Consider the following 72,089-nt stretch of genomic DNA (forward strand, 5'->3'; position numbering starts at 1 on the left):
TATTGGCTATAGTAACAACTGGTGTGCCCACTGGTTTCTAGGTGGTGTTAGTGAGCATATAAAAAAAAAAAATATTTCAGTTTCGCCAGTCTTTTTGCTCTGTTCCAGAGACACAGGAGCAAAATGAGCCACAGTCCATTTCATCATGAAGGAAAATTATAGTCTAAGAGGAAAATGCATGTTAATCAAATAATCACACTGATGAATTCATAATTTCAGATGGAGTTAAGTGCATTCAAGGAGAGGAATGTGGTGCTTTATGAACAGAGAGCAAAGGACACAACTTAGGGATCATTTCCATAAGGAACTGAGTGATGGGCTGACATCCTAATGAACAGAACTTGAGAAGGGTAAGGAAGTAGGTGGGGTATATTCTGAGCTGAGGTAAAACAAACAAACAAACATGGGCAAGGGGGTACATTTCAGCAACAAAAAGATATCCAGTACGCCAGACATGATGAGAGCCAGTGGGATGGGTTGCCTGAGATAAGAATGAAGATTGAGACAGAGACCTCCTGGGTTTCATTACTTATCCTAAGAGTAACGGGGCCATTGAATGTTTTAAAGGTATAGCAGAGGAATGAAGGATAAAGGATTTGATATGTTATTGACCATATCTCTTTGATTTAGTGTACAAAAATGAACCTGGGGGGGACAGAGTGGATAAAAGGAGACCAAACACAAGGCTATTGTAGTCAAGAGAAGATAGTCGCCTATACTGAGGTGTTGACAGTGTATATGGAGAGAAGTTGCCAGTTTCTTAACTATGACTTGGTACTGGATGAGGTATGGAGTGTGAAGGAGACTGAAAGATCAAGTATGTCTCCCCAACCTCAAACATCTATTCTCTAGGCACTTGCATAATAGTTCTGAGGAACTTGTATAATACTTATTAATGGACCTGAGTTCTTCTTACATTTCTTTCTTTAATAAAGATTAGAGTGCTCTCATTGTCAATATTTGTACCAGATGAATAAATACCATCCTTAACATCAAAGAGCTAATAGTTCAATTGAATTACCATCTCCAAAGTGGCCACATCTGTGTTCTGAGGAAGGTGAACAGTGTCTGTTTTGCTTGCATAAGAAATCTCTTTCTTCCTTTGGTTGGAACACTTTATTTTTAAAGCAAGCTGGTATCAGTTATGCTTTTTACCAAAAGAACTAAAAATGTTCTGATTTTGTGGAAAACACCGCTACCATTATTGTCTGGAGAAAAGTGCCCAATTTTTGTGGTTTATTTCATGGAAAGGCATGGCTGGCTATAAGAAATGATTATAGAGGTGTAATGTGCCTACTATCAAATTCCTGTTCCAAGTACTAACAAGACACCTACAAAGCAATAGGACTGCTTTATCACTATACCTGACAAGGAAGCAAATTCCTATTTAGGTCTAAAACTACAGGTGTGTCTTGCCTGGTTTTGATTATTTCTGTATTTTCTGGGTTGTTTTCATGCTTTGCTATTACATGCCAATGATTTGTTTTGACAGCTAAAGATATACAGTGGGCTATTATTACTGAATAAGTTCTTTTAATGAAGAGTGCCCATTTGAGATCCCCAATATAAAGTTACAATTCCAAATGCAAACATAGGCTACCAATAACAGTGAAACAAATTATCAAAAACTAGAGTGCATTTGATCTTTCCAAGAAATTACAAATTCTTCTTGTAAGAAAAAAAAATATTTATTTACAAACCTGGATATTCTTGGTAATTTCAGAAGGTAGTTATATGTACCATGTGAAAATATAGCTGAGATATACTGAAATAATGTCAAAAGCCATCATTTTATTGTTGGTTTTAAGTATGTATTTATGACTATGTTTCTATTTTTGTTTATCAAAACTAGTTTTCCTATTGTAAAGTGAAGATAGTATGCTTCCAGATATTCATTTGATTCAATTCAAAGAGTACTCAACATTATCCATAAGGTTAGGGAAGAAGATTTAGGAAATGAACTGGAAAGGAATAAGGCCTCTATCCTGAAGGAGCTTACTGTGTAAATGAAAAACATTAAGTAATGGGTAAATATTAATGAAAAACTTCACTTGTCTGGGTCCAATTTGAAATAATCTCAAGAGTAAGATTAACTAAAATGATTTAAATTCTTGAGCAAGTGTTTTGTTTTTTTGTTTTGTATTTTAGTATTTTATAACTAAATGTACATTTCCCGTGTTGGAAGGTAATACTTGTATAAATTCTCATTTTAAAATATATCCTTCCAAGACTGATCCTGCATAGGACTATTATAATATCCATCTTAAAATATGGAAGTTGGCCCCTGCTAATATGAATTCTCAGATAAAGGTTTAATGAAATCTGCTTAGGTTGAACCCATTTTATAACAGAATCTTCCTTAAGTACTTTATGCTTAGCAATCATCTTTTATTTGAAATACGTACAATAATCAATATTCCCAATTAAATTAGACATTTTTGTTTTCCTAAATGCCAATTTGATGACATATTGGTATTCCACTTGCTCTGTTTTTATCTCCTGCATTCCCTTCTAACAGAAACAAGCTATCTGGTTTTATAACAAGACTTACGGGGGTGTGAGGTAGCCAGGCCTGATCTTTAAGTATTTATTCCTATTAATTGAATGTGGCTTAATTTCTAGCATAGCATAATTTTGTGTAATCAGTCAAATATATCAAGACGTAAACTGAGTATACAGTTGAATGCGTTATTGGAACAAAGTTTGCCTTACCAATAGTAAAAGTCCTAATAATGTAAATGTTTCAACATTTCAGATGGTAGATGGCTAATAATGAAACAAACTATTTTGTAGTATACTGCCAGTAATTAAAATCTACAATTTGCCAACTAGAAAATAAGTCTTTAACATGAAAACAAGGAAGTTGAGTATGAAATAGCAAATGCCCTATTGAATAGGTTTTCTCTTTAGCTAAAAAATTAAATTCAGGAAGGGAACAGTGATTTTCCATCTTACGTGGGGCTGCAATCTCCTGAATATTTCATAATACTCCCTTCTCTGGGATCCCTCACTTGTATTTAAATTAAAAATAATGTTAATAATAAATTATTAGCATTGGCTCTGATAAGAAAATTATATAATTATCTTTGCCTTGGAGCAAATTTGTAAAACCATGGCATAGATTTTTCTCATCAACAGAATAAAAATGGTCATTTAATGTTTTGTAGTCAAAGTTAAAAGACAGAAAATTCTTTACACACTTGACAATCTATATGAAAGCAAATAGAATATTAATATCAATTTGCCATTGAATTGATTTATATGAGAATGTATTTGTATTTGAAAATATGTTCATTGCTGAGAACATCCCAAACAATATACTTTTGAAATTTTAATTATGATTTGTAAATTGTAAATTTTGGGGGGTTTGTTTGTTTAGTTTAATATGGTTTGGTTTTCCCCCATTAGTCCCAAAAAGAAATAGCTAGGTTTGTTTGTTTTCTTTCTTTCCTTTCTGGATGTTTTTTAGTTTAGTAGATACTGTATCTTCATGGTCCTTGAGTGTGGTTTCTATTGGGCATTTCTATAAGACAAAGAACTGCATTTTTTGTTTTCATGTATTTGTATACATTGTATATAGAACATAACACCGAATAATTAGTCTCAGTTTTTCTGCTGAAATAGTATTTCAATTTTGAAAGTTGCATGTTTCTAACCACAATTTCTAAATCAGAAAAGGGAGACAAGAAACCTATTAAATCTCATTGTCTAAAGGGGTCTTAAATGATGGCAAGGCCAACCCGATCTTTCATCTTACTAGTCTAACTTGTCATGAACCTATAACTCCGACCAGAGCTACCTGGACACAGCTGCCTTGATCACTGTAATAGATAAGCATTCCTTGACCTCCACTTTTCCAATATCCAATCAGACTCTGGTTACTCTTTCTTCCTTTATTTAAATAATCTCTTATCTCTCATCAGTCTTCTCAAAACAATTGGTCTAACAAACCTCTTTTGGCATTTGCCATAGCTCTTTTGTGGGTTCTTTTTTTAAGATTTAAGAAGATACTTGTAAAAACTTCAAATCCTTAATATACTTTCTCTTACACTCTACTAAAAATGAAAGAAGCAAGGAAAACAAACAAAAATCCTGGTAGATGAAGAGGAGAGAATTTCAAGTTGAGAGAATGGTAAGAAAAAGGATAAAGCTCAGGAAAAGATTATGCAAACAGTAACATATGATTAAAGTCAAGACTCAGTGCTACCAAACATTTTTAGATGAAGAATTATTTTTCACCCAGAACAACTCTCATAGTCTACCTATTGGGAACCTATTTTAATATGTTTAATATAAATAAAAATTTTCAATACTAAGAAACTTTCAATATCTGCTTTGAGGTTCTTGGTTTTTTATTTAATTTATTCTTAATGAATATAAACCTTATATAGTAAGAAAAGAATAGGGGTGGGTATGTTCAGAAAATAAATGGAAGGAAAATGATCCTCTCCAATCCCTTCTGTTGTGCCTTTGCAATATCTCATTTCATGTGTGAACTACTCCCAAGTCTTTGGAAAATAGCAGCTTCCCCCAACACAAAGGATACATCTCTTGACAGTAGACTTGACCCAGTGGTTAGGGCGTCCGTCTACCACATGGGAGGTCCGCGGTTCAAACCCTGGGCCTCCTTGACCCGTATGGAGCTGGCCCACGTGCAGTGCTGATGCACACAAGGAGTAGGTGCCATGCAGGGGTGTCCCCGCATAGGGGAGCCCCATGTGCAAGGAGAGCACCCCATAAGGAGAGCCACCCAGTGTGAAAGAAAGTGCAGCCTGCCCAGGAATGGCACCGCACACACAGAGAGCTGACACAACAAGATGACACAACAAAAAAGAGACACAGATTCCCATGCCGCTCACAACTCCAGAAGTGGACAAAGAAGATGCAGCAAAAAGACACAGAGAACAGACAACCGGAGTGGGGGTGGGGTGGGGGGAAGGGGAGAGAAATAAATAAATAATTAATCTTTAAAAAAAAAAAAAAAGGATGCATCTCCTCATAGCCTGAACTCAGGCCCTCAGGGACATGGTATGGGTCCCAGACCAGCAGTTCTCTTTTCAAACAGACCTTTAAAGCTGGCTATTTAACTCTTTGGTACTTCTCAACTACCTTGGCAATGATCAAGAACTAAGGAGGGTCTTTATCTTACACCAGCAAGTGTTGTATATACTTAACAAAATCTGAATTCACAACATAATGGAGTCTGAATTGGTCTAACAGAAAGTAGCTGTATTGAGTAGATCATTTTCTTTTTTGTCTATTGAAAACCAAATCTTTTTGACACATTCTCTTTCACCTATTATGCTTTCAAGAGAAGGCTGAAATACTTGCTGACACTAAGGAAAACCCATTGCTAGGCAACTGTCCTGGAACAGTAAGTTGATTTATTCTTGATAATTACGTATAACTAACTAAACCTCCCAGTATTACTAAAATTTGATTCTCATCATCCACCATTTATTCTTGTCTCTTACAATATATTTTACATATCCTGTTCTAAGAAATATGTATGTTCATATTAACCTTATGAGCAAGCCCACTTTGCAAAAAAATGCCCAAGTACTCATTCCCTGAAGCAGTTCAATTCTGCATTCACTAGTTAAGTGAGCATATGTGTACTTTAGTTTGAAAATACCAGGGTTAAGTTGCTGATATGAACTAGTCACACTGTCAACTTCTAAAGCCTTAATTAAACAAGCATTATGCTTTCTTAATTCTAGTATATCAAAATCTACAGCATCCCTTAGGAAAATATAAAATATCCTACAGAGGTTTAGTACCTCATTTAGTAACCACTGACTTACACCACTGATTTAGATGGATAGTATTTGGATTCATTTACTCTGAAATAAAGAGTGTTGTAGGGGGGAGAGAGGGGGGGTGGGGGGGTGGGGTTGAATGGGACCTCACATATATATTTTTAATGTAATATTATTACAAAGTCAATTAAAAAAATCAAAAAAAAAAAAAGAAGCAAATAGAAGTTAAGTTACTTATATTGCTTTAGTTGGGATGCATTTTTAATGTTGAAAAACAGGATTGGGGAACAACCTGTGATCACCTCTATTCAGTAGGCTTTCTGTTGCCATGGATTTCATAAACTAAACAGTAATTTTGTTGCTGATATCATCTCTGTCCCCAGGAGCAATGGCCTCATCCTTCATAGCTCCATCCTTCTAAAAGAAGACCCCTTGCTATGCTCATCATTAAGTAGTGTCTAGTAATAGAAGAATGAGTAAAATGTCTGTTGATACAGCAAACTGTTGAGTATTGTAAGAAATGGAGGTTAGTTTAGTTTTTACATAAAGGAAGAAAATATTAATTAATGTAACCTGGCAGCCTCCTGCCTCAGTCTCCCATTCCTGGGTTAAGCAGGAACAAAGGAAACCAGCTTAAGCCAGTCCTATAGCCAGTAAAAAGGATGTACAAGAAAGAGCTAAGTCAATACCACTTCAGCACTAAATTCCATTCCTTATTTGGCAAAGGGGAGCAGTAACTAAATGCTAAATTGTTGGAATGTGATGGGGGAAGCCGTTAATCACAAACTTTTGCATGGGAAAGTTAGATCTTCTTGGATAGGCTGTAACTTCTGAAGTATCCAATCTATGGAGAAACAGAGGAAGGGCTTGCATGCTAGGCTTAGGGGTATAAATTGTGTCATTTTTCTTTGTTTGGGGCACCAGTCATGTTTTCTGGTTGTGCCCCCTTTCTTGCAAGACTGAGAATAAATTATTTTCTTCTCCACTATTGGGTGAGCCTTATTTTCTTCCAGAAGAAGATTTCTTTCTTACAAGTGTGAATTGAACTGAATTATTTTCTGGTGCACTGGGCAAAGCAGGATTGTATGTTCAAACAGACCAAGTTTAGTTCCAGCTCCTTTTAATTCTAGTTAGGTGCTTAAGAAAACTACTGGGCATATTCCCTCATATTCTCCCCCCCAACCTGTAAAATTGGGTTAATCAGACTTTGAGAACAATTTTATAAGAATTAATATAATGGCAAACAATTTCGGCAATATAGTCAGTACTCAATAAATCATAGTTTTTGAGGTCAGTAGTATAAGCAGTAAAGGAAAATATTTTAAATCCTAGCATAACTTGCCAGTCAAATAAAACTAAACAAAATATTCATATGTGCACTCAGAGATTGGAGGAGATAAAGCAGAAAGTGTGCTAATCATTTAGCCAGTTAAAAACTTGGGGGATCATGTGCAATTGGAGGCAAATTGGACATTAGTATGGCAAACAACCGTCTTGATAAATAGGATATGGTGCTGAAATCAATGAAATGGGAATAAATAAAAACAAATGTAAACTGCACAAGCAATTGGTCCATGAGGATGGAGATGTAAACTATAATGAATGGTAAATGGAGTATAAGTCATATAAAATCTTGGTGCCATATAAAATCTCAGATACCACTTTGGGGTATATTAATAGGGACAGCATAGATGAAATGGGAGAGAAATATTTTGATCTACCAGCACTCTTTAGGCCTCAATTGGATAACTATGTTCAGTATTTGTTTACCAGTTGAAAGAAAATCATAAATAATTTGGAAAAAATTCAGAGGAAGACAAGAAAAATGTTGAAAGAGTTGGGAAACAGTGAGTTCTATAAGGAAATATTAAGAAATTAGACATGTTCAGGCTGGAGAAAAAATAACAGAGAAGCAGAATAATACAGGTAGGAAAAAGATACTATAAAATGAGAGAAGGAATCTATTTCTATCAGTCACTCCCAGTTGATTAAGTTGGGCTTGGGCTGAGTAGAGAAGACTTAGATTAAATATTGAAGACAATTTTGCAAGTAAAGAGCAGTTTAACATGGAACCAAATACCTTCAGCGATTGTGAAAACATAGTCATTAAATAATTCTAAAGTATCGCGCTTGGAATTGTTCTTTTGTCATCTTGACACACTGGATAGGTAATGACTTAGCTTATCGCTAACCCAAGTTATCATTTTGTACCAATCACAACTCTACAAATATGCTTATATTTCATGCCTCTACTGGCATAATTATAGACATGATCATAATCAATCTGCTTTAAGGAAGGGTTTTCTTTATTGGTTATTTTATCTTAATTTAGTTGGTGAAAGTTTTTTCCTTTTTCAGTATTATTCTATTCATTTATTCTTTTTCTTACTGTTATTTTCACTAGATTTGGTTCGTTTCTTTATGTCATCAAAAGTGATATAAAACTGTAATGGTATTAAGCTACCTGAATCTGTTTTCTGAGTTAAAAATTTTATGACAAGACGTGCTGTATTTTTATAACTTCCTGGTTGGGCAAGCTTCAGAAAACTAATATAAGTAAAGTAATCATTAGGGACAGACAATTGGCTTCCAGATGTAAGACAATCAATCTTTTGGTATTGGTATTTGTTATACTTAGGGTTGATGTAGAAATAAATATGTCCATTTACTACGAACTTAGACATTATTTAATGAATTTGAGATTCAGGTGTTTGGTAGATTGAATAATGTACCCCAATGGGGACATATTCTCACTCTTAATCTGAATCCCTCTGGGTGTGAACCCATTTGCAAATAGGACCTCTTTAAGATGTTATTTTAGTTAAGTTATGTGCTAATTGAATGATGGTGGGACTTAGTCCATATTACTGGAGGCCTTAAAAAGAGAAGAAACTTGAAGCTAGAAGCTGGGGAAGGCCATAAAGGAAGAAGTCGGAAGTCAGAGATAACCAGAAGAGCACACAGAAAGAAAGGATATTGCCATGAGAAGAGGGCAGAGAGACAAGCCAAGGAACTTCAAGGACTGCCAGCAGGCAGCACCAGAACTTACAGACTCATGGAGAAAGCATGCTTCATTGGTATCTTGAATTTGGGCATCATCTACCCTCAAAACTGTGAGCCAATACATTCCAGTTAAGCCAAACCTGTTATGTGGTATTTGTGACAGCAGCTCTGGCAAGCTAAGATAGTTATCTTTTCTGTAAAAGGAAGATATTACCTGCAATTGTAAGATAGTTTCCAAGAATAAACAAGAATTATGTGCAGAGGATATATATGGGCAGTGCCTGGCATAGACTATGTATTTAATAAACAACTTATTTCTTTGCTTTCCTTTAACAATATTTTGAGTGTCATGTCCTTGCACAAAACTGTGGATCCCATATAAATTCTGTTTTCACTGGTCCTGCTTTCAAGACCTTTATAATCTGACTCTACCCTTCTTTTTCAGTTGCAGTTCAGTTGCTTCGTGGTTGAATGTGAGTTTTGTTGTCAGTGGAGCAGTTCATATTTGAAATGATTAAAACCTAGAACTATCCAGAGGGTAGGTCATTGAAGGTTGGCCAACAGTGAGGGAGTAGTTAGGCATATGATGGCACATGGGGAAATATGTGAGGCTATTCTAGGATCATTGATTTATGTATTTATTCATTTATGTATTTATTCATTTATTTATTTTATTGCAGTTCTTTTTTTCCCACTACAGTATTTTTACACATTCACATTAAAGGCATTGATTGTAATATTCTAAATTCTCCTTTAATGGGCACTGCAAAGGAGAACAGTGAATAATGCATGTTTCATATTGTAAGCTTTATAAGATTTGGCTAGCCAACTTCTGATCTCTCAATTTGGTATTTGAACTTTGTCTTTCTTATACTCAAATCTGGCTGTCTTGGTGGCCCTCAGCTTCTCAAGCTGCTTACCTTGACTTTTCCCTATTCTTCACCAGGGCCTCTACGAATGGTATCCTGACACTGAACACTCTGCTAACATAGTATGAGGTCAGTGCTGCTTATCCCAAAGGCTATATTTAAATACATGTAAGTCTAATACATTATTTGAGAGCTGAGGCTATGCATTCAAGGCAAGAGAAGAATCTTTAAAGGGGGTAGTGTGAGGGAAGAATAAGGAAAGAAAGGATTAAAAGTCTGATGGAAAACAGACCACCTTCTGCCTGTACTATTTGCAGTAACCTGTTTGCTGGCTACCCTGCTTATATTTCACCTAACTGTAGTCAGTCTTTTGCAAAAGCATCCAGAGCTATCATCTGCTCTTCCATTTAAACCCCTTCAATGGCTTCCCATTTCACTTTAAAACTATCTTAACTCTTGACCATAGCCTAAAAGTCCCTGCATGATCTAATCTATTTATATCCAATCCTTTAAAATCCCTCTCCCCTTTGGTGTCCAGGGTCCATAAACATGAGTTTCCTTTCAATTTTCACATTTTAAATGCTGAGAATGCCTTGCCATTGTCGAGTGTTTAGCTTCTTTGAGAGTTAATAAATAATTCAACCCCCCACCCTAAAAGTCCCAATTCAGGTTATCAGTCCCATCAGTTTCCCCTGACAGCACATCACTTATAAATGTACAGTTAATATAAATGACACAATTTCTTCTGCAGTGGAAAGAAATTTTCACTGGAAATCTACAAACTCAGCTGCAGGTATAAAACATTTACATATCAATCCTGTTAATTATCTGATAATTAGAGCTTCTCTTGGGGAGGATTATACAATTTTTTTTAAAAAAGCAAATATTTGAAAATACCTTCATTTTATTTCATTTTCCCAGTCCATAGATAAACATTTTTATTCTACTATTATTTACTCTAAATAGAAGCCTGCAGTATGAAAAACAAACAAATGAACAAAGAAGAAAACCACCGTGGTAGTCAGATAGTTCCTGGCATATGAGGTGGTGTACTATGGTTAGAGGTGATATGGACATAGTTTACTGTCTAATCCAGCATCTGACAACTAATTTGTAATAAATAATGAGTGCTTGCTAATAAAGAGAATGATGTATATGTGGGCCACCTAAGCTCTAAATGAATGCATGTAGCAGACATTTAATTAAATATCTGAATATCTGTTCATTATGATTTTTGAAAAAGTCTTAAATTGAGCATTAGTTTTACTGAACATAATTGTGGACTTTACTGGAGTTTTCATATGCTAAAATTTTCATTTGATTTTAAGTTCAGCCTAAATATTATTAGGCCTGAAGTTATGTGTCTATTATATGATGATTTTTATCTCCTCGTAAGGGATAATTATTTTTATGAATGTCTTATTCTTTATTCAATATGAGAGTAAATATTACTTTTTTGATCAAAGCACACTGACTTATAGAGAAAGCATGATCCCACTCTGCAATTCACTTCTGACATCAATACTTAGGCCACTGAATCAATACTATCAGTACATGATAGGCGCTTATTGGAAAAATCTCTAGCCATCCTAATTGAACATTTTCTTAGCCCTGTAGTTTGACAAGCACTTGATGAAAAATGCAACATGTAATTCAGGACATTGTATAATGGTCATTTTCACCAAAAACTATAATAGTGGTAGAAATATTAACTTCTATCTGTATGAACTACGTATTTTCCATATTAACTCCATAAGATAAAACTTGAGTTAAGTATTCTCAGAGGTTGAAAATGAGGAAATGGAGTAACAAAGTTGCTAATAATGCTCTCAAATTACAAAGCAAATAACAAAAGATCTGAGATTATATTTTTTTTCAAACTTAAACCATTGTTCCTCTAGATAATTAGTGCCTTACATGCAACAAAAACTTCTATCATTGATAGAAACTATAAGAATGATAGCATCAATGACTTGGCTAATGGGCATACTATTTTTACATAATGTTCTCTTTTTATATATCTGTAGTTTATAATTGAACCAGGACAGTCATTTCTGGGACAAGAGGCTAAATTCTGTACCTTGTACTGCCATGGGAGAGGACATAATTACATTTTTAGTCACATAGTAAACCTATCTTATTCAAAAATAGAATAACATAAAATATAAAATACATAAAAACAAAGCCAATTTATAAAAAGGGATAGAGCTATAGAAACCAATTGATTGGTCATGGAAACTTATCAGTTTAGAACTCCTCAAAAATATGCTTATTCCCTTTTTACTGTTCTAGGTTCATTGCATCTGGGGAAAGAACAATAAAAGTATTTGCATAGGCAGTAGCCAGGAATGAAGGAATAACTGTGGCCAGTAACTGCTATCAACAATCAGTACTCTCGTTTGTCATTTCTGTAGCACTCTGTATTAACAAATTGCTTTACAAACAGTTACAACTTCTTTTTTCCCCAGTAAGAGACCTTAAACATCCTCAGTTCCCTCCTCAATGCACTAGGCATTGGAGGTCCAGTTCTGGCGCCAGTAACTGAGATGGAACAGTGGTGGAGGCCAAGTCAGGATGGGCTCATTGTCCCCAAATTACATTAGGCATTAGGAAGGAAAGGAAAAGTCCTGGGAAGTTGTCATTAAAGCAATGACCTCTAGTGATGCTGACAAAGAAGAAAAGAAGAAAGGGAAGAAGCAGAACAAATAATCAAAAAATGGAAAATGTAGATGCTAAATAGTTTCAAATGAAAGCAATTCAAATGAGAATAAATATCCCATCAAAACTATGTATATAGTGAAGAAATTGAATTGTGTCAGCATATTTTAAAAAGATGAGAAATACATTAGTACAATAAGTCAGATGATACATAATGCTTTTTAAGTAAATATCATTCTGACGGGTGGTTAAAAAGGTACTACTCATTTGTGCCCATGTTATCAGCTTTTCATTGGGGAGATCAGGAGAATCTTTAAAAAAATAATCTGGGCCCTATATTTTGGTCTTGTCTAGGGTAATAAGCTAGCACCACCTTATTAAACCATTACTATAGCTCTCTTTACAATACAATGCTTTAAAATTTCATAAGTATGTTTGAACTTTTTACCATCATTTGGGTATATGTTTTAAGAAAATTCTTATCCTCATATCGATAATAAAGATATAAAATCATATGAAACTGCTTCATTTATAAATGGATAAAACACAATCATATTAGTGGAGTGAAGTTAACCAATCTGACAGGGAGAAAACTTGCCTTCTAGTTCTGCTTGGCCGACGTAGCTCTAGAAACATAGATAAGACACTTAACACTTTAGAGCTTCAGTTTGCCAGCCTTTAAAAAGGATAGACTGACTCTTCTGGCTCTCATATGACTTTCCTCTATGAAACTCTCTCTATACCAGTCATTTACCTGATTGTCTTTAGCTATGAGAAATTTGTTTCTCACATTTAATTTCTATATATGCAAAAGCATAGCATCAAATATTTCTGAATCAATGGTATGAAAGTAATTCTTTTCTCACATCTCTTTCAAACATTCTGATTATATCAAGAGGAATCTCAGTTTGGTTCTAATAAGGCTTTAACACTTCTGTAGACACTTGGTAATTTAGTCTTTAAACACACACACACACACACAAATACAGCATATACCTTAGACTCAGAGCTTTGAACAGAATCTAGGCAGAGAGAATACTGGTTTTACTTTTGGGGTATTTCCAAGTTTCTCTATTTATAACAAGTGATATGAATCTTCAATGTATAGTAGTAATATAATTTTCCACTTAAAATACACATCACAGTTAAGTAAAAAATGTATGCATTTAAAAGACAATTTTATTTAAATAATAGTGCAGATGTATGTGGTTATGGTAAACATTTTGGAAAAAAAAAAGACTAAATTTGAGAATAACATTCTTCAAAACGTGCTGCTGCGTCACTTGTGGCCAAAATGCCCAGCACTTTGAAATCCAGGTCCATGAGCTTAATGTATATATTTTTCAGAATCTGAAGTGCTTTAATTCACTTTGTGAAGTCATTGACTCAGTGTTAAGTAAACTGAATTTCTTAGAGCTCATGAAATTTGTAATCTTATTCTGATGACAATCATTTACATTCTGAAATCTATAACTTTATTTTCAATTGTGACAGTTTTATAACACACGATTGTGGCGCAACTGTCTCTTCCTTATAATTTCACAACCCTTCACTGCCTAGAAAGTTGATGTTTATAAATTACTTTATAATCAATGGGTTCAGCAAGATATGGGGGAACTACATAAATTAATATACCAATAGTAAGTAAACTTCCAAGAGCTTCATTATTTTAATTTTAATAGTCACCTTTTTAAAGAAATTGACAGGTTTTAAAGGTATTATATTTATCACAGTTAAATAACAGCTAAAGTCAATTGTTTTCTTTGTTCTTTTTCTACCTTAACTCGTCATTGAAAATCTTTATGGCCAGAGTAAAATTGAATATGACTGCAGTATTTGTTCAACTATTTACTCATTATTCAAATACAGGGGTGACCAAAAAAGAGTGCTTACAGTGCATTAAAGGAACTAATAGCAAGCAATAAAAATAGTGTGCTAGCTAAAGCAAAGTTAATAATAAGGGAGTGAGGTATATGGAAACACTGTATTTTTCACATGATTTTTTTGGTAAATAAAACTTCTTCAATTAAAAACATTAAATTTAAAAAAAAAATAGTGCACTAGGTGCTTTAGAGTGCCTAAGAGGGATATCCAAATTCATCCATTAATTACTAGTTTCCAAAATATTCTTGATAAACATACTTTTCATGCTAGGTCAGAATGAGAAGCTTGCAAAAATTTAATGAATTGGATACAACAAGGGCGAAATATAACTTTTGTGGTGAAACCTGATAGGACCATCCTCTAAATTGTAGGATGGGAGGGGAGGTTGTATGGCTATAGAAAGTTGTCTTATTATTTTGCTTTTGGAGTTTATACAGTAAGGAGTTTCTGCATGTATCTTATTTAATCCTCTAAGGGCCCTGTGGAGGAGTTATCACCCCATTTCCCATTTCCCATTTTACAATGAAACAAAGTTCAGTGAAACTAAGCAACTTGGCCACTGTTATATATGTAAACAATAGTGGACAAGAATCTACATCATTCCACTATATCAACACTGACTCTGTAGTATGGAATGCCAGACTGGATTATTGAGCTGATTTTTCCTTTATCTTTTATAAACAATGAAACATGTCTGGAAAAGATGAAGCCATGTTCCTGGGTGCTAGAGAACATTTACATATTTAGATATGTTCATGGTAATTGGGAGGCGTTCCCTGACCTGCTAACTCAATAACTGAATAGAAACAAGGCCTTGAAGAGATCACTGGAGGGATGAGTTCTAGTTTGCTGCATTGTAACCTCTTTGTAGAACACTTAGATACAATCATTGCTTTTGACTTTTACAGGACTTCTATTAACTTGCTAGAAAAAGGAAAGGGAAACTGAATGGTGTGTGATTGTCAGTATTTTCTGTAGAAGAATGATTGAAGACCTACCTTCCACAAGTAGCACATAGAGGCGTGAATGGTTATGGATGATTCCAGGACATTTGCAAAAGGAGACCAGCCCAAAACAGGACAATGTTCTGAAATCTCTGGAACATTTGTACATATCCAGAGCTATTAATTTCATTAGCCTTTTCTCTTTCTGGGTATATATTGGCCACAAAATAGCGAAATATTTAAAAGACTAAGTTTCTACTTCAAAGGCAGTAAGGAAATGGAGCTTTCTGTACTTTTTAGAGGAATTTTGTAATTTTGTACCTTTTCTTACCTTTACCCAATTAGATTCCTTTGTAAGTTCCACCTAGCAGAACAAGGCACAGCACATGTAATTTGATAAGCAACAGGTCAAGGGGCAAGAGGTGACTATACTATCACTGTGGGAGATCACCTTGGGTACAGGATCCAGCAGTCATGGCTGCCTCTTCTCTGGGAGGCGTGCACGCTATTTTGTCACAGCCCAGAACCCTTGGGTATTTCTCCTTTCTAATGTGGCCTTAATACAACCTCCTCTTTTTCAGTGTGTATCAAGTAGCTCTAGCCCTAGCATTCTTCCAATGCAATCTTGTGTTCTCTGAAGAAAAAATGCCCAAAGCAATTTTCGCCCCATCCACAGACTGGTAATCATTTTATTTTTCTGATTATGTTTCGTTCTCTTCCAGCCCTTTGGTAAATTTCGCAGGGACCCTTTATTCTCATTCTCTCTTTTTTTCTGTCTCTCTGTGTCTCTATGCTAAGTGCCAGCTGTCATTGCTTGGCAGATAATTACCATTTTACATACAGTATTTAGGGAAATGACATCAGTTTCTGAATGTACGGCTGTCACGGCTTATTCACGGGGCTTTCCTCTGCTAAGCACCTTCTCTCTGTGCCGGCTGGGTGGAAGCAGTGGGGAGTAAGGGGAGGGGAGGAGGGAAGACCTTTGGGCTCCAAGCTTTTGGAAAACAATTGCCTCCCATTTGTCACTGTTAGTCTGACAACTCTCATTTCGCTCCTCTTGAGTTCCCCCTGCCATATTCTGCTTTTTGTGCATAAATAAATGGTTGCTTACATGTATTCAATGGACAAGCTCCCCCATTTGCAGTTTTTACGCTTTGAACAAAGGTAGAAAGGCAAAAGATACTGGTTTTTGTCCTGGAAGATAGTACCTGTTGAGTGATGCAGGACCTTATTTCTCTCTTTTGATGTTCTTGATTGTTCTGTGGGGTGAAAAAACATTCTAAAATGCTATGAGGCCTAAAGCATATTAATTTAAATTTCTCACTTCAGTTCAACAATCTGCCTCTTTGCAATATTGGATTAAAGATCATAAGTGTATCTTTATGGAAAGTAGATAGAAATAGTCTATAAATGGTGAGAAACACACTCAGTTCGGGGATCAACTGGACATCACGAAAAGAGCACTAGGTTTTGAGCTAAGTAATCTGCATCCTATTCTGGGCTCTTTTCCGAGTTAATAAAAGAAAGTCATTTGACCTTAAACAGTCCTCAATTTCCCACTGTGTAAAATATTTAATAATAGTAATCATCATCATCATAATGTTAGCAAACTTCCTATGTGCCAGGCACTGTTTCAAGTGTTTTTTTAAATTTAATATGTGTTAATTATTTAACCTCTCATTTGCCTTCTGGATGTATACTATTATCCATATTTATAAATGAGGAAACCGAGGCACAGAGAGGTTTAGTTACTTGTCTAGAGTCACATAGTTACTAAATAGCAGATCTGGGCAATTAGAACTTTCATAGTCTGAGTCTAGAGTCCAGGCTCTTGACCACTACAGGAGATGACTAGCTCCATGTTTCAACAAGCATAAGGGAAGTGGATAGTATAAGAGATCTTACATACTAACTATCTGAGGAGTCTTTCAAATTATGCAGCACCCTGCTGCTCCCACCTTGTGCCTCTGGGATCAATGGCTGGTAGTCTTCCCAAAGTTCCGGATCACTGTATAACTGTGGGGAGGACTGTATAATTTGGAAAAATTTTCTCCTGTAAGATTGATAAATATAATACTAGAGGACTCCTAGACCTTCCAAGGTCTAAGAAACAGAATTCCATGGTGGCAGCAAATTGAGTTGGATAGCTATCACTTGGTAGAGGTAAATGACAATTTGAATTGAATCAGAGGAGCAATCAGAATGAACAAGTATATTGAGTTCAAGCTTGTGACAAGCTATTTGATACCTTTTTACAGTACGAAATATAAGCGGTTTCTAACTCACTAATTGCTTTTTTATCTACAAGGATCTTGTAAATAAGAGCCATCTCTTAATTCATAAAGCTGCAGCCCTGGTGGCCTGGTTCCTTCTCATCACAACTGATGATGCCCTTTCATTGTGGTTCCACTGGAATTCTACACTTGCTCTCTTCTCTCCTACATGCCCTTTCTTCCCTTCCCCTTTCTCCTTTCTTCACTGCTACTTAAGGGTTGCCAGGATTGCACCAAGGGCAGAAACAGAAACTGAAAATTAATTTTATGTGGAATAAATATAATACAATTCACTTTACAATGTATGCTTGCATTCACACTATGACTTGCTGAGGTGATGGTAGGGGAGGAAATGTGGTTCTGCAGGTAGAACTGCAACCACAAGGAAGCCTATGGATAAAACATAGACCTGGATATGAGTCAGGCCTCAGTTCAAATGCTGACCCTGCTAACTATAGCTCAGATGGCCTTGAGTATATTCTCTGACCTTAACTTTTCTCATATGTAATAGGAAAATAATAATACTTCTCTTGAATTCTATGATGAGAAGAAGATATGTCAAACATATGTTAGCGTTCAATGGATAGTAACCAATATTATCAATCATGCTCTAATAAAATTATTTATATGGGAAAATACAGAGGCACATTCCAAATAAACAACTTCCATGCAGGGTGCCTGTAATTATACTTTTACAAATTGGGGGTTATTCATGCTTTATTGAAAAGTATTCTCTTTTATTCAGTTTTCTATTCATGAGTTACTGATAAATAAAGCAAATGCTTACTTCCTGTTGTAGCAACTGAACTAAAGGTTATAATTTGGAATTTGCATACATCCTGTATAAAACTACTGACATTTGACATCCTGGTGGAGCTTTGGTGAAACAACCATACCAAGCATATATACACAGTACCCTCAAGACTGTCCCAAATGCTGCCATTTCTGACTTATCTTAATGGGACCTTTCCTTTTTCCTCATCTAAAGTCCTCATTTAGTATCACTTTTCTATTAGACCCCAGAAGTGGAAGAAATGATTCTGCAATAAGCAAATAAACACTGTTAAAATATGTTTTGGCACCTAGGACCTAGATAGCTAGAGATAGCCCCAAAATGGGCTTTTCTAGTCTTTTCCTATTAATACTAGGTGTGGGTTTATCAGCTTAGCGAGTTGTATAGAGGAGTTGAAATATGAGACCATAGGAAAAATGGGAATTGGTCATCAAAAGAAAAAAAAAGCCATTAGCACAGAAGACAAAGTGCCTCCCTCCCTCTTCTACCTGGGGTATTGGGGTAATAAGACTGGGAGCCTAAATCTAGTGCTTTAGGCATTCTTTACCCACTGAGTCAAATATCCTGTTTATAACTTTTCATATTATTAATATATGAATCAATAAAAAAGGTCATAAGTTATGCTGGCTAAAAAATTCCCTCTGATAAAATAGGGCATTCATATTCTGAAGAAACATTTCATTGGGTGGATAGATTTTTTACATTAATGCTATGGCTATAGGGGGAAAATGAGATATAAAAATAAAGTTATCATTTATTTATATTCCACCTTCTTTCAGAGAAGATTTAGGGTAGAAGCTAATTATCTGATTATGCAAGCAAAAACTATTAAAAAAAGTAAATATCTATGTTTTATGAAAAGAAGACTGAATATATATATATATATAAGACTTAAACTGTTAGGTTTGCATTGTATAGACTTAAATTTAACAAAGCAAAATGGAAGAAGAGGAACTAATGCTAATGAGATGATCAGATATATTCTTTATATAAAGTTGACCAAAGACAGGTCATGATATATTACAATGATAGGGTGAGGAAATTTTAGTGAGGAAGTAAACTCCACTCCTTCCTTTCCTCTTAAGCCTTATCACATGTCCTAACACTCTAGATCTGGACTGCTGGATACAGCAGCCATTCACCACATGTGACCACTGAGATGTGCTGTAAGTGTAAAACACAAACTGGCTTTCTAAGATCTCATATGAACTTAGTATGCCGATTTGTAATTACTCTCTGCTTTGTTCAGTGCAAGAGCCTATGCTCAAATTTGCCCACCCACCTACCTTCTACCTGTTCCACATTTTAAAACAATAAAGACAGCAGGAATCTAATTTACTGAGAGGCTTTATGGTTGAGGAAAGCACATCAAAGTGGTCTTCTATTCGCCCCCAAACCCCATTCTCTAAACTGGGCCTCAACTTATTGCTACGGCAACACAAGGCCTAGAAACTTGATGAGTACACCCTACTTTGAGAAACCTATTTAAAAAAAAACAATATTTCTGTATTGTGCCAGAATCCAATTCATTTTTTAAGGCTGATGCCATTTAGAAAAGATGTATCAAAATTATATTAAATCTCTCTCTCTATATATATATATATTTCCACCCCTTCCCCCCCCCCCCCAAACCTTTAGGAAACAAGACCCTAGATCCAGAAAGGAGTAGGAAAGGAACTGCTGTATTAGAGAGATACCTGCAGAGCTGTCAATCTACAAGTGTTTGGCAGTAGGAAATTTCCTTGGGAAAGTGAAAATCTCTGAGCGATTTAAAGATCCTATTGAAATTCACACTGCGATTTGCCATCCCTACAGAGGCCCCTTATGCTGAGACATTGAATGCACACAAGTCTCCCTAACTGGGCCAGCACTGACAGCCTTGGCACCACTCCTCATCGTCCAGCCACCTCTCCTGTCAGCTGCTGAGCCTGCGGGACCCTCGAAGGCCCCGGGGAGAGGCAGGCTGGTTTTCTCAGGGCCTTGCGAACTCCTGGCTGGGCTCCCAGCCAAGACATCGATTCAGTCAGATTCTCTCTGTGCTAAAAAACAAAACAAAAATAAAATGAAAAACCCACCATGATTGGAAATTCACTTCAGAATTTAAAATCTATTACCACGTCCATTTGGGTTCTTTGCACACCTGAAGCTCCCCTCCCTTAATCGCTTTTCCAGTATTCAAGTACCACTGGTGAAGGGCCCAGCAAGGTTGCTCTTTCCCGCTAATGCCACCTGAGAGTGCCATGCTTTTATTGCTTTCCTCATCAACTCTTTCTATTTTCAGCTCTCATCTGATTCTCTACACAGCACCTCTGCTGCAATGTTTCATCTCCCATCGGCCTTGACATATGTCTTTATATTCCCCCTATCTCATTGTTCAAAATTTATGTGGAAAGCAGTAGATTGGAAGCCCAGAGATCTGGGTTCTATTCCTGGACTTTCTGCATTCTCTATCTATGACCTTGAAAAGGAGTGTTTTGTTCTTCTCTCCCTCTGTCCAGGATTTGATAATGATTAATGCCATATAATTGATCAAATCTGGTATGATAGTGAAATTTTGCAGTGCAAGGGTCTTTACAGAGAGCTCTTAGCTAAGGACCAAGAGATCTGATTAGTCTTGCTAGCCCCAAAGTCTAATTTCAGATATGAGGCAAAAATGGAGAATGCAGTTTCAGCAGGGGTCGTAGAATGAATATACAAGCTTCAAAAATCAAGATTAGATATAAAGCAGAATTGTAAATAAAAAATATTTATCTCTCTATAATCTATGCATCTACATATTTTATATAGCATTGGCTTAGGATTTTATATATGCACAATCTCATTTTTAATGTTTCAATAGCTATTATTAGAAAGACACTCTTTAAAAGACAGTCATATTTCAAAGTCTCTCACCTGCCTGGCCAGAGTTCTTTCACTGAAGCTGAAGACTGGCAAGCGTAATAATCCATGATCCCAGGGAAAGGCAGCTGTGGCAAACATCAGGGCTTTGTAGATCATTAGTCACTTAGTGAGAGATTCCATGCAAACCTCCAAGCCAGTCTCCATTACAGATTTCTAAGCAACCTCTATAGTGAGATATCAGAAATGACATCCCTGGGGACAGGCATGTCTTATAGGTTATAGATTATGTCAAGATGTCTGTAGCCTACCTAACAGTTGCTACAGGGATTGCCAGCTACGTACCTCCATAAGAATAAATTACTAACACTTTAGAGGCTTAATATTTTTATTTCCCTGTCATTCTTACTGGAGGGAAAGCAACATCTTGCTCAGTACAAATGGTTCTGTGGAAACTCTCTCTCTTTTGAAATCATTTAAAAGTATAGAACTTAAGTTTGTATGGATGACAGATCTAATTATTTCCTTTTGCTCTGCGATTGTTGGAGCATCTCTTTTATGAAATAGATATGGATCAGAAAAGTTGTCTGTTAAGTGAGTTTTGTCAATTCTGTATAAGAAATATTATTTTTCCCATTATGTACCATTTAAATTAAGCTTAATTCAGCAAACATTTTTTTCTGAGGGTCTATTATATGTCCATCACTGTGTGGAGTGTATGGGCTTTGGATATGAATAAGATGCAGCTGTTGCCTTCAAGAAGCTAGCAATCTAGCTAGAGAATCAGACCTCTCAAAATTAGTTCTGGTAGAATGTAAGGCATGCTGTAATGGCTGTATGAAAATATATTATGGAGGCAAAAGGAAGAGAGTAATTAATTCTACCCGGATGGGTCAGGGAAACCTTCACAGAAATGAAGTCAGAGCTGGGCTTTTAAGGATGTATAAGAATTTTCCAAGAGAGAAGAGTAGGAGGAAGGTAGTTAAGGCAAAAAGAACACAGGATAGGTAGAAGGCACAGAGAGCAGTTGCAGGGGTTGTTCGTGGAGCCGCACATAGTCTGCTGTGCCTGCCCTGAAGATGGAGGATTAGCAGGGCAGGGAGAAGACAGGGAATGGCCATATTTGACTCTCCTTGTCTATGTCCTCTCTGATGGCAGACAAATGAATCTTTTAAGACAGGCTATGCCATATTTGATTGCTTTCACAAATGTGACCTCGATGGCATATGGAGAATGGACTGGATGAGGGAAGAGATTGAAATCAAAGAAACTAATTTGTGGAGGTGATGAAGATCGAAACTAAGGGAGTGGCAGAGGGGGTTAACATGGGAAATAGAAATGTAAAAGACATTTTAGAAGTAGTGAAAAGAGGACTGAGTGACTGATGCAATGGTGAGTAAAAGAGGGGTAGATTAGAAAGATTTCTCCAAGATTTCCTGGCTTGGAAGACAGCATAAATGAAGAGGTCTTTAACAGAAATTTAGAATGGGAGGAGGGGGATATTCTGAGAGGGAAGATATTTAATTTAGCTGTAGATTTATGTAGTTTAGATGTTTGTGAAACAACCAAGTAAGAGGTCAAGTAGGAAGGTATAGAATTCAGAAGAAGACAGGGTCCAGAGGCAGACTTTGAAATGATCAACATATAGGTGGAAGTTACCATTATGGGAGCAAATGGTATTACTAAGGAAGACCTTATAAGGTAAAAAGAGGAAACGGCTCCCAGAACTCTGGTAGATTCTACTATTTGAGGGGAAGGTAGAGGAAGAGATGGAGAATATGATAGCAAAGGAGGAGTTAAAAAATATAGAAGGAAAGCTCAGAAAATATAATATGTAATCAATGAAGCTGGTTAAAGAGAGCATGCCATAAGCCTAGAATGCACAATGAAGTGGAGTTTGTTTTTGTTACATCAACTTAGATTACCAAGGCAGTGCCAATTCAGGGGAAGTTGATGGCTCAGAGACAGGCAGACCTGAATTCCATTCTTCAATCTATCACTTGTTCCCTGTGGGACCTTGGGAAATGACTTAACCTCCATGAACCCCAGTTTTCTCATCTGTATAGAACCATTTGTCATGGAGGGGAACTGAAAAATAATGTATATAGGACACCAAGGAAAAGGTGACATACCGAGTAGGCAGTTGGCAAATGATAGCTCCTCCTAATGCTAAGCAAAAAGCAGAGGTTGTGGAGAAAAGACTGGGTCTGAGCACAGTGGCCAGAATCCTGGTAGGGGAGAGGTAAACCCTAAGGCTTCAGGAAAAGGTAGTGGCAGTGAGCTTATAAAGGCTGGTGCTTCCGCTAATAGCTCCACAGGGTACCCCTGAGTTAGGATGTAGCCTAGAGGCTCAGATATGTGCTGACTGTGTGAACCTGGGGTCTGGAAATGCATGACCTTGTCACCAGCTGCAGAAGTTGTCAAAATGCCACAAGACAGCAGGTATGATTGAAACACCTACTGAGCACACAGTCCTGGGCTAGATTCTGAGGGATACAGAGAAGTTAAGGTAGGACCCTACCCCTGAAGATCATAGAGGCTAGCAGGAGAAGATGCACATGTAGACACCAATGAGGTGGTCATACCAGGCTCAGACGGCTAGATTTATAGGGAATTAGGAAAGAGGCAGATGTGGGTAACAGATAACAGAGAGGAGGTAGATCACAGGTAGACTTGAGGAAGCAGTTTTCTAAAAGTTCGGAAGAGAAGGTAAATTGAAAGACCTAATGGGAGAGTCTACAGTCCATATTCTAACTCCACAATCACAGATATTCCCAGTGAACTAGAAAGCAGAAAATGGAAACATCAAAAAAAAAAAAAAGCAAGATGGTGGGTTTCCCTGTCAAAGCTGCTACCTCCTGTTTACCCTGGCATTGCCTAGCTTTCCCTGATACGAAGGTCAACTGTCTAGTGCGCTGCCTCTCTACTGCCTGTATCTGTCTTCATCATTTCAGACTTTATCTACTTCTTTTAATGACTGCTCCTTCCTTTTCAGTTCAAAGAAATTTACAAAAGAAAAAGAAAAAAGAATTAGAAAAAAAGAACATTGAAGCTCAAGAGAAGAGTCTAGTGAGGAGCCGGTGGCAGCGATGCTGCAGCACCAGAGGCTCAGAGATGAGGTGGCTGTGAAGTAGGCCTGAGTGGGCACAGCTGATTAGTGGCTCCAAAGCACTCCCCAGCCCTTGGGGAACAAAAGGGATATTCACACAAGAGGGGAACTTTGCCCACCTAGCACGGGGTGCTCAGGTTGCTGGAAAGCAGATGCCAGGCCTCAGCGTTTTATGAGGGTAAATTTTATTTCCCTTCCTATGACATGAGTATCTGAGGGGCACATATCCATCATTTTTGAGCACCTCTATGGATTAGCACATGCAAGTACCTGCCAAGTAATAAAAACAAGGAGGTGGAACAAACACTGGCCTGAATCCTAGCTTATACAACATGCTAGCTTTTCATGACCTAGGATAAATTAGTCCCCCTCTCTAGCCTCAGTTTCCTCATCAATTTTTTTTTTAATTTAAAACTTTCCCCTGGGGTTTAAGTGAGGATTCTCTTAGATAAATGTTTTTGATGGTGCCTAGCACAGAACCTGACATAAGGTAGTACCTGATAAATATTGATTGATTCTAAATCTAAAATCACTTTTCCAAGACTTTGCTGTTTTGGCATTACTTCTGGCTTACAGGTCCATCTAACTGCCAAGGAATCCCAAATTTCAATCCCCAGGCTAGACTTCTCTATGAAAGCTAGATTCAAATATTTTACTCCTTGCCTAGTATTTCTGGTGATACTGTCTAATAAATACCTCAAATTTAAAATATTAAAAATGGACAGAGGTAACACTTATGCACATCTCAGCAGGATCTCATAGACTGCCAAAGTAGATACTACCCCAAATGGTGGGGCTCCTGAGGGCTCTGGAGAAACCCAGTTCCTACAGTCATGACAGATAGCTCTGGAGTTACCTTGCCAGTGGGCCCTACTTTGGAGTTTGTGCACCTGAGAGCAGCAGAGTTGGGCTCGCTTATGGCTTCCCTACACATGGTTCATCTGTCCCTTCTATTTAAACCTATACTTGGTGCTGGAGTTTGTAGATGTATGTCCAAGAGATTGGAATCTTTGGGCTGTCCATGTGCCAGCTGGGCCCTGAGCCTCAAAAGAGTTGCAACACATACTCTCCAGTTCATTGAATTCATCTAGAATAACTAAAAAGATGAGGATTGACAACCACCTACCAAGGAAATGAGAGAGCCCAGAACTGCAAGCAAGAGTCCCATCCATTGGCTGTATGGGAGCAAAGCCTCCTCTCAATTAGAGGTAGAGTAAACATCATCATCCTAGAATCCTCAGGACTGGGGAATGAACTATGGACTAGAGTAGACTTACTGATATTCTACTATAGACTTATTATGATTTTAGCAATAGAAGAAACTACAATACTGATGTAGAGCCAGTGGCTACTGGAGGCTCTGTGGGCAAGGAGAGGGAAAAACAGTTCTTATATGGGGGCTCTTTAGAGACTTGGGAATCGTCCTAAATGACATTGCAACAAGAGATATAGGCCATTTTATATCTTTCCATAACATACAGAATTGTGTGGGAGAGAGTGTAAACTACAACATGAACCATGGTCCATGCTCAGTGGCAATGCCCCAAAACGCATTTATCAATTACAATGAATGTGTCACACTAATGAAGGATGTTGCTTATGTGGGAGGATGTGGGAGGTGTGGGGAGTGGGCATATGGGAATCACTATATTTTCTGTGTAACATTTATGTAATCTAAGTATCTTTTAAAAAATATAAAATACATGTTCTTTTAAAATATTAAAAACAGAATTCCTAAAGAAAAACCCAAACTCCTGATCTTACCCCCACCCAACTTCTCTTTCCTGCATCTCAACTCATTTGATGGCTTAAATAAGGTTGAATAAGCCGAAAATTTCAGAATGATCTGCCCCCTCTCTTTTCCTCATACCCCACATATGAGAGACAGTATAGCCTGTCTTCAAAGTATATCCAGAATTTGACCACCTCTCACTACTTTTGCTCTTTATCTAAACAACTAACACACTTGTGTTTAGTACTGCAAGGACTTCCTAACAAGTTTCCCTGCTTTTACTCTCAGCTGCCTATAGTTTATTCTTAACACAGTAGCCACAGTGTTTCAATTAAAGAGGCCAGATCATGGCATTCCTCTATATAAAACCAAACAATGCCTAACCCTCTCCCTGAGAGTCAAAGTCAAAGTCATAATAGTAACCCAAGAAGCTCACATAACCTGGCCATGCATTAACTACTAACTTTCTGACTTCCTCCCCTGCAACTCTCCTCTCTCCCTCTCTTCAGCCTCCTTGGACTCCCTGCTAGTTCTAAAACTTGCTGTGCTTCCCTCTTAGGGCCTTTGTCTAACAATTCTCTCTGGCTGGAATAATCATCCATATCTGTTTGACTCACTCTCTCTCTTCCTTCAAATCTTCTTTGAAATTCCAGCTTCACGTAAAAGCCTACCCTGGCATACCTAATACTAGATCTTCCTCTCTTTTGTCCCATATTACTTAGGCCCTTTACTCTACTTTCTCTTTTTCTTATCTTTTAAAAAAAATCTCTTCCTCCCTCTCTCCCTCCCTCCCTCCTCCTTTCTCCTGTCTTTTGTTAATTTTGGTGTCACTTATCACTTCTTATATTTGACTCTCTTTACCTGCTAGAATGTAGTCTCCAGATGGCTGGGATCTTTGTTTTGCTCACAAATGTATCCCAAGGAGCTACAGAATGCCAGGCATTTTTGACTGGCACAGTTTAAGAACATAATAAATATTTTGTGAATAAAGGGCTTTTTACTCAGCTCTATAATTGTGAATATTAAGAAAGGGCTGGAAAACCATTAGGTCAGACGAGAAGAGCCCTTATTCACAGAAATAAAGACCAGATGGGTTAAGTGGAAGGATGATTAGCTGTCATTTTCATCCAGAATATGAATTAATCATCTTAAATTCTAATCCAAACTCATAAATGTGTGTTCTGATTTTTTTTTTTTAAGTTAAGAGCAAGAATGAATGATAAGAGAAGTGGAAGGAAACCTAAGGTAGTTATAGGGTTTCATGAGAAGACCTGAGGACTCTATAGAAGCTCAACATAACTCTAATCAAAGGCATGAAGGCTATGAAAAGGATCACTGAATTTGGCTCCTGTGGAGTTATCCTTGATGTGAAAGAATGCAATCTTAAAAGGAGAAGTGAAGAGCATTCGAGTATGTCTGAAAACAGACGAATTACCCCTAAATTGTTTTCCTAGAGTTTGGTGAAGGGTCTAGCAGAAATGAGATGGCTCTTTCAGCATATACTAAATGAGCTGGACCACCAGCATGGTCATAAACAATGTTCTGCATAAATGCCTACAGTTTTTAGCTTCTACGCTTTGCTTCCTACCCTCAATTCCAGTGCACTTTATCTCTGTTTTCATTCTCTCCTCTGTATTTGTTGATATTTATGGTTCAGCCTATGTGTCAATTCCACCCACCAGGCCTCCCTCTACCCCACCCTCAACACTTATACTTAGCCCAGACACCCAAGATTTCAACCCTTTTCCAGTGCTCTAGACTCTGCACGGGGGAGAGTTCAGTCAAGTGTGAGTTAAGGGCATAATTTGTTTTAATCTTTTGAGATAAGTATAACCTGCAGGTTTTACAGAAAGAAAGTGGCTGACAGAACTGGAAAGGCTGAAAATGCAAGAGGGAAAGGAAAGTTATGATAGAAGAAGGTAATGGAGGAAACTGGAGGATGGAAATGGCGATTCAGGTGGCAACTGGACGTGATTCCCAGGCCATAAATTCAGTGCATTTTAGCATCTGTGAACTTGAACTACAGCTGGAAGGGCAGTGTATAAAGACCCCTTGACCAAATCTTTAGGGTCCCTCCAGCCACCAGGCAGCTCTTTTAGCACCATATACCTACTGTTTTGACTCTGCTCCTCTTTCACTCCCCCTCCTTTTTCCTAATTCCTGATTCAAGCTTGTGTAGCTGTGGTTCAGCTTGTTCCTCTAATTGGAATCAGGAGGTTACCAGTGTCCCAGGTTCAGTAACACACAGGCTTTCTGCAGTTTCTGTTTGCCATACCATTAGTAGCAGCTTCAAGCTGAGCTGAAGGCATTCTAAAGAGTAATTGTTTCTCTTCTAGAAATATTTTAAACGTGGGCAGAGGTGTGATGATGATATCTTTTTCCCTACCCCCAAACCAAAGACATTCACATAAATTGAGCTTCAGAAAAAGAAAACTAAACAAAGAACAACTTCCCTATGCAGCTACTACAGGGCCATTTTATTGCTGGGACATTCTTTAAAGCCTCCTGTTATGATGAAATATAGCCATTGCAAGTTGAGAATCTTAGTGACCATTCTTCTACCTTCATTAACTGATTGTTGCTGCCAATATAATTCTGTTCTGGACACACTTCTACAAAATACACTTGCGCTTCCTTCCCCTCTCTTCTCAATGAGCACTTCCAGTAAATGCCATAATTAAAATGCACAATTTAGCTTCATCAGAAATCATCACATCGCAAGATTCAAATTCAAGGGTGCCATCCGCTTTGAGAATTAAAAATAGTTTCCTTAATGGTATGCATATTCTATCATTTATATTTTTGGTGTGAATTATAGTTTATACCAAAATATAAACCTCACTGCACCATAATCAACCTGTGAATGGTATTGACTTTTCTTTGAATGCCCATGATATTTTGTATATGTTAAGTGTCCAAATTGTTTGGAATATGATTGTTCGTTTCACCCACTGTTATATCCAGAGGAATATCGATGTCTCATTGCAGACCTCTCAAGTCCTCAGCCATCCCATTGCTAAATTCATTTTTTGTACTTCCCACTTGAAGTCTAGTAATGCTGGGTACCCAACTACCTATCTTTTCCCCTGCATTGCTTTGCTTAAATGGGTGCAGAAGTCTTCCTAATGTCATTGACAAAGGTGCTGCATATGACTAAGTTCTTCATTAGCTAAATGCTATTGGACATTTTGTTGCTATCTCTTGAGAGGCAATGCCACTGCCATGAAAGCTCAATACAAAATTGAATCAATACAAACCCTCTGCATTTGCTGAATTTGTAGTGCCAGTTGTGTATTTGTGATAATAAAGATACTCAGATCTTGGAAATGCTTTCGACTCTTGATTTTGTGCTAATAGTTGTGAGGTGGATGATTACTGGCAGAGACTCGTTTTTCATCTTTTCTGTGAAAATAAAATAGGAGAAGGAGGATTTTATGTAGATAAGCTATAGAATAAATGCAGGAACTATCAGAGGCAATTAAAGCAGCAGGTTATGTACAAGGTGGACCAAAGTAAACAGTGGGAAGTGGATATAGATTCTGCAGCAATAACCATGGAACTAAAGGTTGAGCCTACATATTTCAGATATGGTGTTTCTGGATGGTCAAGAAGAATTTCCTCTCTTGAAATGACCCAAACATATCAAATACATATATAGAAAATATAAAGGGCCGGGCAAAAATATTTCTCACATTTTATTAATTGAGGAGTGCTAATTTGAAATTTGTGACCAGAGCATTTAAAAATGTATTTGAAAAACTTAATGTTGTAAACAAAATTATCAGGGGACCTTTCATTATCTACTTAAGATCACATTTTTAAAGGATTTTAGCATATTCATAAAATGAAAATTTAACTCCTGATTATAAATGAGTCTTTCCTATACAATAAACCAAGCTCAAGCAGTATCTCTGATTTGGAAGCACTTTGGAAGTCATTAGTTTGAATTATTATGAGTTCTTACAGACCCAAACTGCTCTTCTTTTTAAGTACATATCTAATTTAGACATTAACTGATTTTGATCGGCTTCCCCTCCTGAGGCCAAATTCATCATTCTTAACATTTTTTTTTCACTATCATCAACAACTTAATTATCAATTAATATTTGTCAATTCTACTAATATCCATGTCATTGCTCATTTATTTAGCAAAGAGAACTTGACATGGCTTATCACATTTAAAACCGATTTCAGTGTTTCAGATACTAATTAAAGGCTCTTAAGTGGTATTGAATATTGAATCTTTCTATTTTTTCTACACGGTTTTCTTGGAACAAGCTGCATTTATGTCTTATTCCTAATCCTCTTTTGTTCACGTAAAAATAAGATTTTAATCTTTAAAACATGTATGCATCTATATATTTAGTTATACAGGGGTTCCTATTTTCTTACACACATACCACATACACATCCATATATATACACTATTTCTAGAGCTCTTTTTGCCAGATATTTAAATTTAAAATGTAATTTTACTGCACAGAACTATTTATAATAGCCAAGACCTGTAATGTACCCAAATGACAATGGCAGAATAGATAAGTAAATTGGGTTATCTTCACACAATAGAATACTATGTAGTAATGAGAATTTTAAAAAATCTATAACTACATGCAATAATATGAAATGAATAAGCCTCACAAAATCACATTAAGCAAACAATGCCAGATTCCCTTTATTTTAAGTGCAAAAAATACAAAATTAATCTATGCTGATAGAAATCAGGAAAGAGGGATAGTGACTAGCAGAAGCATATTAGGGGTTTCTAGGGTCCTGGTAATGTTCTACTTCTAGATCTGAAGCTGGTTACACAAATGTAGGGAGTTTGTGAAAATGCATCAAGTTGTATAATAATGATCTGTATGCTCTACTATTTGATATTATGCTATCTTTAATGGAAATGTTTATGATATAATTTTAATGCAAATAGAACAATTTCTGATTGCACAGACTAAATCAGCCACTCAGAACCTTCCTCAAATGGCATTTAGAATCAGAAAAAAATCAGAAAAATACTATTTAGAATATAGCTATAAAATGCCCTTTTCTTCGTATGCCTTGAGACATGTTAGAGAAAATAGTTTAAAATCTAATACACATTGTGCAGCAAAAATAGAAATATATTCTAATTGTCTCTTGCCATCAAACCTTGATTATTTTGACCTCTTTCATATGAAATAAGGTTGTATCCTCTCAAATGTGTATCCTTTCTATTAAAACATATTCACCTAAGAAAAATGTAATTATCAGATTTAATTAATATCTCCTCATTATTTTTGAAGAATTGAGATGTTCGTTGATTTAAAAAGCAAAAAAAAAAAACCTGAATAAATAACACACAATTATTTTATATTCATAGGCTTATGATTTACAATCATATCTTATATGTCTTTGACCTATTATATATCAAAGTTGGTTTTGACCTAATTCCAGCCTTGGTCTGGTATTTATTTTGAAACCCAAGTATCATAAATTATTCACCTACAGGACCACATTTATTGAGTGCTCCTTACTTAGGGGAAAAGCTATGTTGGTCAGTTCAAAGACCAAAGTCTTTATTTAGAACTAGAGTATGGACTATGGAGACAATAGTAGCCACAATACAAACTTCTCATGCATATATCTGCACCCATGTGTCATATCTCTGAGAGTTTCTTTGAAGCAAGGCCTTGCTAAATTTGTTAGGAATAAGTGGATTCAAGGAGAGCATGTTTGTCAGTTTCTCTTGGTGACTAACCTCAAAGTTTCCTTAAAGTCCCCGACAGACCACAGGAGATCAAAGAGGTGATTTTCTACTAACTCTCCACTGAAAGCTGTGTTAATTCAGAAAAGTGTTATACCAGACAGGCTATTCCAGATTTGCTCCATTCCCTAGCCACAGAGTCTTTAACCAAGGTTCTTCACATTTCCCTCTGCGTTCAAGGGGAATCAGGAAAGCAACCAGCCAACAAACAAAAACAACAATAACAGAAACACTAACCCCTCCCTCTCTAATCACTACATGCCAAAAACCCATATTTATTGTCCCTACAAGATTTGCGATGCCTTCCTTTCTATGGTGGTACATACATTCTGTTGGTTGGTTTGTTCATTTAGTCTGTTTATTTTTCATGAAGTCATAATATCAACAATTAAATCTAAGACAGAGAAAAAAACATTTTATTTTTGTTTAAAATAAACAAAAATGGTAGTCATTTGGAAACAAAGAAAACTATATCAGAATCATTGTTTTAGCTGTATACCTGAAATCTGGTAAATAGATGAGTTTCCTTGCTGGAAAAAGAAAAGTCCCTATAACTTTCAAATGTATCTCTATTGTGATTTTTTTTTTGCCATTACATTTGTTATTAAATTTTAATCATCATCCTGAAACAAACAAATGTACACATAAACATCTCAGTTTCATAAATTTTGGAACTTAAAGACTTAAACTTTCAGTCATTCAATTATCTTCCATTTACAAAGGTCTAAAATTAGACCCTGTGCAAGATGATGACAGAGCTTAAGAGTGTTCTTTTTTATAAGTGAATCTTAAATCTGTTTGGGTGAACTGTGTTATCAATGTCTGAAAAAAACAAGTAAATGTGAAGAAACCAAAGGAGGAATCAATAATTGTGTATGAAAGTATTTCTTACTTGTTAGTTTAGTACCTAACGCATCCCTGGGAAAGCTTGTGAAGCAGGTTCAGCCTCCTGCTGTCGCTGCACAATCCCCGTCCTAGGTTCCAGGTGTTTGTTGGCCCTAGTTGCCCCTATGGGATCCACCATGTAGGTCTCACCCTTTACCCTGCGTTTCCAACATCTCTTGATTGACCAAACCAGAGGGGGAGTTAATAAAGTAACGTATAACAGAACCATTACTGAGGGGCTACCTCATTACATCTCCCTGATGGGTATTTTAATGTGGTTTTATGAAGCTAGGGGTTTAAGAAATAACTTCAAATAAAGTTGTAGGTACCTTAGTGCCTATTAGGAGGTTTTTTTAAAAAAGTAGAGGGACCTTTTCAGGCAGCTCAGATCCTAGCATGTAGATAGCCTGCTCTGCTTTTATCTAGAGCCAATCCAGTTTATTAAAAATTTAATCTTAATTTCATTCATCATCATTAACTCCAGTAATTGAACAAAATATTTAAATGAAGCAAAATTGTGAAGATTTAGGAAACAACTAGCAGTTCTTCAAGATACCAAGAATAATTGCCACTGTTTAAGAAACTTCGAGTCAACCCAATTTAGAGGGAATAAAAATGCCATGAATCAGATCATTTTGCATAAAGCATTTTGTGTTATCCCTAAACGAAAGACTTGCAGTTGCTTAATGGAGAAAGAGAATTAAGATTTAGCATCAATAAAATAATGAATTACCTCAATCACTTAAATGAGGTTTTCATATGAATTAAGGTTTCAAAAAGATCCCCAACTCTAGAATGGAAAGCAGGTCTTTCAAGCATTCTCCTTCAGAGTGTTTTTGACATGTACTCTGCATGGGCTGATTGTTGGACTAATGTCTCAGTGCTTGTATATGAAGAACGGCATGTGTTTCACATGTTTATTTCTCTGAAATTTCCATTCTAACTCTTATGCTTTGGATAATGGGTACTTAAAATAAAGTGGTACCCATTTGCTTTATTACTTTAATTTCTTTAAAAGTGAGTCCTTATCCTCCTCTATTTCCAGTTCAAAGGCGGCACAGGGTCTTAATAAACATCAAATGTATTTGAATAGCTGATAAGTTTAATGATCTCATCAACTTAAAAAATAGCAAGTAAAAAGTAAGTGCTCTTGAGAAAAATTAACAGAGCAATGATGGGAGAGGAGAATGTTACATAGAGTAAATGGAGGTGCTCTTATTTCTGTCAAAATTTCCATTAAGAAAATATAATCACTATTTTGCTTTTGTACTTAATATGCACTCTATATACATCATACCTTTTATCTCAGCTGTTGAAAATAATTTACAAATGTAATGTTGAAATATCTGTCCTCCCGATATCTCAGTAAACCAGGAAGCAAATGTTTGCAACTGGAGTTGGCAGAGAGAGAAACTAAAGCCAAATATCTGTGCACAATATACTGGTGATTGGTGAAGAATAGTGATACGGAAGCAATTATGTTTCTTAAATGAGATCAGTAGTACAGCTAAAGAGAATATTTAATCTTTCTACAAATGCCTATGGTTTAATCTGAAATTTTGTTAATATGATCAAATCAAAGGGTATCTATTTCCTTTATCTAATGCCTTATTATTCTTAGCAAGTTTATTGATTCAATTATCATTAATAGTAACCATAAGACTTCAGTGCTGTAGTTAGAGAGGAGGGTTGGGAATTTCTGTCCCTGAGGAGTATTTTTCCACTGACTTTGTTCAGAATTGCCAACACACGGCAATAGTAAAATGTAGATCCACTTTTAGTTGATTTTCTTATGGGTTTACATTCTTTACAAATAGTGCATTCTTTATTGCTGGCACCTGGGGCAGACTTCTCCCACCACACTGTCCTTGACAGGCCATTGATAAAGCTGACGCTCCTGAGGCAAGGCACCCTACATGCTGGTGAGAAAGGTGATGTTTTCCCTGTTTAGAGATGAGAACACTGAGGTTAAAAAAAAAAAAAGGAATTTCCATAAAATCTCTTACAAGTGGTGAAACCAAGAAATTTGATTCCAGACCTCTTTCCTTAGTGCTATACTCTATAGTCAACATGTATTGAGTACGTACTGAGTTATAGCTATTGGACCATATTCAGCTAGGGTTAGACTTATCTTCCATTTCCTCCTGAATTACTATTATTTTAGAATTAGATCCAAATGTAAAAAGAAAGCAAACTACAAATTCCAGTATGTTAAAGTACATTAGTACATTTGATTTAGCTGATTTTGTGATCTTCTTGTCACCTTTTTTAAGGTTATTTAGTGGAATAACTAATACCTCTCTATGGAATTGCATATTCTGTCACCAATTCATTAGTATGGTAATTTGGGTAGGGTAGACACTGCATGAGGGCCCTATAAACAAGCTCTTCTGTCAAGTGAGGTCAGATTGTCCTAAAGCTTTAATTTACCTCAATGGAGACTTCGACTATACCAGCAAGTAGGCATTTGATTGGGTAGAGAATTGTTATTAATTCGTATGCGCTGTCAACTTGTATTCAGAATCAGGCTTTAGGGCATGTGTGAGGGTGGGTGGGAAATTGTTTGTTTGAGCTCCTGAAACAGAGTAAACACACAGGTGTAGTCAACTATCATCGAAGTCTTTTCATTACGTGTACAGCCATTACTACAGTTAGAGAGCCTCTTCACTGTGCACGCATACCGGGCTGAAGGGTTTTTTGACAGGCTCAGCTTACTGAAGCGTAAAACTGGAGCAATTATCTTAGATTCATATATTGGGCAGGAATTATAGAGTTTTAGAATTGGTGTTTTCCATGATGAACTTGGTTTTTGCTTCAACTTGTATCTGTACTTCCATATAGCAGTTTATATAATTTCAGCTGCTGGTTTCATAGTCTCTTCATCATCATCATGATTTTCATCAATGACGTTAATTAATGTCTTTCTATATGCTTTAAATTTCTACTTATCCTACATCGTCTTTAAATTATGAGCTCTCTAAACAGGTCTTGAAAATCTAAAATTAAATATATATATATTTTTTAAATAAAATATTTTAAATTCCTGGTGTTATTGGCTACATGGTTACTTAGGTGGTAAGAAAATAAGGAATTGCCATTCAAATAAATATTTATTAATTAATTTAACATTTATTGAATACCTCCTGTGAACCAAGTAATGTACTGGGTGTTACAGGTACATAGCCAAAGATAGACTCATATCAAAGACCACACAGAAGAGGAAAAGGAAAAGAGACCAGTAAACAAAAAATAAATACAGCAAAAGTTCTATCATAGAGGCAAGCAGCAGAAAGTCTACTGTGTACTAGGGCCCTGAATTCAAAATGGTTTCTTGGATTATCCTTTCATATTATAACCAAAGGAGAATAAAATAATTTGATACACACTATCCATATGATATGTTCTTCTCCATGTTCTTGCTACAAGGGCACAGCACAGGGTCTTTTTTTTTTTTTTAAGATTTATTTATTTATTTATTTATTTCTCTCCCTTTTGCCCCTACCCCGGTTATCTGTTCTCTGTGTCTATTTGCTGCATCTTCTTTGTCTGCTTCTATTGTTGTCAGCCGCATGGGAATCTGTGTTTCTTTTCGTTGCATCATCTTGCTACGTCAGCTCTCCGTGTGTGCGGCACCATTGTTGGGCAGGCTGCACTTTCTTTCATGCTGGGCGGCTCTCCTTATGGGGCACACTCCTTGTGCGTGGGGCTCCCCTATGTGGGGGACATCCCTGTGTGGCAGGGCACTCCTTGCGTGCATCAGCACTGCGCATGGGCCAGCTCCACACGGGTCAAGGAGGCCCAAGGATTTGAACCGCAGACCTCCCATGAGCACAGGGTCTTTAGAGACCTAACCTCTCACCAAATCTAAGGTTTCAGTCAGCAGGGGACGTCTATATTCCTCTCAGAACTCCAACTGATATACTCAAGAGAACATGCTTTCAGTTGTCTAGAGATTGAATCCTGGGAGAGAAGAGGGTAAATGTATGGTAGCGTTGTAATAGGAATCTTACCGGAGGGGAGGGGAGGCAAGGAGACCATGAAATGGTCTGGCAAAGCTGTAGTATATGGAAGGGCAAATACTGCCTGGTATTGATGGTGTCTACACTCATGCTTCTTTCCTTCTCTGCAGAAAGTGTGGATATGATCACTGGCTCTGGCATCCTATGAGTTGGAGTAAAGGAGTCCTTCTCTTCCATATGTGTAACCCTAGAATAGTGATTCATTTGTTTTATTCTAAGTGATATTTGCTTCTTGCCTACTGGTACTGCTTAAAGTAATCTTTACCTGTGGGGTAGACACCGTGCAACCCTTGGAGCCAGAGGTCTGCAATCATTAAGATGGTTGCCATCTTTGCTGCTCTAAGCATGTACTATTGCTGACAGTGTTCTTTCTTCTTTCAAATTTTATCCCATTAGCAAGAGAGACTGTCCTGGGATTGTTTAGTATAAAGACTACCTGTATAATATCATTTCTACTCCAGTTTTGCTTCCTTCACACACACACACACACAATATCTAAAAGTCTATTGCATTAAAGATTAAATTCTAGTTAATTTTAACTATTTAAATATGTTTTTTAATAGCCCAGATATCTCAAAGTTGGTTGATGACTGCATATTGTCTGTTTTTTTTTAAAGCATTCTGTACCAAGCCCATATCTTTTCTAGAGTTTATGAGCAACTTCTCTTTCTATTTCTTTATCACCTATATAATAAAATAAATAAGAAAAATGATATTTCAACCTGGTCCTTGGTGCCAAACATAATCAGTTTCTAAAATGATCCAGATGTTCTAATGATATTCCACTGTCCATTTCCACTTGGATTATAAACATAGATCAGATTTTATGCCTCAAACCTATGTTACATTACCTTACTTTAACTTAAATTTCTTGACATTTCATTACATGAAGCATTATTTTTTGTCACCAGAGTTCCATTTCACAGTATTGAGATTCTAAACAACTAGCAGAAAAGAGATACATCACCATGAGTATAGGTCATAAATAGGTGTGTGCTCACGGTGGACTATTACAAAAAGTAATTGTGTAGATGTATGTCCAATGCTGCTATAGTCATAGTGTAGCCAGACCTCTAATCCTCAATTTGAAATGGTTTTTTTTCTTTTCCTATCCCCAAATCTGCTAATATCAGTTTCATATAACATCTTTTTTCCTTATATTGAGCACCGATTTTCTTAAATTTTTAAATGAAGGCAAACTTACTGTCAACATAATGGCAGATAATAGATATACCACCTACAAGATATAAACATTATGTGTCTGATGGATATTACTGCTATGGCCATGTACCTGATATTTAGTCATTCATAAGCTTCCAGTAGAGAATACCCTGCAACAAAACAGGGGTATCCGAGGAAGAAAGCTCAGAGTGACTCCAGAGCTGCAAATGAGAAATTCTCAAATACAGGTCACTTCAGAGCACAATGCAAAGAAAGATGAATTTTTTTCAGCCACTACTGAATATTGATTTCTTCCCCCTGCAGCTCTTATCTCTTTCTTCTGATTCTCCCCACAGTTTCTAACAACCTCCAATGATTAAGGAAGAAAAGTGCATTTGTATTTATGTGTGTAGGTGTATGTGCCTACATATTTTATTTAGAAATATATATATATATAGTTTTAATATTCATAGTTGTACACACACAGACATTTGCATATTCCTTGGCGTAGCTTCTGCTAAATCGTCTAGCTTCTTTAAAAACCCGGCTGACGTGGCTCAAGTGTTACTTATCGTGTGGCAAGAATCTCAGCAGGTTGTTGGGAAATATTTGTTTAAAATATTTTCCTTCTAGAGGAGCTGACATACTATTTTTTGCATGTGTGGCTACTTCCAATGATACCATTCTTTAAAATTAACCCAGTGGTGCCCACTGGGTCAGTGTAGGCACATGTATGAGTGCTGGAAAATAATTGTAATTTTACCATCTCTTAACAGAGTACACCCTCAGGCCAAGTGGTAAAATACCACCTCCGCCAGCCTCAACATTGATCACTGTAATGAGCTACAAAATCAATCTGTAATTGACAAAAGCATTTTTAATCAAAGTATGAGGCATTTAGAGTCTCCAGATACTGCCTTTTTGTCTTACGTCAGGATTTACTTTACAGCAGGTTGGGAGATGTTTGATTTTATTCAAAAGCATGAGTTATTTCTGCAAAGGAACAAAGATATGTTTTGCAGTAACTATCCTCATATTTACCCCCCCCCCTTTCCCCCTTACACACCCCCACACAAAGAGAGTAAGATGGCAAAACCCTTGAGTTCTGTCACAAAACTCAGGTCAGGAAGATCACGGTTCATCATTTGGGAGGGGACAAGGCTTGAAAGAGGGGATTTGCTTTTGTACATAACTGCCCGTGCTCTCTACAAACTGCCTCCCTACACCAAATGACTACTCTGACTCAAGCTACCTCCATATATGTGGGCACTGTGATCCAAAGGGTTGCATTTTTGTCCTTGTCCCTGTCCCTCACAGTTGTGTAGATCTATTTTCAGGGTTGTATAGGCATCACAAAGCATTTCTCTCATTTGTTTTGTTCTTTGGTGAAGTTAAACTCCCCAAAATATAATGGTATGTGGACATCTCAGATGACTACCCATGAAAAGCTTTAATATGTTTCCAAGTAGTGGAAATTACAGCCCAAAGCAAAATGTTTTGGGTACCTGCAATGACGTTCTAGGCATGAGTTCTTATATTTTCATTGGAAGGGCTGCAGATATTTGGTATCGGCTCTTCAGTCCGGGGACTACAGTAGGGTCATCTGTTGGCAAGCAAGTTTCTTGAATTCTGAGCCCCCACCCAGCATTTCCTGAAAACATCAGTCTTGATACTTATGTATGCAAGAGAGGCTTCATCACTATCTGGCACAGTAAATAGAGTATTTTCAAAGGAAATTGTCCACAGCTTGCAAGAATAATGGAACACAGTCTGCATAATCTGATATTCTTATCTGTAAATTTCATGATTAATTTTTTGGTGTATCAATGTGTATGTGTGTGTGTATGTATGGTAAGTTTGAACTGGCTTTGCAGTATATTAACTTAGAACCTTGAAACACCTATCAAAGGGCTTTCACATTTCTAGAACCTTAAGTTGTTAGTTAACTTGAACAATTCTTTACTGCTCACTTCTTTAGAATATATGTCCAGAATGTAAATTAATGAATATTGCTGACAAGGTAATATTTAGGGACTGCTTACTCAATCTCAAGTAGTATGCTAAATGGGTTATTTATGTATAATATATACTATCTTATTTAATTTTCTCAACAATCCTATGACCTGCATCCTACGATCACTCCCACTTTATAGCTGTGGTTATTGAAGGTGAGAGAGGTGATGTAATTTGCCCAGGATTACAAAATTTATAAATAGTGGAAATAAGATTGAACAAAAGTCATCTGACTCCATCCCAAGCTTTTAATATCCTCCACTGGTGGAGCACTATTACATGTATTAACTCATTATTCATCATCTTACACCCTATTACTGGTTTCCAGAAAGCCCATTTTTGAGTTAGACATTTTCTTGGGTGTTGTCCGACTTATTTTACAAAAATATGTGTATTAGGATACCAATAAAGAAATCATGTTGCATTCTTGGTTTTAGTTGGGCTTTGCAATTATTAAGATCAATATTAATTATTAAGATAGATAATGCACTGCCAGTGCAAGTACCCTAGCTGGGTTGTTCAATGGCTTTTGACACTTTTGCCATGAAGAGAAATTGCATTAACGAAAAATTCAGGTTATTTCAAGAAACCTTAACTTTTCCTCTTTTGAGCAACAGTTAAAGGAGGGAGATAGAGTAGAATGGAAGTAGATAATATGCTTTGCTCTGTTAGCTCTTAATATTTGGGGGCAGTTTGGTGTGTTCTAAATGAGAAACAAAAGTCAGTATTTCCTTCAATCTGTTAAATGTCCTTAGCGGCAAGGGTAGGAGCTTTTATCTGGAAGTTTATGCCACATAATACATTGTTTTCACTTACATGCTCATTCCTTATTAGTAGATACCTGCTCTTTTAAATAAAACATGTTATTTTAACTAATATATTTTATAAGAAATGTAGCATGGACAGTTCATATGAAATGTTATCTATGTTTAAAAATTCCTATCCCTTGAACATTCACCAGTGACAGGTACCTCATTGTCATCCTGGTGAAATTTATTTACTCAAGACATTTGTGTTTAAGGGCAAAAACTGTACCTCTATGGTATTTCTTGTGTATTTTATAAACCTACTGAGTGACCCAGATACAGACAACCTGCTAATTGGTATTTGTAAAAACATTTTATAAAAATAAATTTAGATTAAGATTGTATCACAGTTTTGATGAACTTTTAACAAGAGAACATTCTATATTTAGAGTTGATGGGAGCAAACCATAGATTCTTACCTCTTCAAATTTATTTTAAAAACCAAGAGCTTATTTTCACTCCAAAATCTGCCTTGTGCCACTTATTTTTTCATTCCTCATTATATCATCTTAAATTATACCTGAATTATTAAATGCCTATTATTTTTTAAAGATTCCATATTTACAGTAACTTTTTTTATTCCCCCCCTTGCGACTTTTTGCTGGTTGTCTGCTCTCTGTGTCCATTTGCTGTGCATTCTTCTGTCTGTATTTATTTTTATTTACCAGCCCCCCCATGCCTTGCTTGCTGTCTGCTCTCTGTGTCCATTCACTATGCGCTCTTCTGTATTTTTGCTTGTCTCCCTTTTTTTGTTGTTGCATCATTTTGCTGAGTCAGCTCTCCACAGTGCCTGGGCCGGTGGCTCTCCACAGAGTGCAGGTGAGCCTGCCTTGACAAGGAGGCCCCAGGATGTGAACACAGGGACTCCCATATGGTAGATGGGAGCCCACCTGATTGAGCCACAACTGCTTCCCTATTTACATTAACTTTTTAAAAACAGCATCAAAATATTATTCTTAACTTCTCACACTTTGTTTTTCTTTGTATCATCCAGTTTCATAGCTGCTTGGTCAATTTTGAAACAATTATAAATCCAAATCAACATATATGTATATGAAAGGAAATGTAATTATTAATGGTGATGATATAATTCTTATAGCTGCTGTACTAATTCATGTAAAAACTATTCCTTAGCCTCACTTAAAAGGAATGCTCAGCTGTTATACACATGGGTATATAAGATAATGCAGGAGGATTAAAGGAAGGCATATAATGCCTAGAAAATAAGAAGGGAAAAAATCCATATTTTCACTGTAATAAAGATAAGTAGTGTGGTCCCTATCTAAAACCTTTATTGGAATTGACAGGAGTTAGAATTCATGACTAAATACTGACCTGAACTAGACTTTCCTTGACCCTGGCCAACAGGGAAGTAAAGAAGGTAAACTACCACACCAGGGAGCCAAGAGTGTCTACAACTGCAAGCAGAAGAATTGCATCCATCACCCATGTGGAATATAAGCTCCTTCTCAATATAGAGGTGGAGTGGACATAACCATCCCAGGGTCCACAGGATGGAGGAATAGAGTACGAAGTAGAGTGAACTTATTGATACTCTACTATGGAACTATTGTGGTTAGTAATGGAAGAAATTGTAGCATTGATGTGGAGAAAGTGGCCACAGTAGCTGCCGAGGGTAGGGAGAGGGAAGAAGAGACATGATGTGGGGGTATTTTCAGGACTTGGAGTTGTCCTGGGTGGTACTGCTGGGACAGATGCTGGACATTGTATGTCCTGCTGTGGCCCACTGGGTAGACTGGGGGAAAGTGTAAACTACAATGTAAACCATTATCCATGTGGTGCAGCAGTGCTCCAAAATGTATTCACTGAATGCAATGAATGTGCCACGATGATGAAAGAGGTTGTTGATGTGGGAGGAGTGGGGTGAGGGGGCTTGGGGGTATATGGTGACCTCTTATATTTTTTTAATGTAAAATTTAAAAAAAAAGAGAGAGAGAAAAAGAAGTTAATTTCCAAGAAACTAGAATATAGATTGGGAATGAAGTTCAGGAGTTGAATGGTTCATTCCCAGTCTTACTGCTGACATAGTTTCTGGAAAATCACATGACCTTCTTGGGTCTCAGCTCAAAATTTATAAAATAGGGAAAATCGCTTCTCATGTATGTTTCACTGGCATGTCAGAAGAGTAAATAACACATTAGGAAAGATATTATAAGTACATTAACAAAAAACTCCAGACAGGTCAAGCACTTTGGAGGCTTTGTTTCTGGGCAACAGTAAATCAAATATTTCATTATTTTACATTTTTATTATATATTTTTGATGAGTGGGATTGTCTAAAACTCAAAGAATAAGAGCTTCTTAAATTTTACCACTAATGGTCTATGGACGTAATCTTTCTTATCTACCACTTTGGGTTTAAATACTTGGGCAGCCCACCTGGTGGTGTACCTTTGAGAAAGAACATTGATTTGTCAGTTACAACACGTGGATTCTGGTACTACTTTAGTCATTAATTAGTTATATGATCTTCATTAGTTACCTTTATTTTCTTAGCTGTAAGGTTCTCCATTTATTTATTGAAGCAGTTGGATTAAGTACAGTTCTGACATGTTCAATACAAGGACTTCTTTTATTATTTATTTCCATGGATTTAATTTGGAAATGTTTGTAATGTTAATCAAGAATTGATTTTCTCAATTTTATTTATCAAGGATTTTTTAATTATATATTAAAAAGAATTGAAAACAGTCAGAAAAAACTGTGAAAACAATATTAGTTATTCAGTAAGATGGCTGTTATTTGGTGATTCTGTAAGACCCTATCAAGATAAATTCTTAGTTTCTCCTAGCCTTTTGAATTATTTGAAAAAGATCCTTTACTAGTATAGTAGACCCTTGAAGAGACAAGAAGAGTCAATGAAAAGCATGGACTATTATTTCAAGGCCCCTTCTGGTTCAAATTACCTCTGATTCTCAGTATTAAATTTTAGCCACCCAACAAGCACTTTGATTCTGGGCTAAGCTTTTCCAACCTCTGGAGTCAGAGGTTGCCCTTTGGATTAGTTCTCACCTAGGCTCCATGAGGACAGCAATATTCCTACTTGTTATCTTACTACTCCTGTGTATTTTGGAATCTCTGGCTCTTTCATCCCTCTAGTTATTAAAAAAGACACTGAGGCAGACTATAAAATTAAATAGCTAAATGGTCTGGATGGAAAGAAGTAAAATTCAATCTTGAAGATACGTTTTATAACCTGTAGTACCATTAGAAAATATTCTTGAAAAATAAAAATTTATGGATAAGTGACTAAACTAATAAAGTCTTCCTGGTAAAGCAATAGAAGCAATCTCACCCAAGGCCTCACCCTCTTATCTGCCTGTATTGTCCCTTACTAACTGGATTCTCTCACCAAACTAAATTGCATGCTGTTCCTCAAATGTGCGTCAAGATTTCCTGCCTCAGTGCCTTTGTTCACACTATTCAACATGAAGCCTCACTTTTTCTCCTATAACATGATATCATCAGACTATGTTCTAAACTCACAGCACTTCCTGGTAATTTTCCTTTGCTCCTCCCATTTGACATTTCACTTCAGCTATATTCTCTGTATGTACACTTCCTTCTCTTTCTCTTTCTGGTCAGACTGATGTCCTTGAGCATAAAAGCTACATTCATTCACCTTTTTGTTCTTATAGTACCTCATGCCTGTGTGTCACACAATTAATATTTGTTGAATGACTAAATGAATGTCATTTAGCCAGAAGCTTAACTGTTAATTGTGGTTAGAATGATTTAGAAAGGAATTTTTCCAGAACTGTGTACTTATTTTTTTCTGATGATAATTAAAGAAGACCCATTTGTTCTCCTTCTTGTTAATCCTATTCCCCACTTGGGCAGTTTTGTTAACAAGAATTTGCCAACGAAGCCACAGAGCAAATTTGAGAAATTAAGGAGAAAACCACATTAGACTTAAAGCACTTGAGAAAAAGATGATATTATTTATCCTGCAGCTGCTTGCTCTACTTGCCAAATTGGTAGGGCAAGACATGTCTTTTCTATCTATCCTACACTAAACACACCACATTCTTTTCTTTGTAAATAAAAGGAGAAGGAAGGGAAGAGGACAATTCATACGTGCAATGGTTTGGGAAATGTGGTAGCATATTCACAGTTAGGAGATAGTCTATATAGGTAACACCAAGCACGCAGGCAGCCGAGGGCCCAAGCTAGCTACTCTGTTCTGATATTATTTCTATCTGAACAATTTAAAGTGTTTCCTTCTCTTTTGTGATTTGAAATTGTGATTGAGTTTTAAAATCATCTTAATGAAGTAATTGGAGGCTAACGATGCAATATCTCATTTAAGAAAATAATAAAATCACAGCTGATCCATCCTTTTGACCAGTGACATGTTAGGGGAAAAAAAGAGAATAAATATTTCATTAGATTTTAAGTTGGGGGATGACTTTGCCAAAATTTACTGAAGGAGTATTATTTTTCTCACAGTGCTTTTCTGTCAGTTAGTTGAGGTTGTCTTTGGGCTCAAGTAGATGCTCAATTATTATCAGAAAGCCAGAGAAACAAATTAATTATCCCTGCTACTGTTTGCCCTGCCCAGATTGTTTTGCTCTCCCTTGTCTCCTTTTATTCCATCTTGGACTGATCCAGGTTGATCACCACCATTACATGCAGTAGAATAGTGACTTACAGTGTGGACGATGGATTCAGCCTGCCTAGGTTGACATCCCATCTCTACCAATTATAGATTACCAACAATAGTTATTAACCTCATTAAACTTAGGGCTCCCCTCTGTCAAATGCAGCTGGGAACAACATCTGTTTAATAGGGATGTTCTAAGTATGAAATAAAATGATGTATAGAAAGTACTAACAACAGTGGCTGGCACACCTTCACTACTTCAAAAAGCTGCCCTTACTCATGCCACTCTTCCCCTCTACTCATTCTCTGCAGCCAAAGTCTGCATGTGCTATTGACATCAGCACTTGTGTTGCTCACTTCCTCTTTCTTTCCTCCTGATACAAATCCTCAGATGACACAGGAATGGCATGGCAGCCTTTCTCATACTCATTCTCCATCTTGTCTCATCTATTCCTATTCTCCCTCTCTGATGCTTCTCCTCTTATGATTCGGACTGTAGTTTCCACATTGTGTTCTCATTACTTTTTCATTCCTGTTCCTACCAAAATAAGTCTTACCTGTCATCTCTTCCTGTTTGGAGAAGTGCTTGATTGAGCTGCCTCCCTCAAAACTGGCACCAGAACCACCTACCTTTTCTTTCCCCTGACTGGTCAAGAAGGCGGCAGGAGGCACCTCCAGAAGAGTTTCGTTTGGAGGTCATAGAGAACTCATTGGCACTGAGGGTAGGCAAACTGAGTACAAGAAAGCATGTGACAATGGAAAGAAGGAAGAGGTTGGAGCAACAAAGCATAAGTGAACTGGAAGGAGTAAGTGAGAATATAGGAGACTGATAGATGGAAAAGATGAGTAAAGATGCAGGAATTCTCAGATAAAAACTTAAAGATTCTTAATTCTCAAGACAGTGGCATAGGGATTGAAGAGAGGGCAAAATGAAAGAATATTATTGAAGAATATAAGGATTACATAAATATGAAAGCTACAGAACATAATAAACAGGGAAAATAATGTAAAGCAAGGTTTACATATAAAATAAAATGAGATGGGGAAGGGCAATGAAGATGTTTCATTCCATCAGTTTCCTGTGAGATGTCTAGTCTAGAAAACTGCTATGGAAATGAAAATGGTGTAGCCCTGACTGTAAGGACAAGTGTCAAAGGAAGAACTATTTATTAAAGACAATTTCTGTAGGTAAAAAATAGTTTGGACCACATTAGCATATGAAAGAAAAGCAAGTAGAATCAAGGAATTTGTATGGACTTTTTAAAAAATTATACTTTAAAATCTTTTGAAAAAGATAGATTACATAAATGTTACATGAAAAAATACAGTTGGGGGAGCGGCTGTGGCTCAATCAGTTGGGCTCCCATCTACCATATGGGAGGCCCTGGGTTCACGTCCCGGGGCCTCCTTGTGAAGGTAGGCTCGCCTGCACGCTGTGGAGAGCCACCGGCCCCTGGCGCCATGGAGTGTCGCCTAGCCTGCAAGCATCGTGGAGTGGTGCCAGCCCACAAATGCTGCAGAGAGCCACTCAGCAAGGTGATGCAACAGAAAGGGAGGCAAGCAACAACACAGAAGAGCACACAGCAAATGGACACAGAGAACAGACAGCATGCAAAAAGCCACGGGGTGGGGGGGAAGATTAAGAAAAAAAAATACAGGGGATTCCCATATGGCCTGTTCCCTACCTCTTCCACACTTTCCCACAGTAACAACATCCTTCATTAGTGTGGTACATTTGTTACCATTGATGAATACATTTCGGAGCATTGCCACTAAGCCTGGACTTATAGTTTACATTGTAGTTTACACTCGCTTCAGCACAATTTTGTAAGTTATGACAAGATATAGTATGGTGGAATTGTAGTTGGTGTTGGGGTTTAAGATATATTTAGGGGATTTGAATCTCTGGACTGACAATATGATAGCCAGGCCCTGAGCCCCAACAGACTTCAGCTCCTACGATCTGATTTATTGGACTCACCTCACTCAGCTAAGATGGAGTTGAAGAAGGACAACCACCACACCATGGAGCCTAGAGTGCCTACAACTGAAAGCAGGAGGATTGCATCCAGTATCCATGTGGAATCTGAGCCTCCTCTTGACATAGAGATGCCACGGACATAACCAATCCAAGGTCCACAGAGAAAAGGTGGCATTGGAGTGGAGTGGGAAAAGTGGACATGGTGGCTGATATGGGTATGGGGAATGGCAGGAAGAGATGAGATGTGGAGGCGCCTTTGGGACTTAGAGTTGCCCTGGATGGTGCTGCAGGGGCAATCACCAGATATTGTAAATCCTCCCAGGGCCCACTGGATGGAATGTGGGAGAGTATGGGCCATGATGTGGACCATTGACCATGAGGTGCAGAGATGCCCAGAAATGTACTTACCAAATGCAATGGATGTATCATGATGATGGGAGTGAGTGTTGCTGGGGGGGGGGGGGGGGGGGAGTGGTGGGGTGGGGGTGGTGGGGTTGAATGGGACCTCATATTGTTTTTTTAATGTAATATTTTTACAAAATCAATAAAAAAAAAGATATAGTATGGCCTGTATTTGTCATTGCAACGTCATTCAAGACAATTCCCAAGTCCCAAAAATGCCCCCATATTATACCTGTTTTTCCTTCTCCCTGCTTTTTGAAGGAACAATGCAAAAGGATAATCACAAATCTTTTATTTTGTGAGGGAAATTAGTGAGCTCTTCTGAGGTATTTAAGAAAAAGACCAACATGCTACCACACCAGGCCACACAGCAGACCCTGAAGGGAAGTCATGGAATTGTTGTCGTCGTTAATGCTGTTATCACCACTACTCTAGAAGTTCTCTGATATTTTGCAGTTATTGTATTAAGCTTTCAGAGGGTAGGGTTCTCCTTCTAGATTTGTATCTTGAATTTTTTATAATTCCTTCAATTTCAGTTGTTGAAGTAATAGAATATTTGTCTGAAAACGACTCATTTATATTCTAAAACCTAGCTTTGTTGATTGACTCCATGTCTGGTATTTTTGACACTTGCCTAATCCAACACAGCTGAGGCAGTAGGTGGTTATCAAGAGGATATTAGTCAGGGATGATGCATAGGATCACGTGGCAGGTGCTGTCCCCATTCTGAAAATGTGTTAGAGATCAGAGGGACAAAGTCCCTGGGATGTGGTGGTGCTTGGTGACAGCTTCAGTGGACCTATCCCTGGGAAGCTTGATTTGGACAGATTTATTAAGGACCTTTCACCCTTAGGTGACTATAAAGCCCCATTCAAGCTTTTGACAAATATTATTTGAAAGAAACTTCTATCATTTGTACTATCTTTGTTGCTACGTAAGATGATGCCTTGGATTTTTGCCTCATTTTCACTCTCATAACTTTACTATATAACTTCCCTAGGAAAGCAAAGAATTATTTTCTGGGTCCTACCTGATTCTTCCAACTCTGGAGAGTCTAAGGGCATTTCTAAACAAAAAGAACCCTAGGAAGAGATATCCCTAAGGCCTCAGAAAGTTCCAAATGTCTCCCCCATGCAAAAATTCCAAAAAAACATGTACATACAAAGCCATGGTCCCTCAAATTTTTGACATCTTCCTAGATTTCTTACCCTAAAACCATAATTTTTCCAACAAATGATCAGACCCTAACAAAAAGTAGAATGAAATATTGCTCTACTTAGCCATTTCTGTCTATATCTGATTGTTTTTAATTTCTAGTTAATGTATAACTAAACTATACCTAACTAGCTCAGATAGAAAGAATGTGGAATTTATAATTTTAGGCTTAATATTGCAACCCTTTTATATATTAATCTCCATTATTAGTATCCTTCCATTTCATCTTGGTCGAATACCTCAAAATAAACTTATACTGATCACAAAGAATACCAAGAAGCAAAATATGCATGAATTAATATACTTGTGATAAATAGGACTAATATTTTTATGTTAAGAATACTAAGAGTCTCATTTTGAAGCCCCATGAAAATATCAAAAGAATTTGTTGAAAATGATGTTACAAGAATTTGATGCACAAGAATTTGATATTCAAAAAACAGTATACACAACAGCAAACAAATAAAGGCCTTCATCTGACATTGTTCAGTTTGCTCTCTTTCACAGAAACAAATAATAATTAGGACTACCAATTGGGACAGGAGAATTTTGTTTTGCTTGATCTGGATCATCATTTGTGCATTCTAAGAAAATCCATGTGACAATGCCTAGGTATTCTATCCCAGTACTAGGATGCTTGTATCTTCCCCCAAGACTATGTAACAAAGTTTAAAACTTTTTTTCCTTTATTAGAGAAGTTATGGGTTTACAGAACAATCTTGCAAAAATACAGGATTCCCATATACCACCCTACCACCAACTCCTTGCATTGGTGTGGAATGGTTGTTGGAAGTGATGAGAGCACATTTTTATAATTGTACTATAAATTAAAGTCCTTGGTTTAACTTAGGGTTTACTGTTTATGAAGTTTAATTCCACAGATTTTTAAAAATTTTTTATTTTGTTACAATATGTACAAACTAATATTTCCCCTTTTATTTATATTCAAATATATATTCCAATGCTCTTAATGGCATTCACAATGTTGTGTTACCATCACTACCCTGCATTACTAACACATGTCAATTATTACAAAGAGGAACCCTGTGTATTTTAAGTCTTAACCTCCCATTCCCCTATCTCTACCCTGTCCTCTGGTAACCTATATCCTAGTTTCTTTTTTTTTGTTGTTTCTTAAAGATTTATTTTTCATTTATTTCTCTCCTCTTCCTCCTCCCCCCCACCCCCACCCCAGTTATCTGCTCTCTGTGTCCATTCTCTGTGTGTTCTTCTGTGACTGCTTCTATCTTTATCAGTGACACTGGGAATCTGTGTTTCTTTTTGTTTTGTCATCTTGTTGTGTCAGCTCTCCATGTGTGTGGGGCCATTCTTGGGCAGGCTGGACTTTCTTTCGCGCTGGGTGGCTCTCCTTACCGGGCGCACTCCTTGAGCGTGGGGCTCTCCTATGCGGGGGACACCCCTGTGTGGCAGAACACTTCTTGCACACACATCAGCACTGCGCATGGGCCAGCTCCACATGGGTCAAGGAGCCTGGGGTTTGAACCGTGGACCTCCCATGTGGTAGGCGGATGCCCTATCCATTGGGCCAAGTCCACTTCCCTATATCCTAGTTTCTTACTCCATGAATTTATTTTAAGTGTTTCAAATCAGTGAGATCATACTGTATTTGTCCTTTTGTGCTGTCTTAGTTCATTCAATATGATGTCTTCAAAGTTCATTCATGTCGTTGCATATGTCAGGACTTCATTCCTTTTTACAGGTGAATAATATTCCATTGGATGAATATATCACAATTTATTTATCCATTTATCAATTGATGGAAATTGGATTGCTTCCATCTTTTGGCAATGGTGAATAATGCCTTTATTGACATTGGTGTTCAAATATCTGTTCAAGACCCTGCTTTCAATTCTTTTGACTATATACCTAGTAGTGGCATTGCCAGGTCATATAGTAATTCTATACTTAACTTTCTGAGGAGCCACCAAACTTCTTCACAGCAAATGCACCATTTTATATTTCCACCAGCAATGAATGAGTATTCTTATTTCTCCACATCCTCTCCAATACTTATTATTTTCCTTTATGTTTTTAAATAACAGCTATTCTAATGGGTTTGAAAAGGTATCTCATTGTAGACTTGATTTGCATTTCCCTGATGATAATGATTTTGAACATCTTTTCATGTGCTTTCTAACCATTTGTATATCTTCTTTGGAGACATGTCTATTCAATTCTTTTGTCCATTTTTAAAAATGTGGTTGTTTGTCTTCTTGTTAAGTTGAAGGATTTCTTTATATATTCTGGAAAGTAATCCTTTAATGGATATGTGGTTTCCAAATGTTTTTTTCCATTGTGTAGGCTATTTTTTTTTTATAAAAAAGGCCTTGAGGAACAGAAGTTATTAATTTTGCTGAGGTCTAATTAATCTATTTTTCTTTTGTGGCTTGTTCTTTGAGTATAAAGTATAAGAAACCATTGCCTAACACAAGACAGTGAAGATGCTTCCCTACATTTTTTTTCTAGGAGTTTGATAATTCTAGCTTTTATATGTGGGTCTTTGCTCCATATTGAGTTGATTTTTGTATATGGTGTGAGGCAGGGTTCCTTTATTTTTTTTTGCAAATGGAGATCCAGTTTTTCCAGCACCAATCCTTGAAGGGACTACTCTTTTCCAATTGCCACCTTATCAAAAAAATCAGTTGGCCATAAATGTGAGGGTTGATTTCTTAGCTCTTAATTCTATTCCATTTTTCTATATGTCTGTCCTTATGCCAGTACTATGCTGTTTTTGTTACAGTGGCTTTGTAACAAGTTTTAAGTTCAGAAAGTATAGGTCTTTCAATTTCATTCTTCTTTGTTGAGGTGGCTTTAGCTATTTAGAGTCCCTTACCCTTCCATATATTTTTAATGATTGACTTTTCAGTTTCTGCGAAGAAGTTTGCTGGAATTTTGACTAGGATTGCATTGAATCTATAAATTGCTTTGGATAGTATTGGCATCTTAATAATATTTAGTCTTCCAATCCATGAACACAGAATATCCTGTTATTTATATACATCTTCTTTAATTTCTTTTAGCAATGTTTGATAGTTTTCTGTGTATAAGTTCTTTACACCCTTGATTAGATTTATTCCTAAATATTTGATACAGAAACAGTACTGAATTTTGGATGTTAATCTTGTACCATGCCAATTTGCTTGATTCATTTATTAGTTCTAGGAACTCTGTTGTAGATTTTTCAGGATTTTCTGTATATAGGATCCTATCATCTGCAATTAGGGAAAGTTTTACTTCTTCCTTTTCAATCTAGATGCCTTTTACTTCTTTTTCTTGCCTACTTTCCCACTGGCAAGAATTTCCAGTACAAATGTTGAATAACAGTGGTGGCACCCTTATCTCTTTCCCGATCTTATAGGGAAAACTTTCAATCTTTACCATCAAGTAGGATGTTCCCTGTGGGCTTTTCATATATGCCCTTTATCATATTTAGGATGTTTCCTTTTATTTCTAATGTTCTAAGTCAAAGTTTAAAACTTTTGTTTTTCACTTTTTCAAAATATATTCTTTAGTATCGGGTTGTATAAATTCATTGATACAGAAAAAATATATAAAGCTTTGAATCAGTTTCTCTAATCTGTGGAGTCTAAGGCTTTTCTGTTCTCTGTAGTATATGCATTTTTGGATTCAGGTCCTGATACTAGGAGGGAATTTTTTAAGTCTTTTGGAAAGATTCTTTCCACTTAGGTCTGAAATGAAAATGAATCCCCTATGTTTAGTATCTTGTTGCTTTCTAAATAATATCATTAAACATTGCTCTGGTAACAATAGCTCAGGATGCTTCTATTTAATCATTTCATAACCAATATAGAATAGACTAAACTTATCTATGACTACTACATGAAATGCAGTTTAAGTCTTTTGATCACCTTTCATCAGCAACACTTTTGTGTCAGGACAAACTATTATTACTAAGTCAAAAAGGGCCAAGTATAAATACCTATTGAATAAACAAGCAGAGTACCAGTTTAGCCAAGGCATTGCTTCACCTAATCTCAGGATACATCTTTCGAAATTGATTCCCTGTGTTACTCAACCAGCTTCTGAATAGAAAATGTCACTTCTTCACCAAAGGGCTAGAAACAGAAAAAGGAAAACTAAAAATAATGGATTAATAATTTTAATCTGAATTTAGGGTTTTTAACCTTTATCCTCTTGGTTCAAATTCAGTTGCAGAGAATAGAATTCATTGCAGTTTGTTTAAGCAGGAAGAGTAGTATCAAAATATACTGAAGCCTTATAATATGCATGGGTAGTTTGAAGAAATAGATTCTAGACTGGATTAGGAAGAACTCCCAAAGACATACTATAAAACCAGCACACCAAGGAAAGTAATGCCTCTTCTATGAGCTACCTCCAGAAGCTGCTATATTCAAAAAGTCTCCATTGCTGCTAACTGGCCCAGAATCATGGTCATGGTAAGTATGATATAAGACTGTTTCAAATAGAGGATGTTCCTCATCCTGCTTCTCAGTACCCACAAAATTAGTGACAGGACATTGGGATTTCTGCTAAAACTTTTGCCAAACTATCAAATATTTCCAAGTCGCTCCTTGTTTCCACCTTTCACATCTAACAAAATTATCCAATTGGCTAAGTAATATCTGAAGATCTAACTACAAGGAAGTCTGGGAAATGAAATGTAGTTTTTAGTTGTATAACCTTGGCATTGTAGTAAGATATTCTAGAAAGAATTGAATGGAAGTTAAGAATCAATTCATGATATCCAAGAGGAATAACTGATTGTCTTTGCAAAGATTTATCAATTTATCTCCATTAGAATGCTTTACAGTTTTCTTGATCATAAGAAGTTTTAAGACCACTTTTTATAAAATACAGATTTTCTGATCCAACTGGAAATAAATCCAAACCAGTATCTCTGGCCAGTAGCTGAGGAACCAGGTACTTAAAAGCAGGTGGTTTTGGGAAATACTAATGTTTAATTTCATTGATTAGTGTTTCCAAATTTTTTTTGTAAAGTTGGAGAGAACTAGATTTTAACCTCACCAGGAATTTGGCAAATGGTAAAACCTTGAGAAGTAGACCAGTCAATACCTCTGGTTTTCCTAATAGTTTTAATCTGGGGAAACAGTATATCCAAAATATTTTAAATGTTTTCTGTGTTTCATGGGACTACTTGAGGCAAGAATAGGAGTAAAAAATGGGAGTAAAGAGAAGTTCCCCTCTCTTGTCTCATTTATATTTTTTCTTTCCTCTATAAGTAAAAAAAACAAAACAAAACAAACAAGAACCTTCTTATTTCATTACTTGGTGTTAAATTTTAAAGTGCTCCAAAAATAAACATAGCAGGTTTAAAGAAAATTGTCCAAGACTATTTGATGGTTCCATAAGTGCGATTTCTACCTAGCATAACACTTTTACAAGGAAATAATTTCAGTGCCTTATTATTAATAACAACACATTGCTTGAGTTTGTTTTTTAAAACTATTTAGTAAGTATGGATTGCATTGCAGATGTATCTACAAACACTCTTTCAGTCTTCCTTGAGAACTTTGCAAGAATTCATGCTTGGATTAGATATATACTTTTGGGTAATGAGATAGAGTAAAACTGACTCCCATGCAGCATAATGAGTTAATCCCTTGGACTTATCAGTCACATACCAACCATACACTCACTCCATGTAGAAGAGGACCTGCCATCCTTATTTGTGCTAGGAGTCTGAAAGTTCTGTAAGGACCAAGGTATAGGAACACTTTCTGAAGTTTCCCTGGCATGAATGAAAGATCTCTAAAATTTATATGTTAGGGTTTCTTTAGTCAATAATAACTTTCTTTACCTTTTCTCATTCTTAATAGAAGACTGAAAAAAGATCTTGGTTCTTAGACCTCAGTTGATTTCGGAGTCATTGTTGTAAATATTCATTTGAAAACAGGCACCTCTGAAGAATTTAATGTTTGATCAATACAGTACCTTCAAGGGACTGCTAATTTTTAAGGTGTGTGGGGTAGATTGAATTAAGTATGTCAATTTAGACATGTTCCTAATCTTAATTCTCAGTCCCATAAATGTGAGCCCATTGTAAACTGGAACTCTTGAAGATGTTATTCGTAGGTAAATTGTGGCCCAACTGAATTGTGGTGGGCTTTAATCCAGATTATAGAAGTCCTTTATGAGAGTAAAATCAGGCATAGAGAGGAAGTCACTGAGAGAAACTGGAAGAGAACGAAGAGGTCATTGCCATATGATGAGAGGCAGGGTTATTAGCCAAAGATCCCCATGGATCCTGGCAGCCAGCACCAGAATATTACAGACCTTGGAGAGAAAGTAATGCCTTGCTGACACCCTAATTTTGGACTTCTCTTAGCCTCAAAACTCTGAGCTGATAAAATCCTGTTGTTTAAGCCAGCTCCTTGTGTTTTATTTGTCATAGCAGCCGGGCAAACTAAGACAGTATGGCTAAGGATGGTTAAAGATAAAGGAAGGAAAGGGTAAATAAAAGGGCTTATTTTCACTACTTAGCCTAGTGGAATTCTGGTAGAGTAAAACTTCTTGAATTATTTCCTGCTGCCCACTAGCAAATCTCCCATCTACTTCCCCCTCAAACATAATTCATCTCTTTAGTTCTTTTCACACTATTTTCACACATATACCCATCTGAATTAGTTGAGGCATTATCCATGTAATATTGTAAAGTTAAATGCAATATCTAATCCATGTATTCACTTGGAGACTACTTTAGACAAAAGATAGCACTTTTAATGGTATATGTTTAATTATTTATAGATAAGAGATAATGAAACAAATTTCCTTGTTTGGTTGAAATGTTCTTATACTTTTAAAACTAGAGGTTTAATTGAAATTTCACAGATGATTAGTTCATAATATAGGTTAATTATTAGTAGTAATGAGATTTGTCCCCAACCAATTGAATACTCGAAATTTATAAGGTCCATTCACAATAATACTATTAATATGTAGACTCATAACTGGAATAGTTTTGGGCTTTCTATAATTCTTTTGTTCCTTTCTGAAAAGCAACTCTTCTGGGCTGTTGAAATGAAGTACTTCCCAAATAGCTTAGTCACATATGCATGTGAAGTAAAATTGGAATACTCTATTCTGTCCTTGGGGCTATGAGCAAAACCAGATTATTTTCATTGTTTTTCTATCATTTCTCAGAAGTTTCAGATACTAACTTAGTGATGCTACCAACCTCTTTGCAAAGCACAACAGATCAAGAAAATTGATCAAGAAGGTCGAAAGGAAATGCTTTCCTTTGGATTAAATTAAGCACTGATATGGAGGATTAATGTATTTGGTCCTCTTTAGTGATGTTATTTACCTTGACTATTTCTTCTTGTAATTCTCTCCTCCCTTGGATTCATGATGTTATAGTTTTCTGTTCTTCCTCATGGTCTTTTTTTTAAATCTTCCTAATTTCTAGTTCTTTATTACTTCTTTTCCTTCCTTTCTTCAAGATCCACTTCTGTGACTTCTGGTATCTTCCTATACACACTTCTGATAACTTTCCTTGGTTATAACTTAGAAATTTCTGAGAAGAATTCATTCATTTTATTGTATATGGCCCTTTAGAATGTTGATATTATATGATCTTCTCCATTCAAATTAGTGTTTCTCAACCTAAACTCTAAATTAAATTCAATCAGAATTTTAAAATTTATTTATTCAACAAATATGCACTAGGTGCATATTGAGTCAAGCACTTTGCAAGGAATTCAGAATATGGATGAAAACTGTACATATATTGTTTCCATTTTCATAAAATCCAGCTTTACTAAAGGGGTCTCTGCCTACTCCTTCCTCCAAACAGTCTTGATGTGCCACTCTGTTAGCTAGTCTTTCAGAAAGAAATAGATATTTCTGTATAAGAGAGATCATGAAGAGACTCAGTAAGGAAAGATGATTTATCTCACCATTAGTGAGGGTGTAGGAGGGTCATCAGGAGTGAAGAAAGAGGACATTATGGAAAGAGAAAGAGAAGCAAAAGGAAAAAGGGTTGAAGTTTTGAGCAGATTTGAGTGTATGCTATGATGCTTGGGGCTTGGGGAGGGATACATGAGCAAAGAAGGATTTTAAGAGATCTTCGTGCTTTGCATTTGGTTGTAGAATCTCTTCATTCATGCTACCTCAAAACTTTCAATACAGACATATAGTACTAGCCAAAGTTCTGAAAATAGATTTATCTTTAGCTTGGAAGTGTCCTGAGTTGATATGGCCCTCGGGGGGATGGGGTTCAATAGGCCCTGTTTTATTAAGTTTATGCCTGTAGTGAAAGTACACTCTGATATGGTGCATGTGTAGGCCTTGTACCCATGTTTAACTAACAGCTTTGCATTTTATATGATTAACCCTTGGGAGTCATAAATTAAGACTGAACTCCTGTGTCAGAAGAGGGGGAGCAGGTTAAATATCACCGCAGGGAATGTATATTCCCCATGTCAGGCATCTGCTGATGAAAACAGTCTGTAAACAAGTGAAAGAAGGAGTTCCATCCTGCATCTCTCAAGCTACCTTTTCTCTCCTGAATCTTAGATTTGGGGAACCTAAGTATGCCTGAAGAATAACTCATTGGCAGTGCAAAATTGTCTGTAAACATGGGGAGATTCATCTGTTTCTCAGTGCTACCCAAGGGAGATTAAAAATCATTGATCTAATTACATACTACATAATTTCTTAATTTCCCTTTTGTTAGTTCGAGCCTTTTGGAAATGTACCAGCCTTATCTCAACTCTGAATTGAAAAATTAAGAGAAGGATGTGCATTCAGACTCAGGCTAGAAAGTAAATTTGGGGATGTACCTAACCCCAACCCAGTGTAATAGTGACAGTATTCACTTAAGATACATCTCCAAGGAAGAGGTGAATCACAGGGACAGATGTCAGGTTGAGAGATTAAGCATTTCCCCCCTCACCCCTGAACAGACTGACCACATTGCTTACTTTGAAGAATTTAGTTTTTATCTGATCAGAAAGCCAGCAGCTTTCCTTATATCATTTGCCAGACATTTTCCCACAAGAATCTCTCACCACAAACTCAACATGTTCAAAATCAAGTTGTCTACTCACTATATCCCCAAACAAAAGAGCACTACCTCACCCAGAGTTTTCCATTTCTGTAAATTCTTCAAACTACTGAGGCTCATAAGAACTTTTCCTTTTTTTCCTTCCACAATCTCTCCCACATCCAACCCTTTCTTGGTGTGGATGACTTCCCTTCGTCTTCTCGCTGATGTCTAACACTGTCACACTTGTAATGAATCCCTCATTCAGGCTGCAGTTCCAATCTGTCCAGTACACAGTGAGGCCTTGATGATTCCTTTTGCCTTTTAATTCAAGTAATAAACCAAGTCTGTCGACTTGAGAGAATTGCATTTTTTGCCAACTTTAAACTTTTCCAACTGAGAACATTTAAAAAGAAAATTAAACTGGATTGCCATGTGCCATCTCCATTTTAAAAAATGAGAAAAAAGTAGAATAAAGGATATTCCTTTCAATTAAGTGTGTTTAGTTCTTTAAAATGCTTTCTCCTTATCCTTATTTTTCTCATTTACCTGAAGACTGCTGGAAAATGTAAGAATAAATATCAGTTTTAGGACTGGAGTTTAGGAACTGAACCTCTAGCTTTTGCCACTATATGTATGTGTATCTATTGATATATAGATATAAAGTTAGGAGTTTATGCTTTAGAGTCAAATAAGATCAGAATGAATGACTTAATCTTAAGAAATTTTTGGTATTTTTCAAATTGTTGAGGTGAGAGACCATTCCAAAAAAAAAAGTTATTTCACTGGATTTTATTATTCTGACTGTGATGACCTTGATTATGTGGCTATTTTCAGTATATGGACTTCAATTTCGCCTTTGCTGTGACTAAAAATGAATGAAGATTTTACTGTCTGATCTGGGCTTAACAAAGTCACCTAAAAGAATCCCCTTTGGACAAAACTGCAGATGAGTTTTCTGCACCACTGAATTCCACATTTCCTCATAATTAAAAGGGTGGGTAAAACCCTCTTCACTTATATATTAAACCCGAGAATATTTGCCTATGCACATCCAAAAGAACACTGGTCTTTTTTCAACAGAAAGAAATGGTGATTTACTCACTATATTTCTCGATGTCATAAAAGGATATAAAAACAAAGATCCATTACAACTGAAAATCCTTGGGGTTTTGAGTAGGTGTTGGGTCATATTTGGAATGGTAATGCTTAATGATTTTGGTAAAGCTAAAACAGCTGAATGAAAGGCTATCCAACTAGAAAAACCAAATGTATATGAAATAATAAGTTTATTCCTTGGAACTTACAGAATGTAATAAGCTTATTTCATTAAAATAGAATTATTCTTGCTATGTACTTGCATTAATCTTTACTCAATGTGGGGCAGAAAAGGAATAAGTAGTATTCCCTCTTGTATAATAAATGTATTAATAGGAATAAAGAAAATATAGAAATTGCTTAGCATGCCTTAAGTCATATCTCATATCCAGGAACAGAAAAGCTGAAAGATGGCCAAATTGCATCATGGGATAATAGGCCGAGACTGGGAAGAGGCAGTTCAAATCTGGAAGAGGTAGCTAATAATAACTCTTATTAGCTGTGCATCTTTGAATTCAGCCAGCCCTTACCCATGAGTTTTGATTTCTTCATTTGTAAAAAGAGATTAGGGATAGTATCTTTAAAGTGCTAGCACGAGGTGTTAGATTAAAAAAAACAGCTATAATTATAGGAACAGATCCTAAATATGATGGCATAAACTTTATAATCAGGACCTGACTATTTCATATACATACACTGGATGGGGGTTGTGTGGAGTGAAATCACTGATTTATCAGTTATTATTGAGCACTTATTCTGTGCCAGGCCATGTGCTAAGAACTGGTGGTAAACAATGTAGTTACAGACCCTGAACCCATGGGACTTTCAGCTGCTAGCTAAAATTAGGTCACTAGATGCAGTTTTCTCATTGTGTGTTATTGATTTCATCAATATGTATGCTAAGTCTATGCAAATTTTTAAGAGCACTTGTCAAGTTACTGATTTAACTTGTATTTCCTTCACAAAACCTTTCCCCTTTTTCCAAATGTTTAAGTCGGTCATGCAGTATTCACACAAACCTAGGACCAAGAATGATTCTAATGCAAAAAGTTTCATGAAACTAAACAAAACAGAGATAAGCTCAAATTTCCCTTTCTGTGTGTATGTAAGAGTCAAAATCATTTGTAAGATCTGCTTATTTTCATTTGTCCCTAGAAATTAGTCAATGTTTAAACTATTCCATGAACATGATTATCTTCTTTTAAGGAAATATTTCCCTTTACAATGGTAATCAATTTCAAATCATAGTATATTCTAACCTGTCCCCTATGAGCTCCAATTGACATAGCTGCTATTTCTGCCTTCAACTAAAATGGGTAATATTTGGGGAGGAGAAAACAGTCAGGACTGTCGTAAATCAGAATGTGCCAAACCATGTCCACTATTAATGATAATATTAATATCTAGTATTTATTAAGCTCATATCATGTTTTAGGAACTGATAAGTGCTTTAGAAGGAGTAACTCATTTCTCTCCCTAACTCCCTGAGGCAGAGAACATTGTGAACCTTTTTTATAGAGGGGGAAACTGAAGCTGGAGAGGTTAAGTGGCTTGTTCCAATCTCACAGCTTCTAATTGATGTATATGAAATTACGAATCCAGGCCGCCTATATCCAGCACCTGTCTTCTTAACCACTACTCTTAACTACCTCCCATGTTACTGAGGTTGCTGTTGGAAACCAAGGGAGCTGTCATACCAGGTGTTCTTTAAACTCACTGTATTTATTTCTACTTTTCTCATAACCTTTGTAATCATCCACTTATTGAGTTGCAGCTCACAGTATGTATGTGGGAGGTTGCAGATAACATACCAGTGGTTTGTGCTCTTACTCACGCTTGCCAGCTGTTCTGGCACAATATTTATTTGCCCCATAAATCCTAGACTGTTCATTTTTATATGAAAAAAAAAATCTGTCATTTGACAGTTCATCTTATTTCTTGACTGAAAACACTGGAGTGTAGGTATCCTTGACTTTAGGTTCACAGTCTCCAAATAAATGGAATAGTGGACATAGAGCCTGACACAACAATATTCAGTCCACTGAATATTGCCACTATACTAAAATCAAGGCCCCTCACCAAAAATAATTGTAAATTACTCTTTCTACTCTTTGTCAATAAAGGTAGTGGCTAATGAAGGTTACATCATTCTAATTTAGTTGTAAATGTGCCAACTCACTGTTCAAGCAATTTGACAGGTGTCAGGTATGCATGCTTTCTTCCAGAAGACCCACACAATGGCTTCTTAATCACTGCATCATCTTTGTGTTATCTCATGCCATATGGCAGAAAAACCCGTTCATCCGTTAGAAGAGAATGGTCCTTCTTATCTTTTCTACTTGCTTCATCTCTGCTCAGGAAAAAAAATATTATGTAATTGTCCTGAGGTTATCCATAGTCATGTACTGATCAGTCATTACATTTTTACCCTCTAAAGTTTATTCTTTAAAACTCACTGCTTTGAGTTTCTAGCAAAAACATTTTGATACATCCACTTCCCCATTGGAAACTGTTCCATCTTCCCCTTGATTTGTGGAATAATTATGGCTCCCTTGTTAGTTCATTAACTTTTCTTTTCCATTAAGTGGTCTGTCTTTTTTGACAGTACCTTCTGGCAGCTCAAATGCTTAATGCAAAACAATTTGGGATCAAGGGGAGTCCGTGCAATAGTCATCAAAAAGAAAAAAAAAATAGACCTCTCTCTTTAGGATCATTATCTTGAAAGTTATTAGTGTCTTGATACTAAATTTCTGAGGAAGCTCCTCAGATACATCAGGGCTAATTCTCCAGAGACATTTTTAGAGTGAAATTAAAAGAAAATAGGTTCTATAGAAGGGTAAGATATTTGTTCCCCCCTCTTCCAGTAACTGAAATAACCAATGTTGCTATTGTTTACTTTGCTTCTAAGCCAGCTCTCAAATTCCTTTGCATGTGTTACATTTTTATAGCCCTGCCTCAGCCTCCAGGTATTTCTGATATGTTTATATAATATGAAAACTGTTGAAAGTCAATACGCGCTGTACCTGTATCTTATTTCCATGTTGGCTCGATCTTACATTCAACATATTAAGGAGACATGGTGTTTAGGGAAAAAGGCTTTTAATTATGTTCTGATTCTAGCAGCTATCAGGCGAGTACAAAATCCCTTTGGAGTTAGATATTGGTTTACAAAACATAACAGCAAATCAAAACCAAAAACGTACACTATTTTCTTCTATTTTTGCAACTTCATGTACCGGTACCAGGGGCTACATCGTCTCTGACCACTTCCTTCCCAAGCTTCGGATTGCAGGTACAACTGAGAGGCATATTTAAATTTAAGACATATTTACAGTAATCTTCATCCTTAGTGTAATATGGAAATTAGTACACTCCTGGGAACACCATTATGACCCTTGGGTTTTTTGTTTTTATTCTTTCGATTTCTGAGCATTTAGAAAAAAGTGCTAAGTGTGTTTCCGTTTTGCAGTGTTATGAACACAGGTGAATGAAGCTACTTGACCTTGGATGTGTCTGTGTGTATATGTCCATGGAAGGATGGATAGATAGATGATAGATGATAGATAGATAGATAGATAGATAGATGATAGGTGATAATATCACATGTCAAAAGACAAATCAATAAAATGTAATACCAACAAAATTTCTTAACATTTTTAAAAGATATTTTAAAACATTTTCTGTAAGTGAAAAGTTAGTGGTTTTCAATTCTCCTCTATCTCTGGAAAGTGTCATGGTCCCCTTAGAAACTCTGTAACAGTGCTTAAAGATCTGTCTGTATTATCCTTCCTTGATGGAGAGAATCGGAAAATAAGGTGTCAAAAACAGGAGAGATAATAATCCTAAAGTACTTCACCCTGCTGGATAACAGCTGATTAGTAATTTCAGTTGTATCTCACTTTAAAAGAAACAATGGCCCAGTTAAAAGAAGTCAAAGGAGGTCAACCATTCCACAAACTGTTCCCAGAACAACGGCATACGGAGATTATGTGAAAGCATTCAAAAAGGCTTGCTTGGAAGAAGATAAGAAAGGAGCATGAAGGTAGGATGGTTGCCTTCATCTAATTGAAAGGCTAACTGGTCAACCAGTGAGACATTAGGTTTGGTTCTGAACCAAGAATGCAGATCCAGGACAAAGGAGTGGCATTTACAGAGAGGCACATTCTGCCTCATGAACTTTCTGAAGAATAAACTGCTCTTAAATACATTTGGTTGCCTTGTGTTAGAATAGGTGTTCTTTATGTTTTTGTTCCACGGACCCCTTTGCCAGTCAGGTGAAAACCACACACCCCTTACTAAGTCCACACTACATTGTGTAATATTTAATAAGTATATCATACCCACACCAACATGTCTCCACAATAAAGATTTTTTTTTAAATTTAAATTCAAGCTCACAGACCCCTTTTTAAGAACCTCTATGTTAGAGAGATGTCCTTCTATCTCAGTGTGTTCTGGCAAAAGCTAGACTGAGTCTAAGAGAGTCTTACACTGGGTTACACTAAACAATATCTAAGTTCATTCCTGCATTCCAAGAGTTCATGTTTGAGGATAGAAGGAGAAATTCAGACCATAATGAAGCCTGCTACCTGAAAGAGGAAAAAAAAATCAACCAAAATGAAGGGTTGGGTAACACTGTCAGCACCCTTCTCTAAATTAATTCTTACCACCAGAGGGGCCTCTTGTCATCCCTCTGCAAATGCAGGTTTAGCCATGAACTGTGCTCTCTGGCTTCTGGTTGAATATAGAGAGGATTAAATTCATTATAATATTAAATAGAGCAGGTGGAATTAGCTCTCAGCAGAGAGCAGCTGCTGGCTCCAGCAATGTTGTGACAGCCTCCGCCAATTATGCAATGCAAATATAATCATCTGACTTCCACCATTTCCAAGACTTGACAAGCCCTGTGAATCTGTTGGGCAATTTCTTTTGATCTGGTCCCATACATGTTGGCTTGACAGTGGCTATTTTGGAGACCAAAGTACAATGTCTTTGACAGTCATTCAAAACTAAAGCTAAATTTGGACAAGAGGTTTGGACTTAAGTGATCCAGCTAGAAAAATTCAGGCACATGTGTTTATTTTTCCCTTATTAATACAGTTGATATTGATTGAGCTTCTAGCAATGCTGCCTGATTTTTGCTTAGAGCAGCAGAGTAAAGTTGAAGATACAAATACCTTAGCACTCATTCCAATTATTTAGGAAATTTTAATTTGCTGAGTTGGTGGTGCATGTACTTCACAAGCTGATTTGAAAATAGTATATTAGCTTGTAGACAATGAAGTATTTTGTATGGCAGAAAGCATAGAAAAAATGTATCTTTGGCTTTGGTGGATTAGATAAGTCAATGTTGGGATGAAATTATTTAATTGGGAGGCAGGAAAGTCTGATTGAGTTGAGCAGATCAAAGTGGACCTTCACACAGAGTTTTAGGACTTAATTAAGGCAAAATCTATATAGATGGTAATGACCATATGAGAAGAATCTCTTAATTTGGAGGAGAAAGGCTAGGAGTTCAAACTGCTGCAAACTTTACTCTTTAGGGAGACAAAGTACAAGGAGGGGAGAAAACTGTGTTCCCTGAAATTACCTATAAGAGCAGGTAAGCGATCTGTTACCCAGAATCCTTTGTCAGTGAAAACCTAGGTTGAAGAGAATTGTGTACCCTTTTAATAAGAAAGAAGGCTTCCTTGGAAACTAATCAGAAAATCAGAACAAAGTAATGCCACATAGCACCCCTCTTCTAGCATGAAAATGAATTTGCCTTTGTTTTCCTCCTGTGCTTGCATGTGCTTTCTTGGGGTTACATTGCTTCAAGGGAGGTTATATGCTATGATCATGTTGTTATCCCAGGAGACAAATAGAAGAAAATAAAACAAGGACAGATGGTTTGTGAAAGGAAAAATATTGCATTGCTTTACAACTGTCTTCTATGACTCAAAGTTAATTTGTAAGCAGCATCAAAACTATAAGGCAGTATTTTCCAAATACCCCCCTTGGTGGAAGAATATTCTATACTCGAGGCAACTGACAAGCTTAAATATTCTGATGAAGATTCTCCATTTGGCTAACATGCTAATGAGCAAAATGTATTGATTTAATATACAAATCCTGCCAAGTAAAATATGTGCATTTTATAAATGGCCTTTTGGTGACACAGCTCTCTCCTCTGTGCTCATACTCACAAAATATTTGCCTTAGGGAATAATTGCAACTGAGGCAATTCTAGGAGGGAAGGTTTGTGGGCTAGAGAACCTGAAGACTAAGCCAGGAAGGTGAATATTTATTTCTATGGTATTTACTTCTACTTGTACTCTGCTGATGGATATTTGATCAAGACAGTGCAGGTTGCATTCTAAAAACTTTCTAAGTTTGTCCTTTGGAATTTGAAATCTATTTCTGCATAGAACACTATTTTCTGGTCAGCCAACAAGAATTCAATTTAACTTTAATAAGTTTAAAATAAGGTCATAATTCCCCTCATGGCTTCACTTTGAACTAGTCACTTAGCCCTGGTGTCCATTTATTGCTCCCACTAGCTCTAAGAATTGTGTTACCATCACAGTTTTATAGTAGTTCTTACAAAGCATTTTCTTCTCGTTCTTTTACAATGCTAGAAAGTATTTATGGAGCATCTGTTATGTACCAGGCACCAAGGGACGGGCTAAGGATACAGAGATTCCATTTTGAAGGGACATCCATGAGAACTTACGACAGAATATGACACTTTGATGTAAGTTATTCACAGGTGTATATGCTTCCTTACAACAGCCTATCCTCTGATTAGGATTAGGTAACATTTACAACCGTGTGCTTATTTTTAGCAGTAATTTCCATGAAGTCCCTTTATAGCAATCACCCCCTGCCACTCCCACTTGAGAATTTTATAACCACTCCCTCCCACTATCCCTGTTTGCTACACCTGGTTTCAGAGTGGGACAAGCTGGCTTCAGGCTCCTCTTCCTTACTCACCCTCGGGTTTTACTGCTAATGTCTGTCAGTGAATAGACACATTCCTCAAGATGATGACTGAATATGTTCATAAAACCAGGAGAAGTTGTCAAAGGGGACTGGAGGTCAAGGAATTCCAGAGAGGTGGATGCCATAGGCAGAGAAAAGAGAGAGAGGACACACCTGTGTGTAGAGAAGTAACATAGCACGCTGCTTTCTCTGAACTGTCTGATCAGAACATAGCATGCAACCCTTCAACAAGGCTGCCCTTCTGAAATTTCCAATCTACCCACACATTCTCCAAATTGTTTCTTTACTCGAAAATGTTCTGCTGATCTGTTAGAAGTGAATTTGAAACTTGTTCTTTTTCCTTTCAGCTATTGATGAAAAGAAAAGAAACAAAAAATAGTCCCTCCTGTATACACCTTCTTTCTCCATCCCTCACAGCCCCACCCCACCCCCACATAGACGCACAACTTTTCTTTCAATCTCAATCTCTCTCATAAAACTTTCACGGGAAGATAATTGGGAACCAGAAAGTGATAGCATACTTTTACTTAACATGTGTTGAAAAGAAATCTGATCCATATTTCAATGAAATGCCTAGGCCAAGGAATCTTTAGGAACTAAATTCAGAAAATTAGGATAAGGGACAGGAATTGAGCACCTCAGGAGATTACTCACATCTCTAAATCTCAGACGTTTATGATTAAATGATGATAGTAATACCCGCTTCTTAGGATCAGTTTGAGGATTCGCTACTCCCTGATCCATGACAAGCCCTCCAAAATGGTAAATAAGAAATGGTGTATGTGTGTGTGTGTATATATGTATATATATGTATTTCATTATGACATAGGATAAAAGTCTCTTGAGGTGTGATGTCATGGCATATGTACAAATATATATCCCTCCTGCCTTTGACAGAATCTCTGTCTAGAATTTCTGTCTTCTGGGCATACTATTTTGTAATCCTATTGAATCTTCCTTCTTATTTAACAGGTCACATATAGTGGTGGTGGCCATTAACATATGGCAGTGGATTGTACATAAATCTGAGCATACTATGTTCATGTGTATATATTTATGTCATGACATTGCATTGCAAGAGACTTTGAGAAAGAAAATGCTTTTGTGCTTTGTCTTCAAAATGTAAGATTTTATGACTATTTCCCTGAAATCTCACCCTTCTATTGAGTTTATCTTGAGGAACTTTTACATACTAGATGGTTTATCAGATTCAGATACATTTTATCATTTTCTTAATGGTGAACCACTTTCATAATTGAATAAATCAGTGATATCAAGCAAAAGAAATATATAAAATAGCACCTTGTAAAAATCATAGGAAAAAAGACTTGAGTCAGAAAAAATGAAAAATGAAAAAAATCAGAGGTATGAATTGCCTGGAAGAATATGACAGTAAAAACCAGAGTTGAAATTTTATTATTTTTTTTTCCTTTCCTTTTCCTTGACCCCTAGAGAATACACAAATAAAATCAATTAATGGGCCTTGAAGAAGAATCACTTTAAACTGTTCAATTAAACCCCGCAATGCAGAGAATAGAAGGGAGAAAAAAACAATAAATACGTCTGAAAAAATGGACTTGTCAGAGGCGCCAGGGTCCCGACATGCACCATTACTGACGGATCGAATCGCACTTCCATTAACACCATAATCTTATAGACTCCACAGGCTGTAAAAAGAGGATTTACTTTAATCAGGTTTGGTTAGGACTGAATTTGAAAAGCGCTACAAGTGAAATAAAACATGACCTTAACCTCTTTGATTTTTCTCCAGCATTGGTTCCCTCATATGTAATTTGCTGTCCACCAGTGGGTCATTTTTAATGACTGACTTGCTGGTGCATTTCTCTCTCCTTTAGTGATAGAAATCATTAATACAATCCTGCAATATTCCCTCTTAATGACTTTTCATCAAATGATCATTTGATTTAACAATCATCTCCATCTCCAAAATAGTTAACTAGTTCTCTGGATCTTTTTTTAGGCAAGTACCTAGTTTAGGCTTTTCCAACGTTTCCAAAGACTTTTAATCCATTTTACTTAAAATTAGAATGCCATGAACTTTGGTGGGTTAAACAAACCTAAGCAACTTTCTTGACTGCAGCACTTCTGGATGCCTTTAATATACCAGTGGATGCTCTTGCCACCTCCAGAAGGGTTGTGGTGTGCAGCACCCACCACACTTATGACTAGGGAACCTTTTCAGAATGTCTCATTTGGCTTCTGTTCCAGAGAAAGCACTATGGGAGACACTAATTTAGGCAGCTTTTATTTCTCTCACTCAGTAAATTCCCACAGTAATTTGCTGCCTTGTTGGTAATAAGCACTCACTCAGAGCATGGCTGGGGTGACTCTGGCAGGCCAGGTGAGATGAATGGCTGTTAAGGAGACTCGGGAGTCTATGTGTCTAAAAAGTGTCAGAATAATCTTTTCTCACTGCTTTTCACTTCATACTTCAGCCTTCCCAATTTATCAAAAGGTACCAACTCAATATCGTGTTGCATTTCTTTCTTTTCCCTTCCTTCACAAAGCAGGGTGTCTAAAAAGACATGCAATGTTGTGTCAAGAAACTGTTGGGATTGTTCTGTTATCTACCTAGCCTGTATATGTTTTTCAATCCTAAAATGAACTGAATTTTTTCAGTATAGATTTTTAATTTATAGGAATAATAAAGGCTGTTGAAACCTAATTGTTTTATTGGGCAACATAGTACTATATGGGCTCGAATGGGTATAGCCAACTACTGGTCATACAAATGTGATTTTCCATCATCTGTTCTTAATATAAAACCTGACCTTTCCTGTACCTCTCTGCTTTATATTTTTACATCTTTCATTATTCCTTTGGTGATCTGAATTACGTTTTTTTCTTAAACTAAAATAAATCGAATTTCTTTGTTGTCCTAGTGGTCTCTTATCTTATTATCAACTAGGAATAGGCACAAGAAAGAGAAGAGAAAGCCTTTGAGAAAGAGTTGAATGGGAGACAGCTAAGTCAAGGAATATTCTGCTTCAGGTATAGGAAATTGGCTCCAACCCATGGTCTGGAAAATTCCAGATCATGTGCATGGTGACCTAATTAGGATTATCTGTGTCTAAAGTGTAAAAAACCAAAGAGTATATCAAAGGAGAGGTGATTAAAAAATGAAGGGATGAAACAAAAGGAAGAAGGAAAGAAAAAACAAACAGGAAATACTGGCAGAAAGACGGAAAGGGAAGGAAGAGAAACAATGTAGCAAAGCAGGGGAAAACAGGTTGATTGGTAATAGACTACCAAGGACAGCTGCCCCCAAAAGATGGGCAAATACAATAACACTAGCAGAGCAAAGACCCCAAGTTAAAGGATCTAATGGAAGATTTGGTCAAAGAATTGCAAGGTAAATTCTAGAAGCATTTTTAAAAGCCCCAAAAAGCATAAAATTCACTTTAAAAGTGCTCCAATTTTAAAAGCTCCCTAGAGGCACTGTAATAGAAAAGGGCTTTTAAATGCTATTTCTATTTTTTCCCTGTTTTCCTTAGGGGCTGTCTCAAAGGGATGATTTATTGTCTATTATATTTAAAGTGACAGGACCAATTTTGAAGCCCTGCAGTAGCAGTTCCAGTATCAAAAGTAGAGGGGTTTGCAGAATGTACCCCATATACCGCCCATCAGTACCAGGTTTCTGTTTGGCTTTGGGAAGCATGACTAAAAGAAATGAAAGGAGAAGGCACATGAACCTTTATTGTTAAAAGTAGAAGTACTGCCCTGTTTTTCACGTATAAGTGAGACTAATTATTAGAGAAGAATATTGAGTCAAGGAAGGTTTTGACTGGATTGTTTGCTGTGAAAGGGTAAATGAACACAGCTTCTTGGGAATGGAAACACAGAGTGCAATTTCCTTCAAGCCAATATGAAAGTTTTCAATTTTATTTAATAAATACATATAATGTGTGCACTATGTCCCAGGCACTATTCTAACTGCTTTGCATATGTAACTAACGCAGGTAGAGTCCCCAGCGTGCCGACTGGGCTAATTGTAAATTGTAATGCAAGCCATCAAGCCTGAACAACTAATTTGATATTCTAGAGAAACCACAGGAAGCCAAGCATCGGTCATGACTTTATTACTTACCCTTACACAGAACCCGTGGTGACCAGCCGGGGGAAGCTCCGCCCTTATCACTTACAGAACCTGGTGGGGGTCAGCCGGGGGACCTCCGCGCTGTGTAACGGTCAGGGTCAGTTTTTAAAAGGTTACAGACAGAGGGCCACAAGGGTTACTCTTAATAGTTAACAGTTTCCAGACCGCCTGATTATGATGGCAGGCGTTCTTTTGATACTTCCATCCCACCCCCTGTTTATGAGTGTCAGGTGGTTAGCTAGACCAGCCTGTCCTTACTCCAGGGCCTCGGGTGCATGGAAAGAGTATTCAGCCTTCATTCAACCTACAGCATAGATCCAGGTAATACTGCTCTGTGGGGCACAAGACAGGAAAGTAGGGAGGGAAGGAGGAAAGGATATGGGGCGTAGAGCCTAGGAGACTGAGAGAGGGGGAGGAAAAAATAGTTGTTTAAGGACAAAACAAACAAAAACAAACAAAAACCGGGTCTTCTGACCCATTATTTCTCCCAGAGTTTAAATCTGAACACTTGAGTGAGAGTCTCAAGTTCACATGTGAAAATTGTAAGTGAGCTTGAGTGAGTCATTCAACCTCTGTGATTAAGAAAAGCATTCATAAGTAATCTGCTTACCTTGGTGAGTACTGCAAGAATCAATTACAACCTAACAACGCTTGCCAACACAATAGAAAATTCTGCAATTAATACAATGAACTGTGATCTTGAGGTTTACTACCAACAATTTCTTCCATAATTTTTGGCTCTTTGTGGAATGGGGGAGATTTACCACCAACGTTTTATCAGAACTCAGAACCATCCTAAATTTATTGATATCAGGATCTGGTAAAGTGGAATAGTAAATTTATTTGCCTGGATATGCTATCTAATACAATTTCCTTATTAAAATAATATGAAAACTATTTCCCCCATTGCCGCACATTAGATTTTTTTAAAAAAATTTGTTTACTTGTTCTGATTCATTGTAAAAAATCAGAAAACACAAAATAGCCCAAGAAAAAAGTACCATTGATTTTTTAAAGTAATTTTATTTCAAATTCAAAAAATAAATAAATAAAATTCAGCTCAACAATTTATAGAAACATTACATCTAAAAAGTTTTTCCAGGCACTTTTAACTCATCTAACTTCAACTACTAACTCAATAGTTCCTCTAGTGTTAGAAAGATGCACAGATGAATACAGATTAGTTAAATGACATAGTGAAGTTCTCCTTAATAATGAAAAACATGAAGAGAAAAAAATACTTAATTATATTCATGTCACAGAACCAAACTCCACATTCTTTTTTTTTATCTTTATCATTAATATACTACCAGCTTTGTTTTTACTAAAGAAACATTAAAATATTGTTGTTAACTATAGTCCTAGAGGGGTTAAGTAATTTTCTCAAGGCCACACAGCCAGATATCTTTGGAAATAGAATTTCAATCTAAGGACATACTCTCCATAATTATAAGTACAATTGCTGAGTAAAACGGTATCGTTAGCATTTCCAATAAAGGCCATGAGGAAATGAAGAGATAGAGAAATCTGAGTAACTATTACTTTGTTTTATCTAGTTTTAGAGTTAATTTTTCTGAAAGCTAAAGGAAAAAGAAAGATTTGATCTATTGTCCAAAAAAGATGTAAATTTTTTTCCATAGAATTTATTCATATATGTCATCTTCTCTTACATCCCCTACTTGTCATTGATTGTGCTTCAATCTGAGCAGGCCAAGTAGACAAATGAAAGTGGACATCTTGGTTCTGAACCAAGAAAATATTTTAATTAGGATTCCCTCCCACACTTCAGATAATGTACAAGGTATTCTGCTATTTTCTGCCACATTAACTAAGATTAATGATTTGATGCATGTTGCATAATGTTCGTTGTTTATGTTGTTCGTTTGTTGAAATATTTTGACTTTTACCTGTCTATTTTCATCTTATCAGATCAACCAATTTGAATGTTATTTTTTAAATGCACTTATCCATTTTTAGATAACCTGTAGTTTATACATATAATCAACTCTCATTTATGCAGGAGTCAATTATACAATTTAATAATTAGACAGCCTGCTTTATGCCTTTCCACCTTTTGGCCATTCATTGACAGCACTACCTTAGGGTGCAGCGAGGGAAAAAGAGGCATGGATAAATCGTACTGCAGGTTGTTAGATTTCATCTTTTGCAAAAATTA

This window comes from Dasypus novemcinctus, chromosome 4 (assembly GCF_030445035.2).
Source record: "Dasypus novemcinctus isolate mDasNov1 chromosome 4, mDasNov1.1.hap2, whole genome shotgun sequence".
NCBI lineage: Eukaryota > Metazoa > Chordata > Mammalia > Cingulata > Dasypodidae > Dasypus > Dasypus novemcinctus.